The following is a 72,089-nucleotide window of genomic DNA, read 5'->3' as shown; positions in this document are numbered from 1 at the left end:
TCAAGCCACTCGGACAAGTTTTTATGCTTCAGCATCATGAGATTTAGAGTTCGTTTCATGTTTCTCTTAATTTTTAGTTTTGATGTTTAAAACTTACTTTAAAAATCGTTTTTCAGACTTATTTATTTTCCTTTATGATTTATGGGTACCCTACTATTGATTTAGTATTTGAATTTAATGAAAGTTTTTTTTAACTTACCTTATTTAATTGACATTTATTTCGCCACAACCGAGTGTCATTTTGAGTTCCATGCATGCATGTATTTAATAACGGCCTAACTTAAGTCTTAGGGAGTTGGGTCGTTACATAATATAAGGGTTATATTTATGTATGCTTTATTATTTTTATTTAACGTTATATTTATAAGCGTTATAAATACTTCGTTATGTGGGATGATTGTTTTAGTTTTTATTTTATAAATGGTTATAAAATGAAATTAGAACTAATTAGTAAAAGATTAATATGTTGCAAGTCTATCTATAGTAGCCCTTTTTCTGAAGGCGGGTTCTGTCTAGGCTGGGGTATTTAAAATGACGACAACGGAACACCCCTACCTAGGAACCTACCTGGAAAGGTAATTTAGATAGATTTGATGCAGGCATGCAAACTAAAACCAGTCCATTAAAGAGTTTAATGTGACTACTTGGATTTTTTTTCAAAGACAAAAGTTGTTTTTTAGCAAACTTTATAAATGACTTAGATCATAATCAGTAGTCGGATTGTCTAGGTTAATAAACCCCTAGGTAGAACATTTAGTGGGAGGTTCTTAGGGCATTTGATGCCTCATTTTCACCTCTCGTGTTTCTCCCTCATAGTCTACACCGTGATATCTACCCTCGACCTCGAGGCACCTTTGACGTGTCCCCCCAACGGATGGTGTTTGGGTAGGTCAATATCAAGGTGGATGGAGAGAGTGTTCATAGTAAGTGGGAGCGGGAAGTGTGATAGCATATCCTTCGGTCTCCCTCGTTGGATTGAATAAATTTTTTGCACATCGCCTCGTGGCACCCTAGGATTGTCCCCCGAAAACGAGGGGTTACACTTACGTAGGATTGCTAAGGGTTAACTATTCTGGACCGAACAAATGGTGGCTATTAGGTTTAGTTCCAAGAGTTGGTTCTACCTAATGGTTGAGAATGTCTCATCCCAGTGAAGGGCCATCCGATCACCCCACCGGTGAGGTCCTGTCTCTTATACACATCTAGATGTGTATAAGAGACAGCCACCTCGGGAAGCTACTCAAAATGTTCGGACAGCGTACGAGCGTTGGATACGGGCAAATGAGAAGGCCCGAGCCTATATTCTGGCCAGTCTTAGTGATGTGTTGGCCAAGAAACATGAGTCCATGGTCTCAACTAGTGAGATCATGGAATCCCTGTGGGGAATGTTTGGACAACCGTCTAGACAACTCAAGCATGAGGCTCTAAAACATATCTTCAACTCCAAAATGGAGGAAGACACCTCTGTTCATGAACACGTGCTCAATATGATGGTCCACTTTAACGTGGCGAAGATGAATGGGTCTAAAATTGATTAGGGTAGTCAGGTTAGCATTATCCTGCATTCATTGCCGGAAAGCTTCCTCCACTTTGTTAGCAATGCGATTCTTAACAAAGTGGAATACTCCCTTACCATTATCCTCAACGAGTTGCAGACTTACCAATCCATGCTGTAAAGAAAGGAGAAAAAGGGAAGTGAGGCAAATGTTGTCTCGTCCTCTAAAAAGTTCTATCGAGGTTCGACCTCAGGAATAAAGTCTGAACCTTCAACTCCTAACTCTGAAAAGGGGAAGAAGAAGAAGGGTGGTAAAGGGAAAGGGAATGCACCTGCTAACCCGCCACCTGTCGCCCAGAAGAAGTGTCCACCGCCGGTTGAAAAAGAAAATGTTTCCACTGTAACCAGAACGGACACTGGAAGAGGAATTTTCCTCGTTATCTGAAGGAAAAGAAGGTTGCCAAGGCTAAGGCCAAGGCAGACAGAGGTAAATATGATTTGCTTGTATTAGAAACTTGTTTAATGGAGAATGATGATTCTGCTTGGATATTAGATTCGGGTGCCACTAATCATGTATGTTCTTCTTTTCAGAGGATTAGATCCTAGCGACAATTGAAAGTTGGTGAGATGATGATGCGAGTAGGCACCGGGCACGCCGTCTCAGCTGTGGCAATGAGAGATATCCAGTTTACTTTATAGAATAGGTTTCTTATATTAAATGATGTCTTTATAGTTCCTGAACTATAAAGGAACCTTATTTCTATAAAGTGTATGTTACAATACAATTACACTATATCTGATAACTTGTAGAAATACAAGTTATTGTGGCTCTTAAGTTGGAACAATTAAGGTTTTTAATGATAAATTCTCCTCATTTTTAGAAGAAACGCATGGAATTACTCAAACATTATCAAACTCATGCAAAAGAATGTTTATTACTAAAGTACTGCGGCACTAACACATTACATTGCAGGATTTCAACAAGATGCTAACGCATGATTAAGAAGTGTCGCAGGCAAAAGGCTAATGCATGGGTCATGCGTCGAAGGGATTCAACGCAAGGAAGATTCATTGATTCAGGCTGTTTGTGTCAAATCATTACTTGCAAGCATGAGCATCTGCAACAGACGGCGTCTGAAAAGCAACTGAGTGTCAGGTGGTTAACCATGGCATGGACTTTAATACTACCCATCATCAAGCTGGAGAAGACCAACGCCTATAAATAGAAGAAATCCCTCCAGAGTTTGAAGTCTAGAAAATTCCAAGTTCTCACTCTTAGTTTTTAGTCTTAGTATTAGCTTAGTTGTAGTTTTAGATCTTTAGAGCTGTGCTGTGGTGCCAAGAAGAACAGAAGGGAAGAGAACCACCATCACTGTCGGTCAGAGAGCGGAGGAAGCTGAGCTTGAGAGAGATACTTCGTCCAATTCTTATACAAGTGATTGTACACAACTCAAATTGAGCCAAAGAGGACAAGAGATTGTACTCTGCGGCTTGACTCCTTTCCTTTCATCTCGTTTATCGCTTTCATCCTTTCATTTGATTAAGTATTGCTTTTGTAAAGAAAATCTGCTTCTTTATAAATTCACATATTTGATCTATCACATTTTGCCATTGTTTATTTCTTGTTTATGTTGGATGCATCTATACTTCATGCAAAATTCCATTTCAACGCTTAAGCCAACTAAAATTGGTAAAAGCATATTTAGCTTAGACTATTCGAGAGAATATATAAGCCAGCATCAAGTTAGAATGCATAGTACATCTAGAGATAAACTTACTGGTGTTTTACTGCATCCTGTGTTTGATGCATGCATCCTAGAGATAGGTTTTGTATGTTATTCGCATTGAGAAGTGTCGAATAAGAGTCTAATGCATAAACAAAGATAATCAAGCCATCTCATTCACATCACATTCTAGTTCATGTACATTCAACTTAGATCGATGCATACCACTTGCATAAAAATCCATTTTCACATGACCCATCATACTTTACTCAACCCTTTTGTATCTTCTTGCACACACACAACACCTTAGTGTAAATAACATATTTCTCCATACATCTAGGATATCCCTACAACTGCTACAACGCAAGGTCTGCGTTAGTTTAATCTGAATCTCTGAGTTCGACCCTAGACTTACCAGGAACCTATATTGGATTTATACTTGGGTCTGATTTAGGAAAATTTGAACGTCGATAGAGGAGTGTCACGCGTTCCGTTGCACATCTCTAACGCATCAACGTATCAATGTACCAGCAAATCATTCATACTTATTTTTCCAAATTATTTTATACAATACACTCCTAGCTCGAATCACGATAGCAATGAACAATATCTTTTAAATTGAATAAAGCATTTATTCGAAAGGATGGTGTTGAAATTTGTACAACTAAACTGGAAAATAACTTGTATGTGCTAAGTCCTTTAGCCATAAGTTCCCTCCATAACATAGAGATGCTTAAATCTGTTGTAATTTAATCTAAATACCAACGAATTTCTCAAAAACCTTGTTGGACATGGTTCATTCGATGATGAGTTACGCTTCCTCACTAGACTCGTTTTGGGTTTCGTAGTGGCGATTGCGGTATATATTCTTAACTGTGTTCCTTTTAAGAGTGTTACAAGAACACCTCTGGAGTTATGGAACGTCTGTGAAGCTAGTTTACATCACTTTCGCATATGGGGTTGCCCAGCACATGAGCTTAAGGAAAATTCCAAGAAGTTGGAATCACGATCAAGGTTGTGCCTCTTTGTAGGCTACCCCAAAGGTACACGGGGAGGTTACTTTTATGATCCGTCCGAAATCAAGGTGTTTGTTTCCACGAATACTACTTTCCTGGAGGAGGATCATATCAGGGAGCACAGTCCACGTAGTAAAGACATGTTAAGTGAGCTTTCCAAAGAAACTACTGAAGCTTCAACAAGAGTTGTTGAAGAACCTGATTCATGAACCAGAATTATTGATGATAGTTCATTCGGCAGGTCGGTTCCACCTCAAGAGTTGAGGGAACCTCGATGCAATGGAAGGGTTACGAACCCGTCTAATCGCAATCTAGGTTTCACGGAAATCCTAGCTATGGTGACAGATGGCGGATCCGTTGTCGTATAAAAAGGCAATGGAGGATGTTGACCGAGATGAATGGGTTAAAGCCATAAATCTCGAGATGGAGTCGATGTACTTCAACTCAGTATGAGATCTTGTAGATCAGCCTGATGAGGTAAGACCTATAGGTTGTAAATGGATCTACAAGTGTAAACGGGGTGCTGATGGGAAGGTGCAGACCTTCAATAATCGACTTATGGCAAAGTGTTATACCCAGGTGGAGGGAGTCGACTATGAGGAGACTTTCTTACCTGTTGCCATGTTAAAGTTGATCCGCATGATAGTGCATTGAGGTGACGTGATCATCACGAAGATCGTCTCGAAGAAAAATGTTGTTGATTCATTTACGAAGGCTCTCACGGCTATAGTGTTTGAGGGTCACCCTTAGAGCATGGGTCTACGGGACCACCCGCGGCTGGAGTAGGGCAAGTGGGAGATTTTGTTGCATTGGGTTTTTATGCCCTAGTTTATTGTTTTGTGCCTGTATACTTATACTCCCCACTTCGCTTTAGGACAAGTGGGAGATTTTTGGGGTTTATGCCTTAAAGTCTCGTGTCGAGTAGTTTGTAAACAACTTTGTACGAACACTTGTGATGTATAATATAAATTATTTTACTTCACTATTTGACTTTGCACATTTAGTTTTACCACAAACCAATAAACATAAAATCCCTGGTTATCTGTATGTGACTCAAACATGTATGTGGTGACATACAAGTGGATCATGTCTTGAGTGATAACCAAAATGATCTGTAGTATATGGATATAGGAGGGAAACCTTATCTTGGTAACGTTACGGATGCGGCCCACTTTGTGGAATAGTCACAAGTATTGTGACTTGTCACAGATGGTCTGATCCTAATCATTCATGTAGGGGACATGCGAGCGGGGCCGTCCTGTACAAAAATTTTGTATAAGACCTGACCACGAAGTGTTAATGTCTCGTTAAATAACACCGTTCATGACTGAGACATCACTTCACTAGCATGACCATAGGTAACATGACCTCAATCCTGAGTAAGTTGGGAACTCTTGCCATTGAGGGCGGTCCTTTGATTTGCATGGGTGCGAGTGGCCAGAACGCGATTCAACCTACCATTTTGGGGATTTCGTTGATTTAGGAGCTGGGAACCAGCTTACAAGATGGAATTCACCATTCCCTGAAGTCAGGGTAAGTAGATAGATAGCTCCTTAAGGGCTAATTTTCAGGTTTGAACGATGTGCGCCACACACTTTCTCTGGCCCGATAGGTGTTAACATAGTAGACTATGTTGTTATTGTTCATTAGAGGGATCAATGATACTTAAGGAGGATAATGTAATTACAGGGGCAAAACGGTAAATTTGGCTTGTTGTAATTATGAACATCAGTGAAGGGTCTTCGTACTGTTATGGTTATATCCAATGGACATAGAAAATATATCTATGGCAAGAAGAGTTCAACTGTCGGTCTTTAGTGGAAATGCCTTGGCAGTAAACGATGGTAGATATCGTGACTAAGAGTTTAGTCAGCTATTCACGTACCTTGGAGCTTCGAGCCATAGGTCATAAGGCCCCTTGGTAACTTAAGATACAGTTGAGAGTCAGTTTTGGGTCATTTGAAATGTTTCAAATTGACAAGAGGAGTTCGATTATATATGATATAATTGAAGAGTAATTAAAATATGGATAAATTAGCTTTTTGGTATGAGATACATTAATTTGGGGGAAATTGGATATAATATGTGATTTTATTCTAGTAGGAGAAAAAAATTATAATTAATATATTATATTAATTTAATAAGTTAATGAATTGATGAGATCACATTCATTCGACGGTTATAAAGGAAATGGGAAGGTGCCTCTTCATTCTAATAACGGATGAGTTCTTTTATAAATAGCAGACGGTGTATTTGATCTCGGTGTGCGCGGGTATTGTGAAAAGATAGTGTTATCATTTAGAAAATCATGTGCCTATACGATAGGGACTAAACGATCGCTTATACATATATGTATATTGCTAAGCGATCACATACGATTTACACTGTCGCGCGCTATTACCTAAACGATCGTTTACCTTTTTCCTAATTTATTTGTTTTGCCCCAATATTACTAAACGATCGTATAGATGATCGTTTAGTTTTTCCTACGCGATCATTTTGGACGATTGCTCACCTTTCCTACATTGATCGTTTACCTTTTCTTACACGATCGTATAGACGATGGCTTTACTTTTGCTACACGGTCGAATACTTTACCTAACGATCAAAGGCATATTGTCTATGCAATAGACGACCGCATCTCCCACTTGCTTGATCGTTGTGTACGGTCGCTCTTTCTCCTTCCCTCTACCAAATCCGAACAAAGCCCACACTATTGATTCTCACTCCAAGCGTACTGAGGGCTCTAAGTGGTGTTGTCTTTTTCGATTCCTTCTGTCCGAGTGGTGACTGATCGAGGTAGACGATTGGGCTTCAAACTCGCTGTGAAGAAGAAATCTTCATCTGGTATGATTTCTTGATCCCTTTTGCATCATGAAAATATGTTTGAATCTATATGCGGTAATTCTATCACAATGAATTGGAAAGCCGCTTCCACTCGTAAGTATTCTTGAATAAGAGTTCCTTCAGTCTCTACATGAATAATCATAATTAGATCATTTGTAGACTTTACAACAATTGTATCATTTACAAAGTGAGTCGTATTCGTAGTGTCACCAAGATAAGGTATCCAACCTTATCCATCTACTACAAATAATTTAGATTATCACTCAAACACGATCTACCTGTATATCTCCACATATATGTTTAAGTTACAAAAGATAACATTGGATGTTTGTTTATTGGTTTTGTGGGTTAATGCTACTAAATTTCAAATAAAATACCTCAGATTTTATTAAATAAATAAATTATTTGTACAATACAATTAAATTATAAAACCCATGATATTTAGGGCATTAGCCCTAACATCGAGAGCTTCCAGTATCAAAATACCAGTCATCTTTAGTAGAGGAGAGCAAAGTTAAAACCACATTACATTTATTCTGAACATTTTTCTCTCTCCATACCTATTTGACTCTTATTTATTTTTCATAATGGTTCTGTGAGAAGTGGAGAATCTTCTGGAATAGGTGGGTCTGTGGAGAATCTTCAGTAATTAATAGCAAAAAGGATGTTTGTGCCCCATCTTTCAACAATAGTGACAAATCCATTTTGGTCTAGTCAAATGGTTATCTTTAAATACAACGTTGTTGGTAAATGTACCTGTAGAGCTATAAGACTCTAGTTCTTAAGCTCTAACAAACTCAATCTTTTGCTTCCCTTTTAGTTTTAACTAATTATAATGCTGAATTCCTTTTAGAAAAGCCAAGCTCAGAGTTATCACTAACAATTTTTCCTTCTATCAAAATTTTCTCTAGAGACTCAATACCAATGTTTAACATTTTGACATTCTTGCATACTGAATCCTTTTCAGCTTTAACTTGAGAGAGTTCACACTTCAAATTTGCAATAGTAGACATAAGTTTGTGGTCTTCAGCTATCAAAGTCTCAATTCTTACTAACTGCACATGAAGGGCTTTCTAATCATCTTGCCATTTGAGAAAAAAATCCTGATAAAAAGGATTTGTAGACTAAAGTCCTATAGTATCATGATCATTTTTTTGCACACATCATATTTAGAAATATCACACGATGAGGTATCAGAAGAGATGTTACTAACAAGCATTTTGACATCATCCTCTAAGTCACTGCTATCGTCAGATTCAGCATCAGATAAAGTTAATACATAGCCTTTGCTCTATCTCTTCAGAAAAGTGGGACATTCAGCCTGAATATAACCAAATTCACCACATTCCCAACATTTGAAGTTCTTTTCCTTATGATAAAGTAGATTACCTAACTTATCAGTTTCCTTATTACTATTCTGAGATCTGAATTGACTGAGGGGAGTAGGCCTCCAGACTTGTTATTACTATAAGAGCCAGACCTCTTATTGAAACGTTTGAGCACGCGGTTAAACTATTTTTGTAACATCCTGAATTTTAGGAAAATTTAAGTTAATTATCTAACATTATCGAGTTTAAATTTCGCTTTCATTTGGAAAATTGAGATTAAATTGAAATAATTGAAAAAAATTTATTGATTAATTGAATTTAATTCATTAGATATTCGAACTAATTATCTTGAAAATATTGAATTTTGTTTCCCTTTGATTTTGGATTTTAGGGCCAACTAATAAAAAAAATTAAAGAGATAATTAATTTCATGTGGTTTAACTGATTTAAATATTTAGAAGGATTTAATTTGTATCAAATTGATGGATTTTATACCTTTTAATTTTGGTTTTTGAAGCCTAAATTAAGATAATTTGAAAAGTTAATTGATTTATAAATTTAATAGAATCTTTGGAGATTTTGGAGATATTGTGATAAAATATTTTATTTATCTTTTCAAAATTTGAAAAAAAAATAAAAGAATTGAGCTTTTTTTTTCGAAATTAAATGAGAGTGAAAAGATGTCAAAAATTGGAGAGAAAGCAATTCGGTTTTTCAGCGACAGCTTCCACAAAATTGTCGATTTCTGGTGTTTGAACCGTTGGATTGTGCTCAAATTTGGTCAGTCTGTTTGAGACATATAGAGTTTCATTTTGAACGATTGGATCGTTGTTTGAAACTATGGTTTGTTCGTAATTGCTGCTAAATAAAATCTGTAAAACTAGAAATTCCCCATCTCTCTCACTCTCGCAAACCCTCCTCATGAAAGACCCTCACTACTAGTCGCAATCCTAAACAATTTATGCCGTCTGACAGAAACATCCGCTGCCTATCTATGGTAGCCACGAACCGACGCGCCATTAGCCACCATTGCCCGATCTTTGCCGGAATCTTGAGAAAAACCTTGGTTAAGACTTATTTTCCTTATAATTTGGGAGGTGAAATTCACTCATCTAATTTTGGGTTAAATTAGTAACCTCTCTTTGGTCTGAAACTTAGATTCGAGATTTGGAAGTTTTGAGGCATTAATTATCAAGCTAGAGACCATCTTTCATTTTGCAGAAAATTGGTAAAGATCAGAAAGTTTTGGGTAAGTTGTTGGTTGGTTGTTCTTTTGGATTGAGAGTAATAGTGGAAAATTAAGTTATTGATTTTGGATTTAATTCTTGATCAGATTGGCTACTTGAATCAAGTTTTGGAATTTGTCTTGGATCAAGCCACAACTTTGGGTTGATTCAAGTTTTCCAAAGGTTTTAAGGAATTATTTGCGTGGACTTTTGTGACCAAGTTGAGGTAAGTGATACTATTACTGGTGCCTTCATGCCAGGCGATCTAGATTAGACCTATGAAGTTACTTGGTTGACTCTGGAGCATGATTTTGTTTGATATTATGTTTTGCTAGTTTCATTGTGGTTACAAGTATTATGAGCATGTTAAAATTATAATCAGTACTGATATTATGTATGTGATGCATGAATAGACCAGTAGAGTGGTTTATTGTCTTGCCTTGACGCATGTTATTATTATGTTTGACGGTGTACCTACAGGCCGCTAGACATGCATGAACCGACAGGTTAACGTTCATGTTATTATCATGTTTGACAGTGTGCCTACGGGCCACTAGACATGCGTGAGCCGACAGGTTTACGTTCATGTTACTTTTATTTTCATGTTTCATGTTTTGACGGTGTGCCTACAGGTCGCTAGACATGCGTGAACCGACAGGTTAACGTTCATGTTATTATTATGTTTGACGGTGTGCCTACTGGCTGCTAGACATGCGTGGGTCGACGGGTTCATGTTCATGTTATTATCATGTTTGACGGTATACCTACGGGCCGCTAGACATGCGTTTCAAGGCAAGATAGTACGTCTTTTAGTTTTCCTTTCATCATAAAAAAATCGATGTAGTTGTATGAGCCACGGGCTATCTTTCTTTGCTCATGGATGCATAGCTTGATCCCGGTAATGGGATCACTTACTGAGTATTTTATACTCAACCTTTCTTAATTTATGTTTTTCAGGTAATGATAGGAACGGACCGGCGGGTGACGAGAGGGACCTGTGGTCGTGCCATATAGGACATGTAAATCGCTTCCGCTCAGTTTACTTTTTTAAGCTATTTGAAAGTTTTGATTTGAAACTCAATGTTGGTCAAAATTTTATTGGTTTAAATTTTTTTTTTCATTATTTTAGGGGCCCCGAAAAAAGGTTTTACTTATTTATTATTTATTTTGGAAAACTATCTTTATTATTTTAATGAAATTTATTTTCCTCAATGGTCAAAATGTTTTGAATGTAAGTGTGTAATTATGAGTAACGACCCTTATCAGAGTACTCAAAAGGTCGGGTCGTTACAATTTTGAAAGCAATAAAATCGATTTAGCAAGAGAGTTTTCTGATTCTTTATCGTCATCAACCAACTCTTCTTTAATAGCAGATTGAAGAGCAATTCCCTTATTCTTCTTTTCAATTTTCCCATCAAGAGACATTTCAAATGTTAGTAAGAAGCCAAATTATTCATCTACTCTCAGCTTTGTTATGTCATGAGCTTCCTCAATGGTAGTGGATTTCATGTCAAATCTTTTGGGTAGAGATCTAAGCACCTTCCAGACAAGTTTTTCTTCTGAAATCTTCTCACAGAGCAAACGACTCATTTGCAAATATCTAGCAAACGTACGTTGAATTCAGCAATGGATTCTTCATCATTTATTCTAAGATGCTTAAACTTCGATGTCAACAACTATAACCTGGACATCTTTACTTTAGATGTTCCCTCATGAGCAATAGACAAGATATCCTATGCCTCCTAAGCTGAGACACAAGTATTAATTAATCTGAATATGTTGTGGTCTACACCATTGAATATGGCATTCAAGGAACGGGAATTTCCCAAAAAAAAAAACTTCATCTTCATCTCCAAACAACTGAGCCTCTAGCTTTAAGATTTCCTTTCCATCATCAGTTTTGATGATATGATGAGTCCATCTGGATACAACAACCTTCCAAGTTTTGCTATCAATCGACTTAAAATAGGCAGCCATTTAAGCTTTCCAGTACGAATAGTTTATTCCATCAAGAACAGGTGGACGAGTGGTAGAGTCTTCTTCCTTGATTCCGTCCATTATCGAAGCATCTGAGATAAAGGTGACCCACTCTGATACCAATTGAAAAGGCTATAGGATGACTCATCACTCGATATTGCAGATGTTGAACAGAAAGCGCTGTCAACAACTGTAACAACAAAAATACCAACAACAAGTAAACAAGTAAAGGCATATAATAGTTAGTAACCCAGATCAATGATAAACACCTATGTCCGGGGGGTAGAGTGAAGGAAATAGAACACGAGTATTTCCATGAGCAGCGGAAGGATCTTTCCAAATTTCAATCATATATGAACTTTGCAATTACAATCACAAACAGAAACATGCGGTTATGAATAAAATAGAAATTACAGCATGTTTTACTATAGATCAAGGGAAGAATCAACAAACCTTTGCAGACTCATCTTCAAGTTCCTTGATCACGAACGCTCGATCATAGCAACAAAACAATACATGAAGATTCGTTCAACACGACCGCTACATTGCACAAACACTGCACATTTGAACTAAGCGATCGCTAAGGTCACGAACACCCTGAACACTGCGAATGGTCTCCACAGAACCTCGACAGTATCGAGTTGAGTATGACACCACCAAGGAGGTTACCTTGGTATTCTCGGTGTGAGAATCCAAAGGGTAGGCTATGTGTGGACTTGGTTTGAGGTAGAAAATTGGAGGAACCACAATCATGTAAATGATTTAGCAAATGGGAGATGGAACAACTTATCGCATAGGTCGATGCCCAATCATTTAGGAAAAGTTATGTGATCGTTTAGCTCATCATTTAGCTGAGTGTCTATCATGTAAGAACACTCCACGATTGTTTAGCTAGCTCCAAACTGTTGCTTAATAAATCTAATTTACTTGACAACTATCCGTGAGGTATTTTCGAAATTGGAAATCTCAAAACAACATCTTTGCAAATATTACTAAAATTAGGAAAATATTTTTCCTTTTATCTCACGGTTACCGTGAAACCACTAATAACCTCTCATTCAATTGGTTATTAGAGAAAAAGAGACAATTATCCAATAATTAATATTATTATAAATATAAATGATAACTAACTTACCATAATATATTTATAACCTATAGTTTTAATATTTCATCTCATGAAACATATAAACCATAGCTCTTTTTCTATTCCATTTCACTCAATGTAAATCTCATTTACATTAATCCTCCATGTGGATTATCTCATACACCATATCGATCATATCATATATAATCGAATTACCTCTTGTCAATTTAAACATTTCAAATCAACACCAAGAACTGATCCTTAACTTGAATCCATTGAGCTACCAAAGGGGCCTTATGAACATGTAGCTCGAAGCTCCAATGGTACGTGAATAAATAACTAAACTCTTTAGTCACGGGATCCACCATCCGTTAACTGTCAAGCACTCCACTAAAGATCGACAACTGAACTCTCCTTACTACAGATATATTATGTGTCCATATCAACCAATCAACGGTGCGATAACCCTTCACAGTTCGCTCATAAGTACAACTGGGCCAATAACCGTTATGCCCCTGTAGTTACATCTAACTCCTTAAGTACCACCGATCCCTGTAATGAACATAAATCATAGTCCTACTATGACCGAGTCCTCTCTTCCAAAGAGAAGTTGTGGCCACTATGTTCAAGACCTGGAATCAGTTCTTAAGGGAGCAATCTATCTACTTACCCCTACTTCGGGGAAGGAATGAATTCCATCTTGATTAACTGGGTTTTCAACTCCCAAATCAGACAAATCCCCAAAAAGGTGGGCATGTTGAGTTGGCAATTTGGCAACTCTCACCCATACTAATCAAAGGACCACCCTCAAAGGCAAGAGTTCTCAAAACACTTAGGATTGAGGCCGTGTCACCTATGGTCGTTTAGGTGAGATGTAAGTCTCCAGTATCAACGGTGTTATATACATAGTCTAGTTATCTTGTAGTCCGGTCTTATACAAACTCTTTGTATAGGACACTCCCGCTCGCATGTCTCCACATGAATGGTCAGGATCTACCATCTATAGTAGTTTGCAACACTTGCAAACCTCTACAAAGCGGGTCATATCCGTAGTGTCACAAGGATCGGGTATCCCACCTTAATCCTTATACTACAGACGTATTTAGGCTATCACTTAAGGCATGATCCACTTGTATATCACATATACATGCTTAAGTTTACATAAGATATCCATGGAGCTTTGTTTATTTGATATGAGTAAATGCCAGAATGAAATAACAGTTATTTTATTCATAAAACAATGTGTATAATTACAAACAACGAGACTCCGGGAGAATTAGGACATCAATCCCAACATGTAGTGCCCAGGAAAAATAGTTCACTAATATTAAAGAGTTAAACAATTTAGAACGTAGTAATTATCTGAAATATACCAACTACTATAGTGGCTCATGTAGAGCTTAACTCACACGTCACCTAGACTTCCCTAGATGTGAGACTCCCTCTTAGCTGAACTTAGGCTCCCTTAAGCATGTTAATATTAACGTTTGACACTTCGACACTCGACAATGTGTATGACTCCTCTCAGGACGATATCTTTCCTTACGTTAGCGAATTCTCTTCACTGATGAATCTTAGGATCTCCCTAAGCTGGAGCACTTTTCCTTCAAAGCTGAGTCTTAAGCTCCCCCTAAAACCTTGAAAATCTTCGATATGTTGCACTCAACGGATGACAAATTTGCATGGCGGAATAGTGAGCAAACGAGCAAGAACACAATGTAGGATAATTTGGCCAAAGTATTGAAATCATCTTGCTCAATTAAACAAATGTGGCGACCCTAAATTTTCTAAAAAGCTCTCTTTAAAAAGTCGAATCCAATAAAGAAAACAAGTCCTCATTTCGAAAAAAAAGTCACGCTTCAAAAAAAAGAACATATTGGACTAAATATCACAATCAGATATTTTGAGATAAGGAAAATAATCTGATGTCATAGCTAGATGTTAAGATTTTATTTAAAACATCTGCAAAATCATTGCCTTAAATAAAATTATCAAGCCAACAAACCAAATCTCCAACACCATAATTGAAAATTTGAGAAATAATAAACATATATTCAAAATAATTATATATATATATATATATATATATATATATATATATATATATTATATATATATATTATTATATATAACTAAAAACGAAATCATTAACAAACCAGTTTTAGGTATTTTGTTTATGCACGTGAACAAAAAAATCATCCCAAGTTAAACCAGGCTGATAGAAATGTTAGTTTCTTTTATATTGCTATATTAGTTTGTAGGTTTATGATTTGTAAGAAGTTAATTCATAAGTAAGATAAAAGAGAATTTTTATGAAGATAAAAGACGAATTTTTATGGGTCAATGGTTTGTGCACTTTATAGAAATAACAACTCCACAACTTAGAAATAAAGCAAACATATATAACAAAATGCATATCTGGTAAAATTTAAATTCTAACTTTATCTAGTGAGTCAAATACTTGTTTTAAAGATGTTTTGGTTGATCAAGAATCGAACTATGAATTGAATGAAGTAGAATTTTATGGTGTAATAGAATAAGTGGTGGAGATTTAAAAATAAAAGAGTAATACTTGAATGCATTATAAAATATACTATTTTTTTTTAGCTTACTTTAATTACACATACACGAATATATTTATTTATTTATTTTATGTTTGTTACGTCAAAATTATGATTAGAGTAAGAGTTTCTATTCTACTTACTTTCTATGTATCACAAGTATGCCAATTGACTTCAAAATTTTAGAGGAGTCTACTTATCTAAGAAGTTATACAAATATTTTTTTATGGTTAGTAAAAAAATTGAAGGCCAAAATGTAATATGTTATAGATTTTGAAAACATAAATCTTTTTTTTACTTCCTCCTTGAGTCATTTCCATGTGAAATTGTCTAAACAACCAACAAATTACGTGCTTCTGCTCTTCCTCTTTATCTTTGATTTCTCTCTCCAATCATTAGTGTAAGCCTCATGGTTGACACCTTTCTCTCGATAACGTTTCTTCTTCTTCTTCTTCTTCCTCTTTCCCTCACTAGAATGACCATACGGTGACCCTAGCTTCAGCTCTCGATCCTTGATTGCTCTCACTCCTTGATCCTTCTTATTTTCGTCTCCATCTCTCTAATCTATGTACAAAAATAAACTCACTAGCAATGACTAATATAGTTGTGAAATTGGAAAACCAAGAAAAATGGGAAAAGGTTGAGAGGAAAAAGACAGTGTAACCCAGTGACTCAACCCAACTTCATTAGAAACCCTATTCGAGTCTTTCAAGTAGCCAACCTCACTAGTCCAAATTTTTGAATTGGTGCAAAAAACTTCATTACCCAACGCAACTCATGTATATCCCTAGTGTTCACATTTAGTCTGTTTGGTCTTTCCAGTAATTTCACTTGACAATGACACAAGTAGAAGGTAAAAAAAAATCAGGCAAATCGATTTTCATTTAAGCATTCCATTCTAGAATCTCCACGCAAAAGGGAAAGAAAAGATATGGATGACATTTTATGTAGTTTTGAAGTTATGTAATTTCCTGATAAACTTTAAAAAAAAAAAAACAACAACAAAAACGTAACTTTTCCTTTTTTTTCTTTTATATTTCTAACCTAAAGACATTTTTTTTTTTTACCCCATTCCAATTTCAAGTTCAATTTTTTCCCGAAAATTAAAGTTAATTTAATTTCCTATAAAGATTCTTATTAGAAAATATTTTTACAAAGAGATTTTACAATATGGATTTTTAGCTAATTCCATTTTTCTGCTAGGCTTAAATTCCAATTTTTTATTCTAAATCTTATGAAAAAATTGTTTTCCACGTAAGTTGTGAGTTTTTTAATTACCATTCTTATTTTTTAGATAAAAAAAATTTTCCAAATCTTATGAGAAATCCATTTAAAGAAATTTATCATGGGATTATTTTTGTAACATCACTGTATGAACTCTCTCAATAAAAAGTGAAAAAGTAATAAAGATGTTAGAAAAGATATTTTTAGAATGGAGGTTAATTTCGAAAGGTGAAGAACTTTTTAGATTAAATATATTAAATTTTTCAATATTTAATATATCCTATGAATTCTTCATCTTTGAGCAACTCGCGTCAATTACACAATAAAGAAAAATAAAAAATATTAAGTTATTGAAAAGGTTATCACAATGATGAATTGTGATTGACAGTAGATTGGATTGCAAAAATTAGTACAACATAAAATGAATATTTTTAATATATAATTATATATAAAATATTGGTTTAGTAGTTTGGTGAGTGACAAGACATCCCAAGTAGACTTAGTTGTGTTTAATAATCCGTTGTGTAAAGACAAAGTAGGTCAGTGTGTGCTTTATCATTTATATATCTACTTGGTAGTTGGTATTAAACAACTCCTATATAATTAATTACCAACTTCCTTTTCTTTTATATATAATTACGTAATTAATTTTTTTTTTTTTTTTTAAGGTTCATGAGAGAAATCTTGAAAATATAAAAATATGGTTAAAGACTTAATTTTTTTTATAACTATTATTTATGTCGCTAAAGTACATATTTCTTTTCAATGACTCAATAATAAATATTTTAAAGTTAAGTTTGTTTAATTTGAGATAATGTTATGTTTGGTGACCTTTTAAAATTTTCAGTAAAATAGATGTTACCAAGTTATAGGGGAGTGCTTGTGGTGTTATATTTTTTTTTTAATTGTAATTTAAAAATGAGGATTTTAAGAGTTTAGAAATATGGTGTGTGACTATGTTTTAAATTGTTTAAAAAGGACTAACTTTTATCATTTAAAACCAATTTTGATTGTATAAGTATATCGTTCATCTTTAATTGTGATTTTCAACGTAATCATGAAAATGATTTTAATCATTTTTAAATTATTTACAAACGTTCTATGATAAATGAATACACCTAAGCTCAAGATTCTCAAGAGATTTTTTATTGCACTTTTTGCTAGGTGATTGTGTGAAATTTTGTATTTAACAAAATATTTATAGGAATATAGTAAGACTTTACATTGTTTTAAATCACACGTTTCGTCAAATTAGACATAACTTAATTACCATTTGAATACCTAGAAACTATAAGATTCGTAGTTCGAATCTCCCAACCCCTAATTTCTGTTACTACAACTTGACTTAACAACGACCAAATTCAACATTTACAAAAAGTTGAAGTAACAAAATATAAGACTTTCAGACTTCAAAAAGTCTAAAACATCTCAAATTGAGGATGTTGCTAAAATTTAAAAGTATCAAATAGATTCATAAAAACTTAAAATAACTTGATTATATAATAATCTAGGAATTAGGAAACTAAAGGAGTTAATTTTACTTATGATCCATTTGACAATGCTCTTATGAAACTAGTCTACTTTTTTTAACATTTTACTTGTCATCATGAATGAAATTATAGAATGGTCCATTGTGTACACTTGCGTTCCCAACTCTCCCTCTTGTTACTCATTGAATTTTCCTCTTTTTTTAGTTATCCTTTATTAAAAATATACCTAATGGGAATATCAAGTAACTAGAATTTAGTTCCTTTAAAGTTAAAAAAAATACTTTTGATTCCTAAACTTTCACGAAAGTAACAATTTAGTCCCTAAACTTTAGTTGGTCACGATTTAGTCCTTATACTTTCACTTTTTAATAATTTAGTCCAGTATGTAACAATTCAGTCCTCGTACATTGAAATTTGTAAATTCATCAAAGTTTGATAACGACTTTTATTATTTTATTATGTAAACTTTGAATTTTATAAAAATATTGAGTATTTAATTAGTTTGTATTTATTTAAGAAATTTTATTAAATCTTAACAATAATTTCTACAATACGAACTATATTATTACAAATTTAAAAGCATAAGACTAAATTGTTATATAATAAAATTCAAGATCTAAATTGTCATTAGATAATAATTTAGAGACTAAATTATTATTTCTATAAAAATTTAGAGCTTAAAAGTGATTTATTATTATTTTAAAGTAATATTCCAAGTGTCAGAAAATGAATCAATTAGATATTAGTAATAAAGAACATTGGTAAATGGGTTGAATTTGAAAAAATAAAATAATTAAAAAAAATGATAAATATAATGTGTAAAGTGATGGAGATACGTTTGTTTGTAGTGAAGGATGGGCATTAATCTCGACAACCGAGCTCTCTGTTTCTGCTCCTCCTTTTTCTTAACCTTGTAAATCTCAAGGTCAAGTCTCCTTTTCCTTTTGACACGTGTCATCTTTTCTTTTATGTCCCCTCACTAAGGATCTCTACTATCGAAGTTCAAGCCATGGACGTAGCTGAAAATCTCTTTTTTCTAAAATTAATTTAGAAAAGCATAATAATTATTTTATATATTAAGTTAATGTTTAGACTTATGATCTCAATGAATATTTGAAATAACTTATATATATATATATATATTCAAATTCTACAATATAAGTGAGATTTGAATTTTGACCATTTTGGTCAATAATTTATATTTTATACAAAATGAGTTTAATCGATCTCGACTTTAAAATAGAAAAAAAAACTCAAGTAATGAATAAGTATCGTTGAAAAATCCGTTTCGTATTAAATTTTGATATAAGTAACAATTTAGCATATTTGATAAATTTTTAGTGGGTAATAATTTAATTTTTATAATTTCATTTAGTTGATTAATTGTGGTCATGGATGCAACTTTTACAAATAAAATCCTAATTCCTACCTAGAAGATCATAATAAATAATTAAAATAATGCACTCCAACCGAAACAAGAGGGACTTATTATTTTCTTTTTCCAGAGAATGGATATAGTTTTAACTTTTAAGCCTACAAATCAATGGCTAAACTATATAGAGAAATTTCAAAACCTTATCTTTTAATACAACTTTTTGGGTTAAATTACAGTTTTAATTTTGAGTTTATTTAGTTTATATTCTTTAGAAAGTCTCTAACCAGGTCCTAAAATATATATTTGATCTTATAAAAAAAGTTTCAAACAAAACTACAATCTTTTAATAGTAGGTTTAATATGTCCATATTAATTATATTTATTTAAAGTTAATATGAAAAGATTGAAATGTTTTTTAAAAGTGACCATTTTTATCCTTTAACACATGAGAATGAAGGGATCAAATGACAACTTTTCAAAAATGTAAGGACCAAAATGAACAAATTTAAAAATATCGGGCTGAAAATGATCATTTTAAATTATAAGAACTAAAATAAATCAAAATTGAAAATATAGAGATCAACATGAATAATTTAAAATTAGACCAAAATGTACAAAAACAAAAAATATAAGAATTAAAGTAGAAACCAAGTTTGTACAGGCAAAAGGGAAAAAAAACAAAACCCTGAGACAAAATTTGTAATTTGATTATAGTTTTTATTAAGTTATAAATTTATTATTCAAAATTTTATTTTTATATCTAATAAATTCATAAACTTTAGATTTTATATATAATAGATACGTAGACTTTTAATTTTATATTTAATGGATATGTGATATATTCAATTATTTATTTAAAAAAAATCAAAACTAATCTTTTAGTTATACAACTAAAATTTATGCCTCTAAAATTTCAATATTAAATTTAGTATGTTATCTTTTATTTTTTTATTTGTCTAAAACATGTCTAAAACTTATATCAAGCTCCTTTCATCTTCTTCTTTTTACTCTCTCGAGCTTGCAACAAAAAAAAGTTACTAATGGAGAAGCTGTAAGAAAAATATTTCTATTGTCTTCAAAAATCTTTTCACAGAACAACAATGGCGTCTCTCACACCCGGTATCCTCTCAAAGCTCATCGAAAATGCCGGTAACAAGAACTTCAAAGTCACCGGCGAGCACCGGTCGCCTCTTCTCCAAGTCCTCGAGATCGTCCCTTCTCTTCCCGGTGCCGGTGACGACGACCAAAACGACCCGTTTCGAACCAGAGGCTTCTTCTTGAAGCTCTCCGATTCTCTCCATTCCGCTTACGCTTCCATTGCCGACGACGACTTGGATTTAATTTACAGCGACAAGATTCAGTTGGGTCAATTCGTTCACGTCTCCCGGTTCGACCCGGCCCGATCCGGTTCTCGGGTCCCGGTTCTTCGTGGCTTGAAGCCCGTTTCTCGAAGAAAGCCTTGTGTTGGAAATCCCATTGATTTGGTCTCCAGCGATGCCTTACCCATTTCACGCGCCGCCGTAAGCGGCGGTGGACTCTCGAAACGAGCCGTCGAGCCAAGGAGGAGGTTGAGTTTGGACTCGGCGCGGCGGGGGTGGGACCGAGGGACTCCGCCACCAGCTGCCGCTGTAAAGGCTACCGGTTTGCCGCCGGGTAGGGCGTCTTCCGAGATTGGGTCGGCCAAGGCTCCGAAGTTTTCGCCATTAAAAACTAAAGATGAGAGCTCTTTGGTAGCGAAGCTGACGAGCACAGTCAAACGGAAAGATGTGAAGTTACCGGCGGAAATCCGCCCCCTTCCGGTGGCCGTGGATTTGAAAAATTGGCCGGAGAAGAATATAGCGTGGAGGGCGCTGCCGTCGACGGTGGCCATTGCTGGAAAGGTATTATTATTTTATTGGTTTAATTCCCGCCTTAGTTCTTGGATTTTGAAATCTCTTCTATTTTTGTTTGGAAATTCAATATACACATATATATATGGTAAAAAAAAATACTTAAAGTTGAGTTTGTGAAGCCAAGGCAGCTGTCCAATAGAAAATTCTTATGGTAATTAGCAAGTTTTCTTTAAAAAGTGTTATGAAAATATTCATGCTGAAATTTTAAATAATAGTCTATTTTTGCGGAAATGATCAAATTATCTCTAAACTTTTAGAAATTATCAATTTAGTTCTTAATATTTATTAAAAAAAGTATAGCTCGATTGACATAAAATATATATAAATCTTAATCATTATATATACAAACATGTCACTAGAATGGACATGAATAAATTGTGTCGCTGATTAATATATACTTACATATCCAAATATGAAAATATAACAATAATTGAATGGTCGAAATTTTTTAAAACATTAGGAATTTAGAATATATATGCAAGCTAAAGTGGGCATAACTTTTAATAACGAAACTATTATCTTTTTTTTTTGAAGCCAGAATTTCAAATTAACAATAAAAAGAACATCAATTGAGCCGTGAGGCTAACAAAGTTTTAAATAATAATGGATAAGATATTAACTTCTATTTCAAAAGGGCATGATTTTCAATCCCCAATTCATAATGGATGAATTAAAAAATTAAATTCTAAAATTTTAAATGATGAAGGATGAAATTCAAAATAATTCTAAAACATAGGGATTTTTTTTTTTGCCCAACACCTTTTTTTCTTTTAATATTTTAGCTGAAATGAAAATTTTAAATTTATCCAAAAGTAGCAAAGCCTATTTTAAAGATAAATTAAAAGTAAAGAATGGGAAAATATTTGAAAGAAATTGAAGCCATGGAAGAAAGTGAGTGTGTGTATTTGGAATGTGAATATTTGCAGAAAGTTGTTAGAAGTCGAAATCTTGCATTTATGGCTGCAGTTCATGCCTTGGAAGAAACAGCTGCTACTGAAGCTCTCCTTCATTCTATGTGGTATGCTTCTTATTTTATTACCCACTATATTCTTTTTGTTCATTTTTTTCCTCGATTAAATTGCAAATTTGATTATCGAAAAAAAGTTATAATTTAGTTTCTATAATTTTAAAAAGTTAGAATTTAGGTCCATCAATCTTAATATAAAAAATGTGGTCCATTGAAATACGTGAAATAGTAAACATGAACTTAATCTCTACGGTTCGATAAAACTTCATAAATATTCCTTATATTTTTTTAAACCCTTATACACAAGGACTACATTGGAGGATGGACTAAATTCTAATAATAAAGCATAAGAATTAAATTCTAATTTTCTCTTAACTACCCTACAAAAATTGGAATTTAGCCCTTCAATATTTTATCCACTCTAGGAATCCTAATTTTAATATTTTAACTTCACATTCTCAAACATCGAGGAGTTATATAAATATGAGTGTTGACAAAAAAATATTGAAATTTCAAATTTATGAAAACAAAAAAGGAAATATCGAATAAATGTCGATAGATATTTCTCAGAGGAATGGAAATTTTCTATAAAAAAAATTAATTAATGAAGAAGTATTTTATCATTTTAAACAATTTTAAGTTTTTTTTACATCATAGATGCTAGACTTGTGCATTGTTCATATTCTTACTATATTTCTTCGATTTTTATTTGATATAATGAAAATATTAATTCATCTATTGTGTCGATATTTAAACCCAGAGGCATATGAACGAGTGGACGCATTTAAGTCTATATATATTGTTTTTTTTGTTCTTCTTTTTTTATCATTATTAATTTTTCCCTTTTGTTTTCCAGCTTATTTGGAGAACTATGTGAGTCTTCAAAGCAAATTTCTGGTGGTAAATTGGCAGAGCAATTTTTACAACTCTATGAGAGAATCCAACAAGCACACTCAACCTTGAATTCATTGCTCAACAATTTGCCATCACCAAATTCAAACATACACAACTTTAGCCATACCAACAATACTAATGCCACTTCATGGATTCAGGCCGCTATTGCTACAAATCTTTCCAATTTCAATTTGTTCCAATCAAAAGATCACAAGCTCGAATCTCAAGTTCAAGAAAAACAACTCTATATCGTCACCGACAACGCTACAAACAAACTCGATTTCGAAAACCATTCCCCTAAACCAAACCCCACGAATCGCAAAAGTTATCCATCTAAATTAAATACTAAGCTATCACATTATTCCAAAAAGGAGGAGTGGGATAGCAGGAATGGTTTAAAAGAGGCTGTAGAATTAGCAAGAGAACTACTCTCGGTTTCGCGTCGATGGTTTGTGAAGTATTTGGAGGATTTGCTTGACAATGCTTTTGGGCTACTAGTAAAGGAAAATGGTAATGAGATTGCATATCTTCTTAGGCAGCTCAAAAGGGTAAACGAATGGATGAACCAGTTGATTGAAAGCAAAGTCGAGATCCATGATAAAATGGAGCTATTGAGGAAGAAATTGTACAAATTTCTTCTAAATCATGTCGATATGTCCACTTGATCGTGCCGATAGAGATACAAGTTGAAGGATCACATCGACTAGACTACTGAAGTAAAAATTTCAAATACTAACTTCTTTCAAAGTTTAGGGTAGAAATTTTAACCAAATATTGACCTCATTGTTCCTTATCCTATTTACTTGAGTATATCTTCTATCAAATTATGCATATAAGTTTTCATTTTTCAATATCATGAGTTGCATTATATCATGGTAAATCATCGATTGGAAATAACATTGTCGGAATTTCAATACATGATCTCTTATACCATATACTATAATACTATGTTAAATCAATAGTTGACCCAATATAGGTAAGGGTATATAGCTCAAATGTCATGACTTTTTTAAATCTATCAAATACTTTTCAAAGTATTTAAAAAGTCATTTTAATCGGGAAGAACAAATTCTAATTCATTATATGAAGTCGGATTTCATTCACTTTTTTTTTTTTTTTTTTTTTTGGTTTGTGACAAATCCTTTTCATAAACCTACCCTTTAAATAATACTACTATGTATTGTTTCTAGATTTACACCAAATTTGTGAACACGGAGACACCCCATTCAATAATACTCTTGACAAATTGACATTTTAACAATGGATTGACAAAGCAAAGTCTTTCAGTTGGTCAACAAGTAGGTGGAAACTGAATCCTTGTCGGAAGTTCTCGTCGTAGTTGACTTAGACAGTGCCATTTTGTCTGATGTGGAAGCAGTCTTGGTCAAAGACCTGATTCCTTTACATGATTTCATGTGTGAATGCATCTTCTCCGGTCTGAAAGTCTTCCCACATAACCTAAGGAAAGGCATTTCAAAAATAGAACTTACAAGATTATTTAAATTTCGTTCAGATGAGAAATTCCAACTTCTAATTTTTTAGAAAAGTTTATACAACTTTTAAATAAATAGATAATCTCACTTTGAGTGTATATATATTTTAGTTACATGTCCAGTCATAGAAATTAGTTAAGATAATTGACTTTTTTCAAGATAATGTACAATAGGTTCAATTGCCAGTTTATTACCTAATTAAAATTTAAGTTTGTGTCAAAAAGGTTCCCACAACTTTTGCATATGCTAAATAAGCCTTTACTTTCAAGTATGTATAAGGTCTTAGACATATTTAAGATTTTTTTAAAATTAACTAATCTATTAGAATTTATAATTAAGTTCTATATGTAACAGGACTCTAATTAACTTTCGATTTTGTATCTCTAATAGGTTTGTGACTTTTTAAAATGTCATATAGGCCAATATCTATTAAATATAAAATTAAATTTTTAAATTCAAAATCCAAAATTATTACCTAAATATTTGACACTTTTTAAAGATTAGAAACCCATCAGATACAAAAAGTTTAGACCCTACTTAGGAATCACTTCTGTTTTTGTTTTTTATTTTCTAAAATTAAGTCTATTTTCGCATCATTTCTTATCATGATTTGCATCTTTCTTAAATATAATGGTTGAATTTTTAGCCAAAATGTCAATAACAAAAACAAGGTTTTAAAAGTTACTTTTTTTTTTTTTTAATTTTTAAAATTTGGTTTAGTTTTTTAAACCATTAGTAAAAGTAAGATAAAAAGGAAGACATTTGGAGATGGAAGTAATGTCTACAAATTTAATTTTAAAAAACAAAATAAAAAAGTAAATGATTATCAAATAAGGTCTTAATGACATAAGGTAAATACTTTTTAAAGTTCAAGAATTCAACCGACAAGAATAAAAGTTTTGAACTAAACATAATTTTGAGAAACCGACGTTAAATAATAAGTTCAAATCCCATGAGTTTTTATAAAACATTTTTATAGAGAAAATCAAATAATTCAAAGGGGTTTCTGAAATCTGCCATTATAAACAAACGACTTTTAAAAAACGGCTTGTTTCTTCAACTCTTGTAAGGCCGTGGCTTTTAAAAATCTGTTGAGAGTGACAAACAAAAACTCAAACCCATTTAAATGAAAAAGTAAAAACAAAATATGGTCGAAATTTGATTTTTCATGGTTAAATGCCGTGGAAACTTACAAGCAGTTTGGTCCTGCCATCGGCTTGTAGGTTGCCGTGGCCGCCACCTTTCTAACGCCGCTCTCCTTCGGCCTTTTCTTCCTTGAATCGTCGAAACTTTTCCTATAAATAGGATCAAAATGCACTATTTAACCGTTATTTTATTCTTTTTTGTATGTAATATATATATAAATTTAGTTCAACAATAATTCACATATATTATTTTATTTGAAATTAGCCGTTTAATCCTCAATTCTGTTACTAAAAAAATTATATATGAATCTTTGAGTTTTATACCACCACGAGAGAAGTAGAACAATTTCATTAGATTAAAAAAAAAATCGATATAATATAACCAAAATATCATAAATGTGGATATAATATTAACCAATAAATTTTAACTTAATTAATATCGGGGAAATGCTTATTTAACAATTTTTATGAATTTTGTATACTTTTAATTTTTTAGAAAATGGTAATTAATAATAAGGGAAGTTTAGAAAATTACCGAGAAGTTTGCGGGCTGTATTGGCGGCGGATTTCGAGGTTCCCCTCACAAGAATTACCGATAACTCGGGCGGAGCCGCCCAACACGTCGTCTCTGCAAAACACGGCGTCGTTTTTTAGTTTCGCCGGTGGCGGTTGATTCGGTGGATCTTTGGGAGATCGGTTCTTGACCAAAACGGCGTCGTTTGTGTCTACTGCTCCAGGCCCGCACGTGATCCACTGACGAAGCACGTGGGAAGCTCCGCTTGAGTAGCTTTTGCTCTTTGTAAATGCAGGTTGGGATGATGACGTAACTGTTGACGTGGCTGTGGGTCCACCTGTTGAGATTTTTAAAATAAATATATATATTCATATATATATGAAAATTGCTATATAATTAGTAACTTTAGTGTTTGATTTTCTTTAAAAAAATATATATTTATCTAATCATAATTACTTGTGTTATAATTTTTGAATGAATGTTAAACTCCATTTGGTATCCATTTAATTTTTTATTTTTATTTTTGAAAATTAAGTCTTTTTTTATCTACATTTCTTACTATAATTTACATCCTACTTAAATACAATAGTTGAATTCTCAACTAAATTCTAAAAACAAAAACAATTTTTTGAAAGTTATTTTTTTTTTAATTTTCAAAATTTGGCTTTGTCTTTTTGAAAGCATTAGTGAAAAGTAGATGATAAATGTAGAAGTTTAGAAGTAGAAATAATGCTCGTAGACTTAATTTTCAAAAATAAAAATTAAAAATAAAATGATTACCGAATGAGACCTAAGTTATTGAAAAATAAAAGGTTACCAACGTCAGATTTTTGAAAAACCTATTAATTCAAGCTCTTAAGTTAGAAGATTTTTGGCTCCTTGCATGAGTTGGTTTAATTATTTTAAGAGATGTAATAAGAGTAAAAAAAAAAATATTAATATATCTAGTCATCATTATACAACTTCAAAATTTATAAACTGAAACTTATTAAAGTTATGAAAAAAAGATCCATTTCCATTTATTTATTTTTACTTATCAAGACTTTCTAATGAAATGCATGCTATAAAATTAGTTCAAATTCGCCTATTCTATTTTTTTTCATAGCCTAAATAAAGACGTAATAAGTTAGTCAATACAATTATTATTTTCTTTATGAGAGAAAGAGTAAAAGACAATGAGAGAGAGGTTGAAAATTTTCATATATTGGAGCTTATTCTAATATCAACCATGCTTGGAACCAAAATATTGGAGCATATTAAAATACCAACATTATTTTTTTTTTCTAAAAAAAGAAAAGAAAAGAAATACCAACATATTTTTTAAAAAATCAAGTCTAAACTCTAATGTGAAATGTCACTATAATGTGAATAATTCGTTCTACAATATCCACAATTTAAATGTTGTGTGTATATTTATATACATACATACCAAACATAAAATTGAAAATATAAAGGTTCATTATTAGGTATGAAATTTAAACTTTATCTAATAGTGTAATTAATTTTTAAAAAATATATTAAACCCAAAATAAATTTAGAGATCATTACAAATAAACTTAAAATTTCAAAAATTTATTAAACAGAAAATTAAAAATTGAGGTACTAAATCGACACGGTCTTCATCGGAATGAAGGACTAAACTTGTAATTAGAAAAAAAGGAAAAAGAATTACCTTCCTTCTCCATGAGATCCTTTTCTTTATCCTTCTCCTTGCTGTTCTTCACCAATTTTGCATACAAAGAAGAATATTGCGTCTTAAACCCTTCAATTTCATGTATTTCTTCTTCTATCCCCTGTTTGGGGGGTGTCTCCAAATTCTTAGTTGTCTCTTCTTCAACCTTCATGGAATCTCCATCGTCCGTCACCGTCGATCTCTCCGAATCGCACGGTGGAGATTCTTCTACATTCTTTTGCAGAAATTTGGATTGAAAATCTTCATTTAGCTCCAATTCCTCTCTGAATAATGATTTTTTAGTATCTGTGAAAAACAAAAACATTAATCATGAGAAATTGAAAAAGAAAGAAAAAAAAGAGAGTAGTGGGAAATATGATTTGGGATCCTTGAAGGACATATTCGTTGTCAGAAATTGGAGTTATGAGATCGTCATCCACCAGGTCTTGCCAAACGTACCCTGTTTTGTACTTTCTGCAATTTCTCACTTTTATTAATTATCTCTCTTCACCACCTATATGTTTCATTTTTTGGATTCTAAATTAAAGTTTTAGGTGAATTTTTTAAATTGTTTTTGCACTGTCGATTCAAATTTTAGATTTGTAATAGAGTACGTTAAGAGCGTGTAGATTATCTATATTATTGTTTGTCAAGCATCATTCATTTGGTACAAATGACTTTACTGCTGCAAAATTAAGATCATCCATATGAAATTTCATGGGACAATTAGAAGGAAAAAACCTTTTGTATGACCATGAGAAGGCTTCTGGCATGTCCTTTCCTCTCAATTCCCCTAGCCATCTCTTGACGTCTTCACGAAATATAAAGAAAAATAATTGATCGAGCATTGAACTCAAAGTAGGATTATGGATAGTAATTAGTTAAAATGAATTTAGACCAATGGTAATTAGTATCAACTCTAAGAACGTTTGATCCCTTACTAAAAAAGATGATTAAGAAATTATTTTAATGAGTGCGCTAATACACTTTTAATTTAAATCACAAGTAAATGTAAACATTTATGTCCATAATCTATCGTACAATGGAGATGAAACAGAAGAAGGAAAAACCCAAACCATACCTCGGAGATAAACGCCGCCGCCACCGCCGGTCAGATGATGAACACGTATGAGATGGGGTTGCTCCACGTGTCCCATCCGGCTAAGAAAGTAAATAATATGAACTTTCCTAATTTCTCCACCTTTATTAGCCTCCATTAACGCTCTCTTTCGAAGCTTCATCATTTTACGAAAATAAATAAATGAATAAATAAATCCCAAACAAATAACTGAAGAAAACGAACAATCCCTCGCCTTATATACAAATTTAAAATTTTTTTTTGAAAAAAAAAAACAACCAAAAACACAAAACACTCTTCTTTTCAGGCAAAACCCACATGAAAAAGAGAAATCTTTGTCTGTCGGCCGGCCTGCTAATTCTACTAAAAGCCGAGAACATAAATCCTTTCTTAATTACCATTTTGGGCTTTGGAAAATATTAATTTATTACTTAAATTTTATTTATGCAGCAGGCCTAGCTACTCTATTAAACAAAAGCAATAATAAAAATAATATCGAGCCTCCAAAAAATAAAAGAAAAAAGAAAATTTACCTTCTGATTTGTCTCTCGCTCTTGTTTTTCTGATTCTTAATTTTTTTTTTCCACCCACTTGGCTTCTTCTTACTTGCGGTTTGTGTTTAGAGAAAAATTTGAAGAGAATCAGCAGAAAAATCAGAGAGAGAAATGGGTTAATTATTCTCTAATCTAATTTTACGGGATTTCAACAAATTATATATATATATCTATATATATAAAAATTAGGGAAGTTAGATCTTTTGACCGAGAATTTTCTTACTTCCTAAACAGATTTTTTCTTCTTTTTCTCTCTGATCAACACATGGAAATTGGAATTAATTCTTTGTTTTTATGATCCATTTTTAGGGGAGAATTAAAATGTAGAAAATGTAAATGTAATATTTTAATCTTACTTTTTAAATTAAAAAATTTCTATTTTATTTCTACATAGTAGTTCTGTTCCTTTTGTCAATTAAAATTTTAAATTGGATGTTAATTTAATAAAAGAGAGCGTAAATGTAAAATTTAAACTAGAAAGAGTGATGGTAACAATTAATAAACTATAGGGTTAGTTGATCAAATTAAAAGTTCGTATAGTTGTAACAAAGTACAAGATTTATAGATGATCAATCAAATTAAAAAGTCAATTACAATAATTGTAACAACCTTGATAGTCCAAAGGTGGTTTGTGTAATTTTTTCGAATTTAAAAAAGTAAATTGTGCTAATGATGAAACGAAAATATATGTATAATGGAGCTTCAAAATGATTTTTGTCAATGTTATATCTACTTGTTTAATACAAGGTCAATCATCTTCCTTATTCTTATTCAACTCTTAAATAAATTGATCTTAGAGAGATCTCAAATCATAAAATTGACTTAAAACCTTGAGGAGAGATAGTGTCTTGTCTTTTGAGTAAATCAAAGGTCTTACTCCTAAGGCCTATGATATTAAATTTAAAGATCAAATCATTAGGCTAACACATCCTTTATTCCCTTCCTTACAAGATAATTCAGCATTTTAGATTATTAAGTAATCTCAAGTAATAGAAGTATAATAACTAATATAGTTTATTATTATAAAGGAAGAAAAGGTTTAAGGTTAGTAAAAAAATATATATATTAGAAATAGTTTGAAAGTATAAAGTGAAGTAGAAACTTTGAAATTTAAAAATTGAGATGATATTTTCAATAATTTATTCTTAAAATATTGGGACAAGTGTCTTGAAAGGGGTGAAAGAGGGTTAGTTCACCAAAAGCAAGAAGCAAATTGATTGGTTGATGCAAACTCCAATCTACATGGGTGTGAAGTGTGCTTATTCAGTTAATTGTCTTTAAAGAAAGGAAAATGGGCTCAAAGTACAACCCTTTCCATCTTTCATTTTTATTCCTTAGGTTGGATTAGAATATGACATCTTTGAAAAAGAAAAAGAAAAAAAAAAAGTTAAACCAAGTAAAAGGTAACATTTTTGTTTCTTGTTTTTTTATCTTTGTTTTCTAGTAACTGAAAATATAAGAAGATATTTGATAATAATGCTTCTTTTCTATTTTATTAAATTTTGAATTAATAGAATGCAAGTTATATACATACATACACACATATATACATATATGATAGCTATTCAAAATTTGTATGTAATATTTTTTAAAAATGTATATTAGCTATTTATAACTAACGAGGAGAAACTTTATGGGTTGATTTTACCCTTTCATTTATAAGAGTATACAAATATTGTCCTTTGTTCATCTCTCCTATGTGTCTGTGTCAAAATGCTAATATTTTATATAATTAATTCTCTGTTAATTATTAACAGAATGATGATGTGGTGTATATATATATATATATCCATGTGGATGATTTGTTGTCAGGAAAGAAGGTAGAATTTTATTTAGGTGGTCTTCTCTCATTCTCTTCATAGAGTAGAAAGGGAGTTATATATATATCCATGTGGATGATTTTTTTTTTTAAAAAAAAATTATTATTATTATTATTTTTTATTTACAATTTCCAAATGTCTATTAAGAGGGAATAGTCCTAATTTCTCCATCTCCCCATCAATATTTATGTGAAATTTGATAGCATAAATTCGTAATATCTATATTGAATCGATAAACCCTAGGATCATTCATGTCAAATTGCCAAAAATAAACAACATATCAGATTCCATTGTGATTGATAATAGCTTCAAGATGACGATGACTTTAAGATGATTATAGTCTTCCTAAATCAAAACTCTGAATGCCCTTAATGAGATCTTTCTCTAGATGAGATTCAAGAAATACTGAGTGCTTATTGTTTTGGTATATTGAGGATCATAGCCTTAAGGTCTCTTTATATACTAGTTCAATTAGGGTTCCCATTAAATCCTAATTAACTAGGAATTCACTTCTACCCATTAAGTCCATACTCAATTAGGAATTTAGGGCCTTAATTAATTAGATCACATAATAGGGCACAATCTAATATACCCCAATATGATAAATTATTAATCCACATACATAACACATAATTTAATTAAACATATGTCTAACAATCTCCCACTTGGGCTATGTCTGTGTACCTGATATAATTAAATCACATAAATCTTAAGTGCGCATAAACAGGTTATTTCAATAATCGAATTCCCCTTTAGTTCAATCTGATCCATCTTCTATATTAGCACGGAATCAAGGCGACTTTCATCACTACCCTTGTAACTAAACCTTCATTGATCATCAATTCCAATACATTCAATGACATAGATCAAGTATGGATGGATAGCATGGAAACTACATGCAAAGTGATCTAGATCATACCTGTTTCCAACTGGTCCAAATTCCTTAATGAGATCATTCTTAAATACTTTATGCTAAACTGCATGCATGATAAACGAGTTCAAATAATAAAATATAAACCATCAACTTTATTCTATATAGAAAATAAACAAAATAAGGTAAAAAAAACATCCTCAATAACAAACTCCCACTAAACCATGGAATTAGAAAAGTGACTAACACCCATGTGAGCAACATGCTCATGAAAAACTTTAGGTGGTAAACTTTTAGTCAATGGATTTGCCACCATAGAGTTTGTTCCTATATGTCCTATCGAAATTTGACCGTTCTGAACTCTTTCTTTAACAACCAGAAACTTCACATCTACATGCTTTGACTTCGTATTGCTTCTGCTGTTGTTGGAATACAACACTGCCGACTTATTGTCACAAAATAATTTTAGTGGTTTTTCTATGCCAACCACTATCCGTAGCCCAGTGACAAAATTCCGTAACCATATTCCATGATTGGATGTCTCATAGCATGCTATAAACTCCGTAACCATGGTAGAAGAAGCTATAAGTGTTTGTTTAACACTTTTCCGGGATATAGCTCCTCCAGCCAACATGAAGATATAGCCTGAAGTGGATCGCAAAGTGCCTTGACATCCAGCATAATCAGAATCAGAATACCCAATGATCTCTAAAACTTTTGATTTTCGATAAGTGAGCATATAATCTTTTGTTCTCTATAAATACCTCATAACCCGTTTGGCTGCTTTCCAATGATCCATCCCCAGGTTACTCAAATATCTGCCTAACACTCTAACTATGAAGGCAATATTTGGACGCGTGCATACTTGAACATACATCAGACTTCCAACAATTGATGCATAATGAACCTTCTGCATCTCCTTGGTTTCGAGTATGGTCTTGGGGCATTGACCTAAATGAAATTTATCACATTTAGTGATTGGGTATCTCCTGGTGCACAATTTCATGCCAAATCTACTCAAAATCTTTTCAATGTAGTTCTTTTCTGACAATCTCAAAATACCTTGAGAACGATCTCGCAGTATTTCAATTCCTAATATATAATAAGCATCACCAAGATCCTTCATCTCAAAATTCTTTTTGAGAAATCTCTTAGTGACTTGCAATAAACCTACATCATTACTAGCTATGAGTATGTCATCGACATATCATACTAGAAAGATTGATTTACTCCCACTGAACTTGTGATGTACACAATCTTCCACTATATTCACCTCAAAACCAAAAGAGATTATCACTTCATGGAATTTGTGATACCATTGACGAGAGGCTTTCTTAAGACCGTAGATAGATTTCTTCAATTTGCATATCATAGACTTTGAATTACCAAACATAAAGTTTTCTGGTTGCACCATATAAATCGTCTCATCAATATTCCCATTGAGAAACACAGTTTTTATATCCATCTGGTGTAGCTTTAAATCAAAGTGAGCTACCAGTGCGATGGTTACACTAAAAGAGTCTTTCGATGAAACCGGAGAGAAAGTCTCTTTGTAATCAATGTCTTCTTTTTTAGTAAAATCCTTTGTAACAAGACGAGTCTTATATTTTTCGATATTGCCATGTAAATCCCCTTTGGTTTTAAATATCCATTTACAACCTATGGGTTTCACTCCTGATGGCAGTTCGACAAGTTCCTAAACGTCATTGTCTTTCACGAATTTTATTTCCTCTTCCATAACACTTATCCACTTTTGAGAGTTAGAACTTTGTAAAGCTTGTTGAAAGTTGATTGGATCATCTTCCATTATGCCCACATCATCCTGATATTCTTGAAGAAACATACTATAATAATTTGAAATTGCACTTCTTCTCTCTTTAGTAGATCTTCTATAATCAATGTTGTCTTGTTCTATTATTGGTTCAATAATAAAGTTAGGAATCGGAGCCTGAACATCATTTATAACCACACGAGGAAAAGAAACTAATTCCTCTTCAAAGACAACTTTTCTTATGTTATCTTTCCCTCTCCCAAACTCAAAACCCTCAAGGAATCTAGCATTTTCTGTCTCAAATAATGATCTAGAAGTGGGATCATAAAACTTGAAACCCCGAGAGCGCTCAGAATACTCAACAAAATAGCAGCTAATAGTTCTTGAGTCCAATTTTCTTTCATTAGGCCTATAAGGCCTAGCCTCAGCTGGACAACCCCAGATGTGAAGATGCCTAATACTAGACTTCTTTCCTATCCATAGCTCATAAGGGGTTTTAGCTACTGCTTTACTAGGTACCCTATTAAGGATATATATTGCAATCTTTAGTGCCTCACCCCAGAGGGATTCTGGTAGAGAAGAATGACTAATCATACTTCTTATCATATCCTTAAGTGTTATATTTCGCCTTTCTGCTACACCATTCATGCTGGGTTTGCCCGATATAGTGTATTGTGAGACGATTCCACATTCCTCTAGGTATTTGGCAAAGGGCCCTGGACGTTGTTTACCTGATCCATCATATCTACCATAATATTCATCACCACGATCAGATTTGACAACCTTAATTTTCTTTCCAAGTTGAAGTTCATCTTCAGCTTTGAAAGACTTGAAAACGTCCAAGGATTGAAACTTCTCATGAATTAAATATAGGTACCCATATCTTGAATAGTCATCTATGAACGTAATAAAATATTGTTGTCAATTCCAAGAGGTCGTAGGGAATGGACCACAAATGTCTGTATGTATTAGTTCTAAGACGTCTGAGCATCTATTGGCACCTAATTTTCTTATGTTTGTCTAATACTTTTCACACAAATGTTGAAGTTACTTAAATCAAGGGAATCAAGAATTCCATATGACACAAGTCTCTGAATTTCCTATTTAGAGATGTGACCTAAACGCTTGTGCCATAACATAGTGGAATTCTCATTTAATTTACGCTTTGTACCATATGAATTAGATAACAGGATCTTGTTAAATGAAGCATAAGAATCAAGCATATATAGACTATCAATTAAAGAACTGATACCAATAAGCTTAGAATCTTGAAAAAGACTAACTTTATTATTTCCAAAAGAACAAGAAAAACCAAATTTTTCCAAACTGGAAATAGAAACTAAATTCCGTCTAAATGAAAGTATAATAAAAGTCTTATTCAGATCCAAATAACAACCAATTTTTAAAAGTAATCTAAAATTCCTAATAGATTCAAGTAGAACTGCTTTGCCATTGCCCACATAGATGAATCTTTCAGCATCACTTGGTGGCCGGCTCCACAGGCAACCTTGCATTGGTATACTTATGTAAGTAGTAGCACCAGAATCTATCCACCAAGTATCTGTAGGTACAAAAGCTAAATTAACTTCAGAACAAACCAAAGTAAGAAGTTTACCCTTCTTTACACGTCACTTAGCGTACTTGGGACAATCTTTCTTAAAGTGACCTTTCATTTTGCAGAAAAAATAAGGATTTTCAGTAGCTTGTGTCTTGGTTTTATTCTGTTGAGATGACCCCTCTGCAGCATCCACAAATTTCTTTTTCTTCTTATCATGAGAGCCTATTGCCAAGTGAGTACTTTCTGTCATTTCTTTCTTAATCCTATCTCCTTCTTGCACACATTGTGAGATAAGATCGTTAATACTCCATTTATCCTTCTGAGTATTATAGCTTATCTTAAACTGAGTGAATTTTCATGAAGAGAGATAAGTACCAGATGTACGAGTAAATTTTTATTTATCTCGATATCAAGTGCCTTTAATTTACCTGCGAGATTGGACATTTCCATAATGTACTCTCTCATGTTTCCATTGCCCTTATACCTCATAGAAGTTAAAGAAGTAAAAAGACTACTTGCTTCTCCTTTCTCATTTTTAGCAAAATATTTCTCAATTTGAGCAAAAAACTTATTGACATTTTTCACTTTTCGTGATAGAGCCTCGAAAAGACTCCGAAATGGAGTGCCTAATGATCATCAGACACATGTGATCTGACCATTCCCACCTCTCTATATTAGTCATATTTGGTTGTTTCTCAGTAGAAGTAGGTTTATCGATCCTTAATGCAAGGACCAAATCCATACATTCGAGAAGTATCTCCGAGAAGTATCTCTAGGATTTCCTTCCAAATCTTGAAGTTCGATTTATTCAACTTAAGGATTGAACCCAGATTTCCAGATATTTGAGTAAGATCAACTGAAACAATAAAAAAAAGACATATGCTCATAATTAAAATATAATAAAATAATTTCACATATGTGGTGGGCCCCTTAACAAGATACCTAACACAACATTGATGTCCAACCTTTGGGCAAAAAATACCAACTGTAGTACTCTCAACGTAGTAATCAAAGTACTGACAATTAACTCTATCAAAAAATAGTCTTTCTTTGGACCGACTATTTTTCACATGAGCAATCCTTATAATTGTCACATACTTATTACCACATGCCTACCTACAATTTGGCCAAATAATTATCTTCCTTTAGGCCGACCACATAAATTCATGGATATGAATATCTTATATTTTAGAATTAAATTAATCTAGATAATAAAGACTACTTTGGTAACATATTATTTTGACCAACTCAATCTAAAATATAAGACGTAATAATATAATAATATTATTGTACAAAAATAAAAGAGGAAGAACGCCAAATGGTCTTTACCAATATTCAGTTAATAATTGCATACACATAATACAACTAAAGTAGCATAAACATGTGAATATCGTCAAATATTATCAATCAAATTTAAATTTAAATTCACTAAAATATCAGTCAAATTTAAATTTAAATTTACCACATTATCAATCAATTTTGAATCCACAACATGATTAATCAAATTTAAACTTAAATTCACTAATGATTAATCTAGTTTAAAAGGATTCCATAAATAATTAATCAAATTAAAATCAAATTCACAAAATTATCAATAAAAAAATAGATTTAAAACTACAGATGATCAATTATAAAAACTTGGTTTTCTTTTTTAGTAAAAGGTTATTTGTTAAGTTTGACCTGCAATTGACAATCCCTTGAATGAAACTCACGGCAGTAGGACACAATTCCTTCAGGGGCCGTTTGATTGAGGTTTTCTCAATGCCTAGGTATTAAGGATGTCTGAGAATTATATATCTGGGAATAAAATTACTGGGAATCAAGGATGACTATGTTTGGTTGTGTATGGAAAAATAATGCTTGAGAATAGTATGTGTGGAAATTGAAGATAATTAAGCTACTGAAAGGAAGGAAAATGGTGGTAGGAAGGGGAAGAAGAAGTGAAAACCCACACTTTTCAATGAGTATGTAATTTCTTCACTTGTGTGGCTAAAAGATGCCTAGGAAATACCTTTTCCAAGATAAATAAACAAAGCCCACCAACCAAATATGGGCTTTGTAAACCTATTCCCATTCCCACCCTTTTTTCCCTCCAACCAAACAACCCCTTAGTCGGCAAGATCGGTAATCGAAACACACGAAACAACAACCAACATCATCTGTGAATGAAACTCACGGCAGACTTACCTACCACCGACGAGAACTTTATGCACATCAAGTGTTTTGACCACTTTTATTTTTTAATTCTTCAAATAATCTTTAATTCTTTAATGAAAACCAAAATTGAATCACAATACCAATGGAAACGAAAATAAACTAATAATTTAACATGAAATTCATGTTATGATACCACTTGATAACATAAATTCTTAATATCTATATTGAATAGATAAACCCTAGGATCATTCATGCCAAATTGTCAAGAATAAACAACATATTAGATTCCATTGTAATTGATAATAACTTCAAGATGACGACAACTTATGATATAGTCTTCCTCAACCAAAACTTTGAATGCCCTTAGTGGGATCTCTCTCTAGATGTGATTCAAGAAAGACTGAATATTTATTTTTTTGGTATATTGGGGACTATAGCCCTAAGGTCTCTTTATATACTAGTTCAATTAGGGTTCCCATTAAACTCTAATTAACTAGGAATGAGCTTCTACCAATTAAGCCTATACTCAATTAGGAATCTAGGAACTTAATTAATTAGATCACATAATAGGGTCCAATCTAATAAAATAACCCAATGTGATAAATTATTAATCCACATATATAGCCCATACTTTAATTAAACACTAACAAAATTCTCTCCTAGTTTCTCCCTCCACCATCTTTCTTAACAGAGAAACTGAGAAGAGAGAGAGTGGATGTTTATATTTCAATATAGAAGGGAAAGAAGTTTGGGGTGTTTCCTTCAACTTTTGTGAAAGAAACAAGAGAAGGAAGGAGAGAAATTTCTCTTCCTCGTAATTTTTTAGAGAGAGAAAGAGGGAAACTTATGCTTTAGTAACTTCTCAGAGAAATATTTTTTAATTTGAAACTTTTTAGAGCGAGGTGGAGGAAGCTTAAAGCTTATATTTTTTTTTTCACCTTTTGAGATCTAGGAAGAAATGTTTCTACTTTTCTCTAACTTCTTAGAGAGAGAAATGAAAAAGAAAGCTGTAATAAAAAATCATAAAAAAGAATTGGGAAAAATATAACAATCACCAATAACCAGTAACAATACAAAGGGATGAGGATGAGAAAGTGTGGAGAAAATGGGATGTTGAAGAGAGCCTATAGAATGATTCTAAGATAGAGAGGTATAATTTTGAAAAAGCGTAATGGTAAAACGAAAAGAAATAAACCTTTTTTTAATTATTTTAAACTAGATGCAACATCAACTAATCAACAACAATGACTAGAGTGAACACATTTTAAAAGTTAAGAGACTAAAATAAACGTTTTAAAAGTTCATGGATCAAAATAGAATAAAATTTAAAGTTTAAGGACCAAAATAGGATTTAAACCTTGATTTTACTTAGTGTTTTGGAGAGTTACTAAGTTGTTAATCTGTAAATAGCAACTTGTTTCTTCATTTGAAGTATCCCATTTCAAATTAAAAAAGTTATCTCATTCTTTCTTTCTTTTGATCTTGAGTTGAATTTAAAGCTAGTGTGACGTTCCAGATTTTTCAGATAATTTATTAATTATCTCGAATTGTTTTTTTGATGTATTTTGAATTTTTAGATAAGATAATTCAAGTTATATTTTGATAAGATTTGGAATCAATTTTGATTGAGTTTTGAATTTAATTTGCGGAATTTAGGAAAGAAAAAAGGAAGAGAATATCTATATCTATCTATATATATATATAGGGTTTTGAGGATTCAAAAGTAAAATAAGATAATAAATATTTACTCTCTTCATAAGGCGTGCACAGACCTCTCTCTCATCTTCTATTTCATCTTCTTTGATCGCCGTCGGAGTCTTTCTCTCCTCCTCCCTCTCTTAACCGATCATTCAGACCTATTGCTCGCCATGTTGGTGTCTGTTTGCTGGTAGCCCATTGCCCACACAATAGTCGTTTCACGTTAGTCGCTCGTTGCGCCAAGCTGTCGTCAATCGTCTGCATTCAACCATCACTCAAGCACCGTCGCAGTCGCCGCTGTGTGTTTGGATCTGGTCGTCGCTCGTCTAAGTTGTTTCTCTCTCTCTCTCTTTGTGCGACTCAGACTTGGTCTACTGCTTGTCTTAGACCACTCAACCATCGACCGTCGACGATCTCTATGTCGTTCATCGCTCCGTCTAACCACCGTCTATTGTCGTGCATTGCTGAACTTTCTTGAATGAGTCTTGAATGCCCAGAAAATTTTGGCTTGATTTAATGTTACCCATGTTTTGGATTTTAGACTGGAGTTTCATGGTGTTGGTAACGACTGTCCAGCGAGACTTGAGAGCAGCTGTGAGTTGTTGGTGAGTTTATTTTGGGTTCTAGCAAATTTGTGAATACCCAATTATTTTAGCATGAATTTTGTAGTTGTTACAATTGTTGAAAAAGACTACAAATGATCTGATCCTGATCATTCATGTATATGAGCATGGGTGTTATATGCCAAGAGTTTATATAAGGCTGAACCACGAAATGTATAGTTTTTTTATATAACACCGTTGATAGATGAGACTTTCATTTTATCATGATGACCATAGGTGACTTGACCTAAATTCTACGTGAGTTGTGAACTTTTGCCTATGAAGGCGGTTTTTTGATTTGTTTGGGTGAGAGTAGTCAGTTTTTGAATTCGTTTGATTAAGGAGCTGGGAACACAATTACACAAGAAGGAATTCATCCTTTCTTTATAGTTAGAGACGGTAGATAAATTGCTCTCTTAAGAGTTAATTCCAGGGCTAATAATGTGGCGCCACACCTTCTTCTTGAAGGAACCATTGCATGTCTTTGAACGGAAAACGGGATCAGACTCAAACCCAAAATTTATAGAATATAAGTTTTACAGCAAAACAAAAATTATGCATCTAAAATATAATTTATAGCATGCTATTTTTTTATTTATTTTTTACAGAAGAGTAAATGGGTTTAAAAACCCTTACCTTTGAAGACCAATCTTTAATTGAAAAACTCTCGATTCGAATAGAACACCACCACGAAAAATTCTATTGTATTCTCTGGAAGAGAATCTATGAGGTGTGGGCTCTAGCTATTTTGGAAAAGAGAGTATGAGAAAGATGAGAGGAGATAATGCAGAAGGAAAAACCAAAACAATTTTGAGTTAGTTCTCTGTGTGTTGGTATCTGTGAAAACTAGAGGGATGAGATAAATAAACAACCCCTCACTAACATGTATTAGAGAGAAAAGAGGGGAGGGAGTTACAACCCCTCCCAAAATGATTTTTCAAATAAAATAAAATAAATTAAAATAATTTATTTTAATAAATGATTTAATATATATTTATATGATAACTATCTTATTATATATTATATATTAAACTATATGTTATATCAAATATAACATATATAACCTATAGTTTCTATATTGTATCAAATACAATATAACCTATAGTTTCTATTTTCTCACTAATGACATTTAATATAAATCCCATTTATACTAAATTTAATTATATGAATCAAATTCACATAATTAATATTTGAATCATAATTAATATTTATAGTTTCTTTTTTAGAACTATATTTTCTTGCTTAATTTGAGCTCGTTGTTGGATTTTATGTGTTTATTATTTTATTTTGTAGGTTCTGAGCAATCACGAGGTATAATTGGTGATTTGGTGAAGAACGGGGTTACTTTGAAGCAATTTGGAGGTGATTTGAGCATCTAGGCTTCAAAGAAGCAGAAATTACGAAAATGCTATTATCACAGGGTTGCAATGCTCGCTTGACACTTGCTTGATGCTTGCCTGATGCTATAAGGCAGAATGTGCAACATTGCAATGCTCCGAAGTTTGCACAACGCCAGCGTTGCAATGCTCTTCCTAGCATTGTGACGCTATGATGATTTTTATAAATATCTTTCTTCGTCTTTACGTCAAAATATGCTAACTTTTGGGGGTTGAATTGATGGAGGCCGAAGTTAACCTTCATTCTTCTTCCTTTCCCTTCAGAATTTAGTGTCCTTAGGTTAGTTTTTCTTTTTATTTTGGGTCGTAATCAATGGACCAGATATTTATCTCAGATTTGTCTATGAATTAAGAGGTAACTTTTATCTAATTTCTTTGAGCAAGAGTCCTATGTCTAATTTCTTGAGTTTTAAGTAATTAATGTTCTTCAATTCTATGTTCTTCTTTGAATCTTGATGAATTTAGATTTGCATTTGTGTGTTAGATTGACGACCCTATCATAATTGCATGTCTCTGCTAGGTAATTTCGAGCTCACACGTTTCCTCGTAGTTCGTCTATGCTTGATTTTACCCCGGTAGAAATGGTTGAATGTGTATGCTTGAGATTTATAGGCTGTCCTTAAATTTTGATAATATGTTTAATCCAGATTCGAAGAATAAATTGGTTAATTGAATATGGCTTTTCCTGACTTTTAATCGACGCGATTGAATCCTTATTCTTAATGCATATGATTTTTAATTCTATATGATCGCTAAGAGCTCAGTAGAATTGAGAGCATATAGTTTAATTAAGATCTTTCCGACCTTAATTAATAATTAGGATGCTTGATTGATTTTGATTTAATTGATTATCAGTCTTTGTAGAGATTAGTTAAGTCGAAAACCAGTAGGTTTGGTAGAAAGGGGAAGTTAAGTCTATGTTTTCTTGGGCCTTTCGAGGTCTTAGAGTGAATTGACCCTGTAGCTTATCCATTGGTGTTGCCACTGTCTTTCTCTGTATTTCATAATGTTTTTCATGTCTCTATGTTGAGGAAGTATATCGCAGATCCGTCTCACATAGTGGACTTTGAGCCATTACAGTTGAATGAGAATCTGAGCTATAAGGAGAAACCTAAGCAAAATTTGGCTAGTGAAAACTTTGCGCAATAGGGCAATAACACTAGTAAATGTTTTGTGACAGAATCATCAGTTTGAGGAAGCTACATGAGAACAAGAGGATGAGATAAGAGCACAATACCCCAAGCTTCTCCAGGATTAAATCTTTTGAGGACGAAAGTTTCTTAAGGAGGGAAGAATATGACATCCTAGATTTTTCAGATAATTTTAATTTAATTATCTCGATTTATTTTAGGATGCATTTTGAATTTTGAGATAAGATAATTCAAGTTATATTTTGATAAGATTTGGAATCCTGAGTTTAGTTGAGTTATTTTTTATGTATGTATGCATGTATTTAGGGTTTTGAGGATTTAAAAGTAAAATAAGATAATAAATATTTACTCTCTTCATAAGGCGTGCACAGACCTCTCTCTCCTTCCTCCCTCTTTTAGTCGATCATTCAAATGTATTGCTCACCACACTGGTATGCATTTGTCGGTAGCCCGTTGCTCACACAGTAGCCATTTCACATTAGTTGCTCGTCGCGTCTTACAGCCGTCAATCGTCTGCGCCATTTATGGGTTTCGTTCACACTGCCCGATGCTTAACTGCTCGTTGTCCATGAGTTCAGCCATTACTTATAGCGGATACTGTCATTGCCCAAATAATAGTCATTTCACGTCAGTCTCTCGCCGCCCCTAGCCATCATTAATCGTTTGTGCCGTTCGTGGGTTGCGTCACGTTGCCCGACGCTCAACCACTTGTTGTCTGTGCATTCAGCCATCGCTCAGATGTCGTCGTAGCCGCTGCAATGTGTTTGAATCTGGTCGTCGCTCGTCTAAGTCGTTTCTCTCCCTCTCTATGCGATTCAGATTCAGTCCGTTGCTTATCTCAAACCACTCAATCGCCGGTCGTCAACGATCTCTAGGCCACTCATTTCTCCGTCTAACCACCGTCCACCTCCATAGTCTATCATTGGCCTCTATGGTAGAATCAGTTGGGGACTTGAGAGGCGGTAGTTTACCCTGTGGCAAATGGCAGCGGTTGAAGTCTGCTTATCTCCAACTCGTGAACTTAGCCGATACAAAGCTATATGATAGCACTTCATTTTTCCAATTCAGCAGTTCGATTTAGAAGCACCTTAGGATATCAAACCCTTGGAAACATAGCCTTTCAGCAAGTGTGGTGTGGGATCAAGCCCTTCTATTAGCCTACTAACCCTCAGCATCTAATGAGAAGAACTTTTGTGATTGAAGATGGGAGTTTGATTGGATGCGATTTTAGTGGTTTTTCTTAGACTTTCTTGAATGGGTATCGAATGCCCAGTAAATTTTGGCTTGATTTAATGTTACCTAATATGTTTTGGATTTTAGATTGGAGTTTCAAGGTTTTAGGAACGACTGTCCAGCGAGGCTTGAGAGCAGCTGTGAGTTGTTGGTGAGTTTATTTTGGGTTCTAGCTAATTTGTAAATACCCAATTATTTGAGCATGAATTTTAATTGTTGATTGGACTTTTGATTTTGTAATTGACGCTCAGGTATAATTGTGGTTAAGCCGACACTTTGGGTAAGTGTCTTTGGAGACTTTTAGGTTCGTGTCTTGATGAATTAGGTTGTATTTATAATTTGATGTTAACTTGCTTATGTTTAGGTTGATTCAAATTTTACTTGAGACAAAGGGTTTGGATAGCTAGTTTTCTGGGCTTAAATTCGTGGTAAGTTCTATACTACTGGTTTTCCTACGAGCCAAGCGCCCTAACTAAGTTGTCGATGTTAAGATTGAGCATATACTGTGAAACCATGCTATTGAATGTTATGGAATGACCTGCTATGCTTCAATGATGTGAGGACTATGTGGCCGTTCTAGTAATCTATGAGTTATGTTGCTATGAACATAACATGAGATCTTATGTTTGCATTTTGCATGTTGGATATGATGACTATGATATTATGATTATGATTTATGGAATAAGGTCTATTGGTTGTTTGATGCATGCTAGAGTAGATGGTGATTGTTAACTTCCCTATCGGGCTGAATACATCTTACTATTGACTTTTTGGCATTTAATCTCAAATTAATTAAGGATTTGATGATAACAAACCTGAATTTATTCACTAACAATTTTAGCATTTTGAATAGTCTACTCCATCAAGCTCGGAATAAAGATTTCGAGCTCACATGAAGAAGATATGATCGAAACAAGCCTAACGAAAAAATCCTAATTAATGACGGGGGCATAATTTTTCTCATCAAAGTGGACCAATTGAAAGATGACATTTGGAATAATGGAAGAATGACAAATGGTGGGCTTTTGATTTTTGGATTAGTTTTAAAAAGAAAATTAATTTTAAAAGAAAATGAATTTAATATTATTTTATGTTTGTGTCCAACGGCTAATTTTGGAAACTTTTTACTTTTTTGTTGGGCTTTTAAAAAAAATAAATTTAAAAAGAAAAATAATTTAATACTAACGGTTAGTTGAGTTTAGATCTTCATCATTCAATTTTCTTTTACCAACATACAATGACCCAAATTGAATTTGATTTTCACTTTTTCCTTTTTTAAACTCTTCATCTTCTCCAAAGTTAAAACATCAATCACGCATTATTTTCAATCATCCATAATTCATTAAGCCTCTATTGTTGCTCTTTCCAAGTTTCAAATTATTTCTTTTCCATCTTATTCTTGAGAGAGATTTATGTATGGTGATAATTGATTTGTTGTGAGCTCAAAATTTGTAATCCACTCTTTTAGAGAGTTTCTCAATTGTGTTTAATTTTTCCAAACAGTTTGTGAGGGTTGCTCTTGATCAGTAAAAAAAGCGATTGTAACGGTTTGATCATAATCCGTGGAAAGGATTGAGTTTGCTCTTGAACTCACAAAAAGGGCGATGTACCGGTTGGGCTCTAATCCATGGAAAGAGTCGGAGAGATCATTATACAAAATTCCAAGAGGCGCTTGGGAAAGTGGATGTAGGTCAAATTTGACCAAACCATTATAAAAAAATTTCGGTGTTAATTTTCTCTATCCCTATACTACTTTAATTTTGCAATTAATGTGTTATTATAGTTTATTACGTAAAATTAATTGCAATATTTGTTTTTGAAATTAATTGTTCACATTTATATATTTTGATTGATAGTTCTTAAATTTCTACATTTATTATCAATCTTGTTATTAGATTCAATTTGGGGACTTTAAAGTAGTATTATTAACGTCTTGATTATTTTGGGTGAATTTATTTACATGAATTTATTGTTTAAATTGCTTGTTAGCAAAAAGTTTTGTTAATTTGTTTAATTGGACCCATATTAAAAAAAGTTTCAGTTAGTTTTAATAAACCCTATTTACCCCTCTAGGGTTGCTATATCGATCTTGCAATTGGTATCAGAGCAAGACCGCTCTTGATTTTATTTAATTTTTCTTTATCAAAAGCTATTTCATTTGATAATTATTGGTTGAGTTATTTACTCCAACAATTGGTATTAAAGAGGTTGCTTTTTGATAAAATTATTTTCAAATATTATTTTGGTACTAATAGTATCTTATTAATATTTTGAAAATTTTATTTGAAAGCTTAATTGCTAGAGCTTTATGGCAACTTTAAAAGGTCAATGTGTTTATACACCTCTTTTCTTTAATGGCAAAAATTTTGATGTTTGGAAAAAGAGAATAAGAATATTTTTGCTTGCTATTGATTCTAATATCTTGTATGTTTGTGAATATAATTTGTCAAACTTAAAATTGAATAATAAATTGCGCTCTTTTAATACTCAAGCCATAAATATCATATATAGTAGGGGAGAGCATGTTAGACCGAAAAACTAACATGACCGACCCAAACCGGTCGAAAATCTAAACATAACGGTCGGGGTCGATTTTCAGTTTTTCGAACCGAAGGAATAGGCGGTCGAGCGCGCAAGGGGTCAAGTTGAGACCCGACCTGATCGAAATATTTTAAAAAAATAATATAAATTATTAGGGACCTAGGGTTGTCTGTCTTTAAGTCTTTCTACTTTTCTTTCTTCCGCACCCACAGGCCGCCACCACACGCTCCGCACGACTTCCTTCAAGCCGCAGACTTCGAGCTTTCAGCCGGACATCATTCCACTTCCAACTTTCTTCTTTATTCTTTTCTTCATAGTTCGTTGTCTTGTCCCCGATCTAGAGCCTCCATCCTTCCAGTTGGCGCTGCAGACTTCGTTCTTCCAGCTACCCCGCACGAACGCCAGTCGATCTTCTTTTCTTCATTACGGTTACACCAGCCACTCTGCCGATCTTCTTTTTTTCGTTATGCCAGCTGCTCTGCACAAACGCCATCGTTCCACTCCGCACACACGTGATCCAGCCGGTAGACTTCCAGCCATTTTTTTCTTTCTTTCGCAGGTCCGTATATTCGTAGCTTGATATCTTCCATTCCAGCCGTTTTAATGTATTGTAGATTGTAGATTCCACCCGTTTTAATGGAAATTAGTTTGATTTATGGATGTAGTGGATTGATTGATTGTAATGTATTGTAGATTGTACACAGTGGCCAAAAAAATGGAAATTAGTTTGAAAACAACGGATATGGAGTTTGAAAACAATGAAAATTAGTTTGACTTTGATTTATGGATGTGTGGGTAGTGATTGACTTAACAATCTTGCTGAGTTTATGTAAATCTTAAATCCTTTGAGTTTTTTGTGAATTGTGTGATACTGACGACATCTTTCATATTGTGGTTCAACTACAAGGATTCAACGGATATAGAGTTTTATGGAACTGCAACTGATGCTTCAAAAAATGAATGAGATGCAGAAAAAATGGATGCCAATACATCATTGATGTTGATTCAGCAAATGAGACATCAGATGTTCCAAATCCACAAAAAAGAAGGAATGCGGTGAAAAAATCCATGGTTTGGGATCATTTTGAGAGGCTAAAAGATGATCCTAAAGACCCTCATGCTCAATATAAGTACTGTGGAGTTGTCTATGCATGTCATTCCTAACAGTACTGAGACTATGAAGAATCATTTGGAAAATTGTAAAAAATACCCTTACCAGAAAAAGAGATATCCAACCAAAATGACATTATCTTTCAAAACTAAAGCCAAATACAATGTTGGAGATAATACGTCACAACTTGTATGTGAGTCATATAGTTTAGAGAGTTGTTTGGAAACGTTGGTTGAAATGGTAATTGTTGACGAATTGCCATTCAAGTTTGTGGAGGGTAAAAGATTTAAGAAATTTGTCGATAGATTAACATGTGCAAGTCAACCTAGATTTGTTATTCCGTTTCGGTTTACTGTGGCTAGAGATGTGCGTAAGTTGTATGTTAATAAGAAAAAGCTTTTGAAAGACATGTTTGTGAACAAGAAGTATAGAGTTTTTCACACTACGGATTGTTGGACATCGTGACAAATATAAATTGCCCATTTCATAGATTTTGATTGGAGATTACATAAAAGGATATTTAGTTTTTGTCCAATTGAGAATCCTAAAGGTGATACTATTGGTAAAACCATTGAAAAGAATTTGAAGGATTGGGGCATTGAAAGGGTAATGACTTTGATTGTGATAATGCAAGTTCGAATGATACTGTCATTGCTTATCTTTTGAAAATATTCAATAAGGGATTATTGTTTGGTGGAGAATTTCTGCATGTTCGTTGTTGTGCTCATATATTAAATCTCATAGTATGTGATGCTTTTAAGGAACATAATGATTGCATTGAAAGGATTCGATATGTTGTACGGTTTATAAGATCTTCTCCTTCACGTTTTTTGAAATTTTAAAAGTGCATTGAAATTGAAAAAATTTATTGTAAGAGTTATGTGTGTCTTGATGTTTCCACTAGATGGAACTCTACATATTTGATGCTTGAGGCAGCTGTGAAGTTTGAAAAGGCTTTTGATAGATTAGAAGATGAAGATGCTTCTTATAGACACAATTTGTCATGAAATAAGGAATATTGGACAAATGCTAAGATGTTGATTAGGTTTTTAAAGGTCTTTTATGATGTGACATTGAAAATTTCAGGGTCTTTGTATACCACTTCGAATATGGTTTTTCATCAGATTACAGTGGTTCAGAATTGTATACGTTTGAATGCTGGTAGTGCAAATGCAATGCTAGTTGGAATGGCCAATAGCATGAAGGCCAAATTTGAGAAGTATTGGGGGAACAATGAAAAAAATAATCTATTGTTGTATGTTTCTATTGTGCTAGATCCTCGAAAAAAGCTAAGGTTTGTATCTTTTTGCCTTAAAATTTTTTTTGGGTCAGAGGTTGCCAAATCTATGAAAAATGTAGTGGAACAATGTTGTAGACATCTCTTTCATGAGTACAGTATTACTCATACTCAGAGTGGGAGTGGGAGTACTACTACTAATACACCAATTGTCTCAGCCTCAGAGACCATGATTGATTGTGATCCAACTGAAAATGTGGGTGAAGACTTTGTCTATGATACAATTGATCTTGATTTTGAAGGCGATGAGACGACACCTTTCGAACAGGGGTCAGAGATTGATATTTATTTGTTGGAAGCGAATGTTAAGAATGAAGGTGATTTTGACATACTTCAATGGTGGAAGAGAAGCAGTCATCGGTTTGAGGTTCTTAGTCGTATGGCTAGAGATATTTTGGCAATTCCAGTATCTATTGTAGCATCTAAGTCAGCTTTTAGTACAGGAGGACGTGTTGTTGATTCATCACGTTGTTCATTGGCTCCAAAAACTGTGGGGGGCTCTCATTTGTACTCAAAATTAGCTAAATTTTGGTCCAATAGATCTTGAAGTTCAGCATGACATGGAAGAAGCTTCATTATTTGAAAAAGCTATTTATTCATCATTTGTATTTTGTAGTTATAACTTGTTAGATTAAAATCTTAATGAGGTTGTCTCTCTTTTCTTAATCTTAATTATATAGGATTCAGAGCGGTTATGGATAATGAAAAAGACATTCAAGACCTTCCAGATTTTGCAAAGTTGTCAGTTAGCGATTAAGCATTTATCATTTGATTTTATTGTAATTGGGTTGTATTTGACAATTGACTTTATGTTTTATTGTAATTGGGTTGTATTTGACAATTGACTTTATGTTGTAATTTCTAGTTTGATTGTATTATATATGACTATGTGTCATGTGTCATTTCAATTTGTGACGTACACTCTCGACTCTCATATTAGTTTTGTTTTCAATTATATATGTAATATGTAATATGTATTAGAGGTTTTTAAGTAATTAAGCGAAGCAAACAGTAACACAATCCAAAACAATAGACATGTTAATGGTTAAATATTAAGGGTTGTCAAATCAAATCATATAAATATCTTATTTTTACTACCTCTAGGCTAGCTCTATTCCATAAGTATTAAAATAATAAAATGTGAAATAGTATCTTGAATTCTGACTCACAATCACAAATTAAAAGAGAAAACTAAACATGATAGATAAAGAAGTTAATAAATAGTTGATTTTTTATTTGTATTAAAAAATTGCTATTTATAACGATAATGATTTATAACTAAATATAACTTCTACCTAATAGCAAAATTTTCTTAGAATTTTAATAAGTAAATATAATTTCTTTTAAAGAAATAAAAAAAAAAGAAAAAAATGTTTTTTTTTTTTAAAAAAATAAAATCATAACCCGACAAAAACTGACCGACCCCGACCGAGTGGTCGTGTTTGCATTCAGTAGCCGGCCGGTACCGATTTGGACATATTCCAAACCGATTCTGGTCAGTTCGGGGTCGGTTTGGTCGGAAAATCGAACCCGACTGACCGATGATCACCCCTAATATATAGTGCTTTAGATAGTAAAGTTTGTGATAAAATTACACAATTTGATCATGCATATGATATTTGAAACTTTCTTGATAATATGTATAGTTTAGAAAATTCTCCTTGTAGTGTGAATGGTTTATTTGATGTGAAGGAGAATCACAATTCTCAAAATGAAGGAAAAATCCACAAAGCGAAAAAAGAAAAATGTGATGGATTCTCTTTATGCATAATGGCTCATTCAGATAATGATTCCAGAAATGAAATTGACAAAAATTTTAAAAATCTCTAACTTATGATGAATTATATGATGTATTTGAAAGCATGCAATATGATCTTGAAAAAGTTAGCTATAAATATTTAAAATTATTAAAGAAATATAAGATCTTGATTATTGAGAATAAAAGTTTGATGGATGAAAATGTTTGCTTGAAAAATTAAGCTAATGATATATTGTTGCATAATAAGTGGATGTTTGTTGTATTAAGAAAAATACATCGAATGATAAAATTGTTTTACTTGAAAAAGAGAATGATGAGCTCAAATCTTTTTCATGTGATTTGAAAATTAAATTGAATGATTTGAGAGATGAAAATGAAAAAAATTAGATCACGTTCTTTAGAGCTAAAAGATGAAATTGCTAGTTTGAGAAATAGAAATATTGAATTGGAGACTGATAATACTTCTCTAGAAAAAGATAATTTTTTTCTTGTTGATAAAATTAAATTTCTTGAGCATGATGTTTTCTTATAAAAATGAACTTATTAAAGCTCTAAGAGAAAAAGAGTTAAATCTTGTGAATGTGCTAAAGAAAGTATAAAGAAATTGACTAGTGGTACACAAAATTTGGATAAGATTAATGACATTGGTAAATCTTATAACAACAAAAGGGGATTAGGCTATATAAAGCAAAATTGTTCATCTACTTCTAAGAGTACTACTTTTGTTAAGGTCACCCCTAATATGTCTCAAGATGGTTTATTTAATGTTCATAATATTGAATCTAAATTAATTCCAAAGCATGAAAAAGTTAGAAACATTCATAGAAAATCAAATTCTATGCATAAACAACTTCATGTTAGATCAAAATATGCTCATAATTGAAATTTGTTAAAATCAAAGTTTGTACCTCATCATTCACATGCCAAAACTAATTATATGCATAATGCTAAATTTGTGCCTAATCATAGAAATATTAGAGATATGCACATGAAATCAAAATTTGTGCTTACATGTCATTTTTGTGGAGTTAAAGATCATATTAAATCAAATTGTTTTAAATTGAAAAAAATGCTCATAGAAAGAAGTTCTTGAATAGAAATAAGGTGCAAAATCCATTTGTTAAAAATAAATTCTTGCCTAATGTTGCTTGTTATTCTTGTAGCGAACTTGGTCATAAATATCATACTTATTGTTTGCCGAGGATGAATGCTAGTAATTTTAGAACTAATTTTAAATGGGTTCCAAAGTCTTTGCTCACTAACAATGAAGGACCCAAGAAATGGGTATCAAAATCTTTTGGTTGAGCTTTCTTTGTAAGTACGAGTGAAGAAGCAATTGTTGCTTGGACTTCAAATGAGAAAAATTATTTCAAATTAGAGCAACTCTTGTGACTTGTTTGAATCCAATAAAGGAAATTGACATATTTGGTAACTTTATACGTTTTATTGAATTGTTTAGATAAGTATTTCTGTTGGTTTCTTTTGTGAAAATTTGATTTATTGAATGAGTTTGAGATGTTTGAAATTGACTTTTGAATTACTTTGATTATTGGTTTTAATGCCACGAAAAACGATGGCTATTTGGCATTTGTCTTCATTGCTTATATTTTGGCTTTTTGGTCATTTAATCGACTACTCTATCCTTGTATTTTTCTTGGAAAGTATGATGAAAAGGATAGTGAGTTTTACAAAAATTGTCATTGTGATTAAGATATATTTACTATTTTGATTGAAATTGATTAAACTTTTATCTAAATGCATTTTAAGCATGAGTTACGCATAATTCAATGAGTTTGTTGCTAAATGAAGATTAATTTGTGAGTATTGTTTGTCTTATGTTAAAAAGCATGTAATTTACATTATTATTTAGAAGAGTTGTTAAATTCTTTTTCATAAGGGGAGTTTTTATGAAAATAATTTATTCTTGATTCCTATTAGCATGTTTGTTCAAAATTGGTATAAATTTTATTTGTAGGGCTACAAATGCCTATATTTGTTTTAATATTCACTTTGTGTGGCATAATAGGTGATAATTGTTATTTTGCTCTTATTTGATATCATTATTGACTTTTCAACATTTGGTACTTATCTTTATAATATTTGATATTTTGTTTGATATTTTGGTGTCTCAGTTGCTTTAATTTTTACTTGGATGATTATATCTCCTCGATATATATTGATTATTTCTTATTAGAAGGAAAATGCTTGATTTTAGGAGAAGTTATATACTTTTATGTATGAATGAAATTGATTTCCTATTAATTTATTGATGTGTGTCCCTCTTATGTATTTGTTTATTCTTTTAAGAAGAGTAATTGTCTTTGATAAAATATGTTTTCAATATATATATATATATATATATATCCTCAAATTGATTATGTGCTAAAGTCTTTTTATTCCTTATCAAGGGGAAGTGTTCAATTGATTTTAAAAGGGAAAGAAATTTGTGAAATTAATCTTAAAGTTTATATGATGCCTCTTGAATTTACATTATTGTAGCTTACTTTTGGAAGACATGTTGATAGGAGAAGAAATTAAAAATTATATGTTCATGATTTTTGGAGAAATTTTCATGTTTTTATGATATTTTTCTTAATTATCGATTCCAAAAGGGGAGGGATAATAAGAAAAATGAAAGAATGCTATTAATAAAATTTTCATTGTTGAAATTATGCATGTGCATGGATTATTATTCAAGTACATATTTCATATCACATACTTCTTTAGATTTCATTTTTCTTGTCTTTTTTGTTATCATAAAAAAGTGGAAATTGTTCACTTTTTGACCTTTAATCTCAAATTAATTAAGTAATAAATATTTTGATGATAACAAACCTGAATTTATTCACTAACAATTTTAGTGTTTTGAATAGTCAATTGCATAGAACTCGGAATAAAGATTTCAACGCAATTTAAATGACTCAAATCGGAGCTCAAATGAAGAAGATACGGAACAAGCCTAAAGGACTGAATCAATGATGTGGTCGATTGAAATGTGTCATTTGAAGTAACGAAGAAGTGACAAATGATGACATTTTGATTTTTGGATTGATATTAAAAAGAAAATTAATTTTAAAAGAAAATAAATTTAATATTATTTTATTTTATGTCAAAAGCTAGTTTTGGACACTTTTTCTTTTTTTGTTGGGCTTTTAAAAAGAAAATGATTTTTTTTTAAAAAAAAATTATTATTATATTTTGTTTGTGTCTGATGCCTAGTTGAGTTTAAATCCCCACCATTTAATTTTCTTTTACCAACATCCAGTGACCCATTTTCCTTCTCTTTTTAAACTTTCATCTTTTCCAAAATTAAAATAACAATTACACATTATTTTCAATCCTCCATAATTCATTAAGCCTCCATTGTTGTTCTCTCCAAACTTCAATTTTTTCTTTTTCATCTTATTCTTGAGAGAGATTTATGTATGGTGAGAATTGATTTGTTGTGAGCTCAAAATTTGTAGATCCACTCTTTTAGAGAATTTCTCAAGTGTGTTCTCGAGAGTTTTATTTCAACCTTATGCATGCCTGTATTAAAATCTTAGTAGTATCCAAGAGTTCTTACAAATCTGAGTAGTTTGAGGTTGTAATTCTTCTCGAGTTAGTCATTATATTCTACTGAAACAATCATTATAGTCTGCTTGTAGCCTGTGAGAAAGTAAATAATTGTTTTTAAAACAACTTTTAAGTATGTCTTGACTACCTATTGATATCTTCAACACATCTTGATGTTCTTAGTTATTTCAATTCAAAAATCTTATTATACTATCTCACTATTTTTTTTTAATTGTACATTATTATTGTATATCTTATGTGTACTATATCTAATTGAGGTATAATCAATTTGTCAATATATTCAGTTCTTATATATCATTTCTTTCCACATTAAAATAAATTGTTGTTACAAAATTATATTTGTGCACGATTTTAAAAATATTTCTTAAAAATGAGAAAGAAAAAACAAAAACATGTACCAAATGCTTTGGTTTCCATGCATTATTTATTTTTGAATGAAAATAAAAATTCCTTGATGTTAAATAGATGGAAGAGTTTAGGTTTTTTCTTCTTCTTTCTACACTAATAGTCTAATTAAATAAGTCAAATTACCATAATGTTTCAAATTCACTATTTTTTTTTTTCATGAATGGTCTAATGGGTTACAATATCACATAAAAATCAAATCCAAAAGTCCATAACACCCCTTTCAGTTTCTAGCCATTTAAAAAAAAAAGAAAAAAAATACATAAATATGAAAATCATGTGCATTAAATTGGTTTTTTTTTTCTTTCCAAATTTGTTTATTTTCTCACTCCCGTTGATTATTTTCCTCTCCCTTACCCACACCTACAATACTTTCCCCATTTTCTCTACATTTTTTTTGTTAGTTTCAAATATATATAAGTTTATTTCAATAAGAGTTTATATCATGATTCATTGAGTTAGTATTGTTGTTATATAATATGAAGTATATATTTGTAAAATAACGAAATATACATGTGTATATAACCAAATTATGTGGAATATATATCTCAATAAAAATAAGATTAAAATTAAGATATGGAGTATCTATTAGTACTTTTTCTAAATGTGTGAAATAAGCTCGTATATATTTTAAATACACCTTGTATATATATAAAAAAAAAAAAAAAAAAAAAAAAAAAAAAAAAACATATATGTGTGAATATATGACAAAGTATGTGGAATATAGATATACACATACGAACTTATACAAAGTATGTGTAAAAAACAAAACAAAACATATGCACGTGCATATATAATAATCTTAAATTCGTACTAGTTCTAAATATATTTGGAATAAACCTCGTAGTATATTTGAAATAAATCTTATAGATATACATAAGAAACAAAATACAGATGAAAACAAATATTTGTAACAATATTTATGCATTAAATCAACCAGGGATTATAAATTTTAGGTCACAATCCGAAACATGTAAAAAAGAAAAATTTGTGAGAAAATTGTAACTAATTAAAAAAAATATCCTTAAAACAAAAACTCCTGAAATCATGAGATTGGTGTTACGAAAACTATTGCATTAAATGTAATGTAAACCAAATTTAATAAAGAGATATTTTTAAGCCAACATATCGTCATAGTATTCATAATATCAACTTTGTGGTTTGAGGTTCAATTTCCTCACCTCACACATTAATTATAATATCTTTAAAAAAAAGATCTTTTTAAATATAAAAAATATTTAAAAATATTTATACTTTATAACAAAAAGTTCGAAAAATATAAAATATTTTATAAATATTTAATAAATACTAAATTTGTTTTGTATTTTTTTTAAATATTTCGATTATAAAATAATATTGAAATTTAATATGAGAGAGAATGTATTACAAAATAATATAAACATTTTTCTAAAATCAGGAGATATATACCATATTCATTAATAAATAAAATTAAATAAAATGAAGATATACAATTAACGATGATATATGTTGAAATTAATTGTGTTTTTTTTAAAAAAAAAATACTAAAACATTTTGGATTATTTTTTAATATTTTAATCACAAAATAATACGAATATTCAATAGAGATAGAATGTATACAAGATTAAAATTGTCCAGAAATTTGAAAATCTAATCATGGAATATAATTAAAGTTTAGAATATTCGTAAAATATTGATTGTGAAATAAGTCAATTTTATAAATAACTTTTTTTCCCGTTACCGGAAGAATGTAGTTACCAAGTTACCGTAAGCTTGGACTACTGGGTAGGGCAAACAGCCAGAGCCCACTAACCTCTTCACTTGAGTTGGCCTTTTAACCCTTGGAGCGGCGTGAACAAGCCCATCGACATGGGCCTCTTCATTGGGCTCTAAATCTCCATCGGGCCCATGAAATCTCCAACAGGCCCATATAGTCATGGACGAGACTACTGGGCCTGGCCGTTATCATGGTTCTTCGTTTTAAAACAAAAATTCTATAAAAAGGAGAAAAATAAAATTAGAATGTAATCATAAATAGGGAATATATATATATAAAGATTATCCTCAATTTTCCCGATTGTATCACTCTTAAGTAAACCTTCAAGTTCATCAAATTACATCTTTAACCTTTGATAAGAATACTATTATTTTTCTCAAAATTGAATTAAGTGTTACAATTTTTACTTCCGCTAGAAAATATTTCTCGATACATTCATCAAATATTAAACATATATTAAGTATAAAATTAATGAAACTTTTAGAAAATACACTGAAATTGAATTTTTGCTGAAAAGATGTATTCAATTGTCAAATCTCACAAAATAGCTTTAATTTGGTGAGTTTTGATTATAGTGTTAAAATGACCATAGATTTTTAATGAAATCGATATTACTTCCTAAATAATAAATAAAACTAGGTTGTTGTGTAATGAATAAATCTATTATAGAGAATATAATCAAGATTTAAAATGTCGATTTCGATGGAAATATCAAAATTAATTTTACAAAAATTTCGATAGAAATATCAATAAAATATCGATTTAATAGATATTTCGAGAAAAATTATGAAACCAAAAAATTCAAAAAATAAATTTAAATTAGTAAATAAACATTTTATTATTTTTAAACAAGTTAACATGTCTATTATATTATATTTGCATTAGTGAGACTTTGTTGTTATTTTTTTTTTATGTTTCATGAATTTTTCTATGATATAATAGAAATATAGATTCATCCCTTTTATTGATATCGAATCCACGAAAATATAGAAATATTTATGGAAATATCGATAAAAAAAATATAATATCATGAATATAATATATATATATATAAGATAAATAGTTGTTGAACAAAAGGGAAGACAAATGTAAAGAAAAACAGGCAATGACAGCTATAAAACTTGTTGAAACATCAAATCGTGTGTTTTTATGAAACATTATTTTGTACATGTCGTCCGACATAGCCGATGCTCATCAATCTCTAACAAAATCAATGCTAGGTCCATCTACACTCCCTAACAACTTTAGGCCACAAAAGACTAAAATTATCTAGTTTAAGAAGTTGTTTAATCCTGGGCTCCTAAATTTTTTATTTTATATTAATTTACAAGTTTAATAACTTTCAAGTTGGTATCTATTCCATTTTTAGCCTCTTAAAAGTGTTTAATATTTAATAGGACCTTTAAAATTTTAATTTTGCGTCTACTATGTCTATGAACTTTTAAGAAATATTTTATAAGTCCTCAAACTTTCTACTTTGTGTTTCATAGATAATTAAATGTTTTAATTTTGTGTTTAATAAGTCTTTGATATTTTAAATATTTTTAAAGTCTATGAATCTATTAAACATAAAATTTAAATTTATATCTAATAGATCAATTATTTTTTTTAAATATTTTTATTAAATATAAAATTCAATTTAAATGCCTATCAAACATTTTTAAAATTTTGGCCTTTTAACTTTATAATTTTCTTTTAAAGAAGACTATATTTATAATTTAACTTACAAAGACTAAATTTATAATTTAACTTACCTTTATTTTTTTTCCCTATAAAATGTTAATTTTTAAAAAATATTTATGTGCATGCAAAATATTTATGTGCATGTAGCATACGTTGCATGGTTACTTTTAAATTTCATCAAACCTTTGCCCAAGATTTAGGGAATAAGATCTAGAATCAACTTTGTGAATTTAAAAAGTTGAATGACCCAACACAAATGATAATAATTAAAATACTATAATTTAAAACAATATATTGTTCATCCACGTCAAAAATTGAATCAAACCAATAATTATTAATTAGTTTTCTCCAAATAAAAATCATGATGTCCAATTTTACTCAAAAAAATTCGAACCAACCAATTAATACAATTGTTTAGACCCTATTTGGTAACCATTTAATTTTTTTTGTTTTTGGTTTTTGAAAATTAAGTCTATAGACATTACTTCTACCCCAAAATTTCTTCATTTGTTATCTATTTTTTTACCAACGGTTTAAAAAATCAAACCAAACTTTCAAAACTAAAAAAAGTAACTTTTAAAAACTTGTTTTTATTTTGGGATTTGGCTAAGAATTCAACAATTGTACTTAATAAAGATGCAAATCATTGTAAGAAATATGGAGAAAATAGGCTTATTTTTAAAAAATAAAAAATAAAAAACGAAATGATTATCAAATAGAGTCTACATAGACTTAATTTCTTGGTTTTTTGTACATTCCTACAAATTGCCTAATCTCTAACCAATATCCAACCTCTCTCTCTTTCTTGTTGCATTATTAGTAGAAGAACAACACAAATTCTATAGGGTTGTTGAACTTTCCCATTTGAGTGCAAGAATTATCAAATCATACAATTCAATTCATTAACTTGTTTGAGGCATCATTAAAGATCCCAAGAAAACACAAAACAATAATAAAAATAGCCCTTTTGTCAAACAAGTTACCGTTTTTCTTTTCTTGCACTTCTTAGCTTTCTCTTACAAACCTCATTACATAAAGTTTGAAATCAATTTCACTCACTCTTCACCCTCCAAGTCTCCAAAAGCACTTTTCCCATAAGCTAGCTTAATTGGAAGGAGCCATGGCAACTCTTAGATCAACCATTATTCCAAAGCTTGAAGCCATGTTATTGTTTGTGATATTATTTTTGTTTCTTCAAGACTCAAAGGCTGCAATCTCATGCAATGATGTGACAAAGGATTTGATGCCATGTGTGAGCTACCTTGTGAGTGGAAGTGGGAAGCCACCAAGTGCTTGCTGTGATGGTGCAAAAGCACTTTCTTCAGCAGCCACAACCAGTGCTGACAAGAAGGCTGCATGTCAATGCATTAAGTCAGCTGCTAGTAATGTGAATTACAATGCTAAATTGGCTCAAGATCTTCCTAGCAATTGTGGCATTAGCCTACCTTTTTCCATCTCTGCTGGCATTGACTGTTCTAAGTATGAAAATTATCTAGAGACTATGATTTAAACCTCTTATCCATAAATTATTGGTCAATTACTTCAAATCATGTTAATACGCATTTTTTGATCGGACGGTCTTGTTTGCATGGGGTCTACGTCTAATAATATTTCTGATCGTTCATCTTGAACTAACTTGTGCACGCTAGATAAAATCTCACACCGATACGATGTTTTGTCCAACACACTTCAATGGTTAAGTTGGTGTGTAAGTTGAAGAAGTGTTGAGCCGAGTATAAACATAGGTTTTTAAGCATACCTTTTGAAGGTAGCGTGTGCTCCTATTTATATTCTTTACTAATACCTTTTTGGGCCTTGTATTAAAGGGTTCTATAGTGTTAGTTAGGATCGAGGGTTGCCAAAGACAGGTTTGATAACTTGTCAGTCGGTTCAGAATTTCTTTATCCCTTTCTGTAGGTGGAGTTACCTCAGGTTGGCCAATGTGGTTTATGAGAGACAATTTCTTCCTTTATATAGTTCTTATGTCGATATGATGGACTCTTGGGTCCGAATCATGGCCTTTCTAATGATCGCTCTCGTAACATTTATCATTCCTCATATTTCAAAAAGTTAAATTCCACTATTTTGGAAATTAATTTTCATACAAATTTGCTTAGTTTAGTTTCTTTCTTGATCCTCTTTTGAACAAATTAATGCTAGTCTAACTTATTTACTTATTTATTGAAAAGTCCAAGTTAAATTTAACTCATGGGTATTTTTTTTGTCTGATTTTTAAATTTTCAGGATTAATTGATTATGAGAAAGCATTTGTCAGAAGGGACCAGAAATGACAGAATTCTACTATAAAGTTGGAGAAAGTGTACTACATATTATATTATGCAATAAAATAAAACTAGGCTGGAATGGAATCTAATCCCATGGATTTTTGGATTCCTTTTATGTTTTATACCATGTGATGCAATGTACTTTTTCTTATTTTTCTTCTTATATATTACATATAAAAATGCATTATATCCTCTTTCCTTAACTTTTTAATTATTTTCTTAGGGATAGGAATCAATTTATCTTAAATATTATTAGGGTTAAATTACTATTTTTATCTATACTTAGGAATTTTATTCTAGCTCATGTACTTACAAATGTCCGACTTTAGCACATACATAATTTTAAAAAGAGAGTTTGCATTAGCATTGCTTTTATGAAAAGTATTATTATTATTATTTAATAAATTTCAATAAAAATTAACTTAAAAAATAAATTTAAACTTATATTATTGGGTTTTATATCCTAAAACTCGTAGATAGTAAATGTACTGTTATCAATAAAGAATTATTGATGTTATTTTAATAAATATTATCGATCGTGTTGTATTCTATTTTGTCTTAATAACCCTAAATCCGATAAATTAACATTCGAGGTCGTCTTATGAGTCTTAAACAGTATGTGGAGACATACAGGGATCAATGTTCAAGAATAGTCTAAAAGGTCTATAGTATAGGGATAAGACTGGATATCTTATCCTAGTGACACTATGGATACAACCTACTTTGTATTTGATACAAACACAATGATCTAATGTGTTCATGTATGTAATATGCGAATATGCAATGAGTTTGCATAAGATTGAACCGCGAAATAGTAACCACTAGATGTAACACCGTTGACTAGTTAGGTTTCTATTTCAATAGAATGACATAGGAAACTTAGTCTTAATCCTGAGTGTATTATGAACTTCTGTTCACGAGGGATTGTTCTTTGATTTATATGGGTGAGAGTAGCCAGTTTGCCGACTCAATAAGCCTACCATTTTGGGGACACGGTCGAGTGGGGAGCTGGGAACATAATAATACAAGATGGAATTCAATCTTTCTCGGTTTTAGGGTAAGTAGATGAGTGTTCCCTTAAGTGGTGTCTCCAGTAGTTGAACAAAGAGCCCTACCCTCTCACTGGCTCGAGAGAGGTTTATGTTTAATGGTTGGACTATAAACAGATTGTTCATTAGAGGAGCACTGATACTTAAATATACAGAGGTAAACTAAGAGTAAAATAATTTGACCCAGTTGGTGTTACAAACACTTATGAGGGACTAACTTACTGTTATTGATCTATATTCATGGACATAGAAATATATCTACAGTGAGAAGAGTGCAGCTGTGGGTCTTTAGTGAAGTGTAGTAATAGTTCACGAATGTTGATTAATTTGGTTAATAAGTTTAGCCAATTAATCTATATTATTGGAGTTTTTGATCTATAGGTCCACCAGGTTCTCTTGTTAGCTCACTAAAGGATATTAATGAGGAATGATTTGAATTGTTCAAATCAATTAAGAAAATTGTATATTTGATGTGATTAATATATAATTAATTATAGATGTGATCTATAATTCAAATTATGTAAGAGAGATATATTTGAATAAGATTCAAATATTGTATTTATATGAATTGGATTCCTAAAGAGATGTATACATATAAATATGTGATATTTATATGTTAATTAACTCTATATTAAATATGATTTAAAATAGTTACTTAATTGATTAATTAATAGTTAACTAATTGATTGAGAAATGATAGAGAGGTGGAAGAATATAAATATGTGATGTTTATATATATTAATTAATTAACTGTATATTAAATTATATTTAATATACGATTATTTAATTAATATGTCAATTAATTAAATAAGAGGTTATTTAATTTATTGGCATCAAGGGTAAAAAGGGAATTACTTGGAGAAGGGGTAAACTCTTCTTCATATAAATTTATCTTATTAGCCAGTTTAGGGCAAGCCTTGTGTTTTTTTTGTGAAAAGCATACCCTAGCCACCAAATTAATTCCTCTCTAAATTTTTCTCTACAATCTCTCTTTCTCTTCCTCTTTCAAGAGTTGGAGACCACTCATCCAACTCCTTGAATCCTAGAGAATAGCAAGGTTATTCTTGTAGTAGTGTCGGTGATCGTTGAGGAAACATTCATGTGAAGAATAAGAGGAATTTCGAGAAGGTCAAGAATCTACGAAGGTAAGAATCATTCTTCCCTTTTGCTTCTCCTTTTAATGCATGCAAAGTATGTTGTTTATCCTTTTATCTTCTGTTTTAGCTTAATGTTTTTATTTCTTTAAAATGGAAAAACAGAATGTAAGGCGATCCTAATGCTTCCGCTTGGGGTTCGGTCCTTACATATATAGGGACAATAAATATAATTTGTGTTGATAATGTAAAAGGAAAATAAGTTTTATTAGTTTGAGTTATATCATTTGAGTTTATATTGAAGAAACTGTTGAAGGTGCTTAAGCGAAAACGGGGATGGAACCAAATCCCAATTATACAGAATTTCCAATTTTACAGAAAATATACAGAATGTTATGCATTTAAAATAAAAATACAGCATGCTTAAAACAAACTTAAGAGAAAGAGAGAAATTAGGGATTCTTACCTTTGAAAAACTTTTCTTCACGTAAGGTTTCTCCTCTGCGAAATGGCCACGAACAATTGCGAACAAAAAGTCCAAAGGAACACCACCATGAATGAGTTTTCCGTATTCTCTTAGATGAGTTTCATATTCAAATATTTATTTCCTCTCACATAAACTTTATATTATAATATATCAAATACATTATAGTAATTATATCATATATAATTTATATCACATATAATTAATTCCCTAAATTAATTTAAACAATTCAAATAATCCAAAATTGATTCTCATTTAATCCCTATTGCTACAGAGGGAACCTCATGGACCTGTAGCTTGAAGCTCCAATGGTACTTGAATAATTAATTAAACTCCTTTAATTATATTATTCAACATCCATTAATTATCAGACACTCCACTAAAGACCAACACCTGCACTCTTCGCACTGCAAATATATTTCTGTGTCCATTGGATAAAACCAGTCAACAATGTGATGACCTTTCACAAATTGCTCGTAAGTACAGCTAGGCCAAAATTACCGTCTTGCCCCTATAGTTACATTGAACTTCTTAAGTACCACGGATTCCTCTAATGAACAATAAGTCATAGTTCAAATATGACTAAACCCCTCCCGGACCAAGAGAGGGTATGACGCCACATTGTTCGAGCCCTAGAATCAGCCCTTAAGAGAGCAATTTATCTACTTACCCCAACTTCAAGGAAGGAGTGAATTCTGTTTTGTGTAGCTATGTCCTAGCACCTCAATAAGACGAATCCCCAAAATGGTAGGCTTGTTGAGTTTGTGATCTAGCCACTCTCACACATACAAATTAAAGGACTGCCCTCATAGGCAGGAGTTCACAACTCACTCAGGATTCAGGTCTTGTCACTTATAGTCATCCTGGTGAAATGTAAGTCTCTATTATGAATGGTGTTATATAATGAGACTAGTCATTTTGTGGTCTGATCTTATACAAACTCTTTTATATAGAATACCCTCACTCACATGTCTCCACGTGAATGATCAGGATCAAATCATTTGTAGCACTTTACAACAATTATAACATCTACAAAGCGGGTTATACTCGTAGTGTCACCAAGATAAGGTATCCAATTTTATCCATACAGACCATTAAGGTTATCACTTAAATATGATCAACCTGTATGTCTTTACATACATGTTTAAGCTACAGATGATAACCTTGGATGTTAATTTATTGGTTTATGGGTTTAATGCTACTAAATGTCAAATAAAACATCTCATATTTTATTAAATAAATAAAATTTTTGTACAGTATAATTATAAACTACAGGACTCTACAAGATTTAGGGTAACAACCCCAAAAATCTCCCACTTGTCGTAAAGCTAGTGGGGTATATAATATACAAGTCATACTAATATACAAGTGCACAAATAATAAACTAAAGCATAAAACGCGCCTAGTACAAAATCTCCCACTTGCCCTAGACAAAATGTGGTCTGTCCCATAGATCCATACTTTGCCGGTGACCCTCAAACACCTTAGCGTGAGGGCCTTTGTAAATGGATCAGCAACGTTGTGCTTTGAAGCTATCTGCATGACTATCATGTCTCCTCGATTCACAATCTCTCGAATGAGATGATACTTCCGCTCTATGTGATTCTCGCATTTGTGACTCCGGGGCTTTTGAGACTTAGTCACAACACCATTATTATCACAATAAAGGGTGATGGGCTTTGACATGTCTGGAACCACTTCCAGATTAGTCAGAAATTTCTTGAGCCACACAGCTTCCTTAACAGCTTCACAAGCCCCTACATATTCAGGCTCCATGGTGGAGTCAGTAATGCATCCTTGCTTGGTACTCCTCCATACTATTTTCCCTCTGTTAAGACCAAATATTGATCCTGAAGTGGATTTCCTAGAATCCTTATCATTCTAGAAATCAGAGTCTGTGTATCCTATAAGTATCAAATCCTTAGAACCATATACAAGCATGAAGTCCCTCGTTCTCTATAGATACTTGAGAATGTTCTTAATGGCAGTCTAGTGATCAAATCTCGATTAGACTGATATCTACTGACTAACCCCACCGCATAGCAAATTTCAGGTATAGTACGTAACATCGCATATATCAAGCTGCTAACAGCCAATGCATAAAGAATCCGTCTCATTTCCTCAATTCTTGAGGTGTCATTGGACACTGTTCCTTAGAAAATATAACTCCATACCTAAAAGGTAGTAAAGCTCTCTTGGAGTTCCACATCGAAAATTTGACAAGCATTTTGTTAATATATGATGCCTAAGACAAGGCTAACATTTTGTTTTATCGATCTTTAAAGATCTGAATGCCCAGAATAAACTGCACCTCTCCCAAATCTTTCATTTGGAATTAGGTCGCTAGCCAATTCTTAATTTCAGCCGATAAACCTACATTAATCCTGATGAGTAGGATATCGTCTACAGATAGCACTGAAAAAGCTATTAAACTATTGATGATTCTCTTGTAAACACAAGGCTCATCAACATTTTGATTAAAGCCATAAGATTTGATCGTAGTATCAAATTTTATATTCCAAGATCGAGATGATTGCTTTAATCCATAGATGGACTGATTAAGTTTGCAAACCTTTTACTTTTGACCTTGGATTATGAATCCCTGAGACTGTTCTATATAAATGGTCTCTTCAAGATTGCCATTCAGAAAGGCATTCTTGACGTCCATTTCCCAGATCTCATAGTCATAATATGAGACAATGGACAGGATGATCGGATATACTTCAACATGGCAACATGTGAGAAAGTCTCCTCATATTTGACTACCTCAACTTGGGTATAACCCTTTTAAAGGAAACCGGACATGAGGATTTCCATGAGCAGCGGAAAAATCTACACTATCGTTTAGCCAAATCCCAACGATCGTTTACATGAGGCTACACGATACAACCAACTCTTGGTCTTCTTTTTCGCTGAGAACCGCATCTCCATGCTTCGAAACTTCATCACGAACGACTCGACTAACTCAAACACCTTGAATTACAGACTCGATTGCATGTTAATTATGCCAAAAAACACAGGGGCCCTTACAAATTAACACTTTGTAATTTAAAGAAAGCTTTAAACAGAGGCAATTAACCTGTAAACATTCATCAACGCCATCCAAAAACGTATTTAACACTTCAACGAAAATGCAGAAAACCCACCACGACTATGAAAGAAGTTCAAAACAAAAGTGAAATTTGGAATATCAGAACAACCTGGCTCTGATACCAATTGAAGGAAATCGGACATGGGGATTTTCATGAGCAACGAAAGGATCATTCCAAATTTCATTCGAAATTGAACATACACAATTACAGTCAACAAATGGAAACTAACTGGTTATGCAACATACGAAATTACAACATGTTTTACATAAAATCAAGAGAAAGAATAAACATACCTTTGAAGACTCATCCTCAAACTCCCTCGATCACGAACACTCGAACAATCTCCAAGACTGCAATGCATGAACGCTCGAACTCAGCGACCGCAACACAATACGATCACAACAACCATGAACACAATGATCTCCAAGATCACGAACACAGCAAACGACCTCCAAAAACCTCGAACTATGTCGAGTTGACTACGACACCACCACAATGGCTACCTTGGTATTCTTGGTGTGAGAATCCAGAAGTGTAGGCTCTGTGTTGACTTGGTTAGAGGAAGAGACCAGAGGAATAACAATCGTGTAAACGATTGAGCAAGTGGGAGATGACAGAAGTCTAACGTATAGACGATGCCCAATCATTTAATAAAAGCTATGCGACGTTTAGCAAAAGCTTCGCAATCGTTTAGCTAAAGGCTAACTGAGTGGACTATCATGTAGTGTCACTCCACAATTGTTTAGTCTCTCTTCAACTATCGTTTAGTGAATCTAATACACTTGACAACTTTTCCGTGAGTAATTTTCTAGAATGGAAGATCTCAATTCAACAACAACTAAATTTAGGAAAACATTTTTTCTTTTATCTCACGGTTACCATGAAACCACCAATAACCTCTCACTCAATTGGTTATTAGAGAAAAAGAGATAATTATCCAATAACCAACTTGCCATATTATATTTATAACCTATAGTTTTAATATTTCATCTCATGAAACATATAAACCATAGTTCTTTTCCTATTTCATGGTACTTAATGTAAATCTCATTTACATTAATCCTCCACTTGATGTATCTCATACATCAAAACGATCATATCATATATAATTGAATTACCTCTTGTCAATTTGAACATTTCAAATCAACACCAACAACTGATTCTTAACTTGAATTCATTGAGCTACCAAGGGGATCTAATGGACCTGTAGCTCGAAGCTTCAAAAGTACATGAATAACTAACTAAACTATTTAATCACAGGATCTACCATCTATTAACTATCGCGCACTCCACTAAAGACCGACAGCTAAACTCTCCTTACTACATATATATTATGTGTTCATATCAACCAATCAACAGTACGATAACCCTTCACAAATCGCCCATTAGTACAGTTGGGCCCATAACCGTTATGCCCCTGTATTTACATCTAACTCCTTAAGTACCACCGATCCCTCTAATGAACATAAGTCATAGTCCTACTATGACTGAGTCCTCTCTTCCAAAGAAAAGTTGTGGCCACTATGTTCAAGACCTGGAATCAGTCTTTAAGGGAGTAATTTATCTACTTACCCCTGTCTCGGGGAAGTAGTGAATTTCATCTTGTGTAACTAAGTTCCCAGCTCCCAAATCAGACAAGTCACCAAAAAGGTAGACATGTTAAGTTGGCAATGTGGCCACTCTCATCCATACTAATCAAAGAACCACATTCAAAGGCAGGAGTTCTCAAAACATTCAGGATTGAGGTCACGTCACCTATGGTCGTTTAGGTGAGATGTAAGTCTCCATTATCAAAAGTGTATATACAGAGATGAATCATCTCGTGGTTCGGTCTTATACAAACTCTTTATATAGGACACCCCCGCTCTCATGTCTTTACATGAATGGTCAGGATCTGCCATCTATAGTAGTTCATAACACTTGCAAACCTCTATAAAGCGGGTTGTATCCGTAGTGTCACCAGGATCAGGTATCCCTCCTTAATCCTTATACTACAGACCTATTTAGGTTATCACTTAAGGCATGATCCACTTGTATATCTCATATACATGCTTAAGCTTACAATAACCATGGAGCTTTGTTTATTGGATATGAGTAAATGCCAAATAAAATAACTCTTATTTTATTCATAACAATGTGTATAGATTATAAACTATGAGACTCTGGAAAAATTAGGACACCAATCCCAACATCTTTGCCACAAGTCTAGCCTTGAAGGTTTGCACCTTCTCATTAGAACCCCGTTTTCTTTTATAGATCCATTTGCAACCTATAGGTTTTACCTCATCAGATTAATTTACAAGATCCCAAATAGAATTGAACTACATAAACTTCATTTCAAGATCCATAGCTTTGATCCACTCATCTTTGTCAACATGCTTCATTGCCTTCTTGTAAGACATTGAAGCCTCAACATCTCTGTTAGCTACTATAGCTAGGATTTTTGTTAAACCCATGTATCGAACAAACGGGTCTGCAATCCTCCCGCTACGTCAAGACTCCCTCAACACTTGAGGTAGATTTGACCTACTAGATGATCCAACTTCAAAACCTCTTGTTGATGTGTTAAGTTCTTCAACAACTCTTATTGATGGTTCAGTAGTTTCCTTGGAAATTTCATTTAACACAATCTTACTGTGGGGCTTATGCTCCCTAATGTGATCCTCCTCTAGAAATGTAGCATTTGTCAATACAAACACTTTATTTTCTTTATTTATAGGCTATCCTTTCTTTAGGATAGCCTATAAATAGGCATAATTTTGAAGGAGATTCTAGTTTCTTAAGATTTGCCTTAAGCACATGGGCTGGGCAACCCCAGATCCTGAAATGGTGAAACTACCTTTACGACCATCCATAATTCCAAAGGTGTTCTGGTAACACTCTTGTATGGAACACAATTCAAAATATATGTTGCAATCTGTACTACATAACCCCAAAACGAGTCCGGTAGTGATACATAACTTATTATAAACTGAACCATGTCCAACAGGGTTCGATTTCTTCTTTCTGATACACCATTTTGCTAAGGTGTAATAGGCGTTGAGAGTTGGGATACTATTCCATGCTCTATCAAATAATTCTGGAATGTAAGATCCAAAAACTTTCAACCTCGATCAGATCGAAATGTTCATTTTATTTAATGCATTTTCAAATTCAGCCTTAAACTCTTTAAACTTTTCAAAGGTTTCAAACTTTTGTTGCATTAAATAAGCATACCCATATCTAGAATAATCATCAGTAAACGTGATGAAATATTCAAACTCTTCTCTTCCTTTAATATTCATTGAACCACAGAGGTCCTATGACCTTTTCCAGTAAAAGATCTTTTAGTCATTTTGCCTTCAAGACATGCTCACACACATGTAAAAAATTTTCTTCAACTCTCTTAGAAGTCCATTCTTAATCAACCTCTCAATCCTATTTAAGAGAAATTTTAAGTATTTTATTTTGCGTTGCCATAGTTTTAAATATTTCAGTGTTAAAGAGGGCTTTAATTGCTAACGATCTTAGCACATACAAATTATCTTCAAGATTAACACAACAAATTAATACTCCATTCTTTTAAACAAACACTTTATTCACTTGAAAGTTAAGAGAGTACTCTTGTTCAAGAAGATATTTTACAGAAATCAGATTCCTTTTCAAACATGGAACCACGTATACATTATCTAATAAAATATAGGATTTCTGTAAGTAGAGTGTGAGCCTTCCCACTACCATAGCTAAGACGACGTGCCCAGTTCTAATACGCATCGTCATCTCCCCAGCTTTCAATTGTTGTTAGGAACTAATACTTTGAAATGAAGAACAAACATCGTTAGTGGCGTCTGAATCAATTATCCAGGCTAAATCATCATTCTCCACTAAACATGTCTCCAATACAAGTAAATTATATTTATCTAGCTGACATTTTTTCTTTTCTACCAAGTATTTAGGATAGTTCCTCTTTCAATGTCCCTCGTGGTTGCAATGGAAATAGATTCTCTTTGCAACCTTGGTCTTCTTGCCCTTCTGGGCAACAACTAGTGGGTTACCTTTCCCCTTTCCACCTTTCTTCTTCTTCCACATTTTGGTGTTGAAAGAAAAAGACACAAACTTAGTTCTAGAGGACGATCCTCTATAGAACTTCTTTGAGGATGAGACAACATTTGCCTCTCTCTTTTGTTCCTTGCTTTTCATCAAGGACTGAAAAGTCTGAAGCTCATTGAGCAAGGTGGTCAGTTTGTAGTCAATCCTATTCATAACAGCATTCCTATGGATCTATAGGAAACTTTCAAGTAAATATTCCAAAATGAAGCTAACCTGATTGGTTTCATTAATGACAGACCCATTCATTTCTACAACGTTGAAGTGGACCATCATGTTGAGAATGTGTTCTCTAACAGATTCCTCTTCTTGCATACGGGCATTGAAGATGTATTTTGGAGCGTGGTGCCTGAGTTGTGCGAATGGTTGTTCGAACATCCCCCACATGGAATCCATGATCTCACAGGCAGTGATCATGGGTTCATGCTTATTGGTCAAGGCTTTTGAAAGGTTTGTCAAGATATACACTCGGTCTTTCTCGTTTGCCCGTGTCTAGCGCTTGTATACCTCTCGAACATTTCAAGTGGCATTTTAAGTAGGAATAGGAGGAAAATCCTCCATAAGGACAAAACGAAGGTCATCGACGATTAAAATCGTATTAATTGTGTTTTTCCAGGTTGTATAGTTTTCGCCCGTAAGTTTGTCATCGGCCAGAAAATTAAGTGTCGTGGAAGTCATAGTTAATATATTTTTGAAACCATACAAATTATTTATTTTAGTAATCTATGAATTAACCCATTTTGAAAAACCAATAAAATTTAACAAAATAATCTAATGCACCTTAAGTGACATCTATTTTTCAATGATGTTTCAGTAAGTCAGGACAAAAGCAACCGGAGAGTGATCAAGTGCCCTTTTACTGAAATGATACTATCTCAACTAATAGACATAACAACTCTTTATATTCTAACTATCAGTCATCATCGTTCAGTCCAGAAATTGTTACTCACTTAACATTTCTTGTAAGTGTAATCCTTCATTTTAGATGCTAGAATTTTGCCCCAATGAGCCAATCATAGGGAAAATCGATTGGGGAAAAAACTAAAGTAATCCTATCCATTTCTGGAGTTTGAGGTAAAGAATCATGCAAATGCCATCTGTAAGGGGACACAAGCAAAGGTGCCTCGAGGCCAAGTATGAAACTTTATTACCAACTAATGAGAGAGATCGTAGGATATGTTGACACACGTCCCTCTCCCACTTACTATAAACACTGTCTCCATTCACCTTATTATTGATCTATACAATCACCATTCGTAGGGGGACACAAGCAAAGGTATCTCGAGGCCGAGTATAGATCTCACGGTGTGAACTTTTAGGGAGAAACATGAAAAGGTAAAATGAAGTATCATATACCCTATTTTTCTCCCACTGAGTGTTATACCTAGGGTTATTTAACTTAGGAAAATCCAGGTACTGATTTTTAACTAGTTTTTGTTTAATTTGCCCAAAAGTAACACTTACTTTGGATGGTTAAACAACTTTGATTAATATTTATTAAACACTTTAATAAACTTCAATCAACCATTGCATGCTTGTAACAAATCTATCTAATTCACCTTTCCAAGTAAGTTCCCAAGTAGGGGTGTTACGTTTCCGTCAACTTAAATACCCTAGCATAGACAGAACTAACCTTAGATAAAAGGTCCCTTATAGATACATTTGTTATACATTTAATCTTTTAATTAAGAATCAATTTAATTCTATTAAAATGATTAAAAGATTAAAAGATTAAACTTAATTTCTAATCTTATTAGAAAAGTGATATTAGGTCTATGTGAATCATATTTTACAACTATTTTAAAAAATGATTTTAACCCAAGGTTTGCATGCAATTCTGAATTATCGATTTTAATTTCTAATTTCAATTAATTATAGCTTTTATAAAAAAAATGAAATAAATTAAAATCATACAATTGCATTCATTAACATACTTAGTAAATTATTACAATTATAAATTACCTAAGGTAATGTTATGCTTCATGCAATTCCATTTCATTACTAACTATATATAACATTTATATAATAAGGTAATGAAACATTTACTAACATTCATC

The 72,089-nt window shown here is 32.4% G+C and overlaps 3 protein-coding genes across 3 annotated transcripts; 2 read left to right on the top strand and 1 right to left on the bottom strand.

The window, feature by feature from the left end:
• Positions 1–20,325: 20,325 nt before the first annotated feature.
• Positions 20,326–23,873, top strand: LOC120086885. Its single transcript, XM_039043701.1, has 3 exons — positions 20,326–21,227; positions 22,166–22,257; positions 23,063–23,873. The coding sequence occupies exons 1-3, from the start codon at positions 20,448–20,450 to the stop codon at positions 23,763–23,765; spliced, it is 1,575 nt and encodes a 524-aa protein (XP_038899629.1). The 5' UTR covers positions 20,326–20,447; the 3' UTR covers positions 23,766–23,873.
• A 386-nt stretch (positions 23,874–24,259) lies between these two features.
• On the bottom strand, positions 24,260–29,165 carry LOC120087098. The gene is given in 7 exon segments (XM_039043980.1): positions 24,260–24,558; positions 25,787–25,888; positions 26,274–26,589; positions 27,925–28,298; positions 28,300–28,398; positions 28,666–28,735; positions 29,006–29,165. Coding segments are annotated over 7 exon segments (1,296 nt in total). The 3' UTR covers positions 24,260–24,383.
• A 29,854-nt stretch (positions 29,166–59,019) lies between these two features.
• Positions 59,020–60,347, top strand: LOC120087221 (non-specific lipid-transfer protein 8). Its single transcript, XM_039044134.1, has 2 exons — positions 59,020–59,421; positions 60,187–60,347. Exons 1-2 carry the CDS (start codon positions 59,063–59,065, stop codon positions 60,194–60,196), a joined length of 369 nt encoding a protein of 122 aa, XP_038900062.1. The 5' UTR covers positions 59,020–59,062; the 3' UTR covers positions 60,197–60,347.
• Positions 60,348–72,089: the final 11,742 nt, after the last annotated feature.

Source organism: Benincasa hispida, chromosome 9 (assembly GCF_009727055.1).
Source record: "Benincasa hispida cultivar B227 chromosome 9, ASM972705v1, whole genome shotgun sequence".
Taxonomy (NCBI): domain Eukaryota; kingdom Viridiplantae; phylum Streptophyta; class Magnoliopsida; order Cucurbitales; family Cucurbitaceae; genus Benincasa; species Benincasa hispida.
This window is presented reverse-complemented; position numbering and strand designations above follow the sequence as displayed.

Coding starts and splice junctions, on each gene's coding strand:
- LOC120086885 (XM_039043701.1), top strand. CDS start 20,448: ATGGCGTCTCTCACACCCGGTATCCTCTCAAAGCTCATCGAAAATGCC. Junction 21,228..22,165: donor CGGTGGCCATTGCTGGAAAG/GTATTATTATTT, acceptor GAATATTTGCAG/AAAGTTGTTAGAAGTCGAAA. Junction 22,258..23,062: donor GCTCTCCTTCATTCTATGTG/GTATGCTTCTTA, acceptor TTTGTTTTCCAG/CTTATTTGGAGAACTATGTG.
- LOC120087221 (XM_039044134.1), top strand. CDS start 59,063: ATGGCAACTCTTAGATCAACCATTATTCCAAAGCTTGAAGCCATGTTA.